Source organism: Lissotriton vulgaris, chromosome 2_1 (genome assembly GCF_964263255.1).
Source record: "Lissotriton vulgaris chromosome 2_1, aLisVul1.2, whole genome shotgun sequence".
Classification (NCBI taxonomy): Eukaryota; Metazoa; Chordata; class Amphibia; order Caudata; family Salamandridae; genus Lissotriton; species Lissotriton vulgaris.
The window spans coordinates 34387943-34460031 of NC_141687.1; the positions used below are offsets into that span (position 1 = coordinate 34387943).

Here is a 72089-nt window from a genome sequence, read left to right on the forward strand (position 1 = left end):
AAGAAGCAAAAGGTTTGGGGATGACCCTGCAGGAAGGGCCAGTACCCTAACCCATAGTGCACCCTAGTGTATGTAGGTGTTGTCATAGTATCTTTAAGTGTGTCTTTCAAAATATCACTGGCCCTGTGCCTGTTCAGGCAGAGGCCAGGGTCAGTCAGAGTCAGGTACCACCAGTACCAGTCAGCAAAACATTGGGGAGTGCCCAGGGCACAGGATGGCTTTGCAACACTAAAGAAGCACAAACTCAGAATTTAAAACATAACACCATGGTTGGGGGGTTCTCTTTAATAATCAGAATTGATTTATATCCTAATGAACCCATTTTCCAACTTTAGGATAAGGAAAGACTGGGCAAAAATCATAACGTTCTAATCTATACCTTGAAGTTTTCATGCAGTTCTTTGATGACGGTTAATAGCTCACTGTTCAATGTTAGGATTTTAACTTATAAACTGCAAATACCAACAGAATCTCTCCGAAAAAAGCAGTAATTCACTGACCTATTTACATGATATGCATTTTGTGATCTGCGTGGTACACATTCTTTGCGGCAGGCATGTTACCCCACTGTGGCTACCTTACCAAGAGTCAAAACTACCATTAGACAAACCTCCGATCTCTCTCAATAAAGAACATTAATCACCAAAGTTATCTTCACATTTGTATTGTTGCCTGAAAATTGCTGGAGACCAGGAATGCAGCAGTAGGTACTTTTCAAGCCATAATGCACTTACAAACATGACGCCCCCAACCTAAGTCAGCGACATTTGTTTGCTTGGTGCATGAAGATGCAAGATTCATATACATTTTTTTAAACATTTGGTCTGATTACTATATGAATGTAAATAACAATAAAGCTTACATGCAAACTGTGACAACATGCCTGCTTTTCTCAATATTTCACTTCGAAAGTATGCTATTGTATTTGTTTAATGGGAGGTGATTTGTATAGGGTCACTGGAAAGTCCACAAGGTGTCCCTGTCCCCCCCCAGAATTTTAGTGTCTCCTACGCCCCTGCACAGAGCAACACAACACCCCCGGGAGTCGCATGGAAGCCTGACCACTAGATACTGCTGAACCTCGCGCACAGAAGTCCCGGGGGCTCCTCCTAGAGAGGAAGTGGTCGCCCCCGGCACTGGTCCATTCTAGCTTCAAGCATCCTGCTCTTCTCAGAAGTTAAAATTCATTTTCAATCGTGATTTTCAGCAGTTTCTTGGACGCATGATTCAATCAAGATTTATATAGCGCTGCGAATAACTCGATAGGGTATCCAGGCACTAGATTAAATGTACATTTTTATTCTGGGAATCCATGACCCCTATCAGCCAATGGGCGAGGCTCCTTTCTCTTTGTCATAGATGCAGCCATGGGCTTGGGCTTGTGACCAGCCAGCAGGGCTGGGGCAGGACGAGCTACTAGAGGACACCTCTGGAAGTCTGGCTGGTGGAGGGAGGAGCCGGACTGTGGTCAAACACAGGTCACAGCTGTGAGGTATGCAGGGCAGCCTGGACGGGGACGAGTGAGCTGCCTGTCGGGCAGGTGCCGGACTCTGCCCCAGCCCTCCCAGCCTGTCCGAGATCCCTCCGTACCATTGCTGGGGATCTCCACATGCACCTACAAGCCTCTGGGGCTGCGGGGCTGCGGGGCTGCTCCCAGCCCCCACAGAGCGGTGGGAGGTCCTGCTTGGTGTTGGACAAATCGTGCCCCCTCCCCCCTTCCCCTCCGCGCTGCGTGTCTCTGTCCTTTAACTTCCTCGGATCCCAAAAAAGCCTGACAGCTGTTGTGAGGTTACGGTAAGCTCAGGCATCAGAGTGAGAGGGGGTGCTGGAGCTGGGGGGTCGCTGCTGACGTCAGCAAGAGTACAAATAGTCTCTGGGCCGGCGGATCCTTCTCACTCCACCTCACCTCATCCCGGCCACCCCAGGAAGCCTCCAGCAGCCAGGACCCCGCACATCCCCCAGGAGCACCAGCAGCCTCCACCATGAGCCAGTCCTACTCCTCCAGCCAGAGGGTGTCCTCCTACCGCAGGGCCTTCGGGGGCTCCTCGCCCTCGGTGGCCAGGGCCTCCCTGGGCTCCAAGGGGAGCTCCAGCAGCCTGTCCTCCAGGACCTACCAGGTGTCCAGGAGCTCAGCTGCCCCCTCATACTCCAGCTTCCGGGCCAGCCGGGCGGCCCCGCTCCGGGCCTACGCCGGCACCGACGTGCTGGACTTCAACCTGGCCGACGCCATGAACCAGGAGTTCCTGCAGACCAGGACCAACGAGAAGGTGGAGTTGCAGGACCTCAACGACCGCTTCGCCAGCTACATCGAGAAGGTGCGCTTCCTGGAGCAGCAGAACCAGGTCTTGGTCAACGAGGTCAACCGGCTCAAGGGCAAGGAGCCAACCCGCATCAGCGAGATCTACGAGGAGGAGATGCGCGAGCTGAGGCGGCAGGTGGACATGGTGACCAACCAACGCTCTCGCGTGGAGGTGGAGCGGGACAACCTGACCGACGACCTGCAGAAGCTCAAGCAGAGGTGAGTGGGATCCGCAGGGGCATGAGCTAGAAAGGGCAGTCGGCTATTGGAACCAATGGGGGAAGACTGGAGGGATGAGCTGTGGAGGAGATGTGTTCTACTGGTGGGAAGGGATCTTCAGGAGGAGACGAGCTCCACAGGAGATGTCCTATAACTAGGGACGCTTTCGATAAGACCAGACGTGCTCTCCTGGAGGAGATGAGCTCCAGAAGAGATGCGCTCTACTAGGGACGCTCTTGATAAGACCAAGCGTGCTCTCCTGGAGGAGATGAGCTCCAGAAGAGATGCGCTCTACTAGGGACGCTCTTGATAAGACCAAGCGTGCTCTCCTGGAAGAGATGAGCTCCAGAAGAGATGCGCTCTGCTGGAGAGGCACTCTAGCAGAGAGGATGAGCTTTGCAGTAGGGGTCGAGCTCCAGAAAGGAGATGTGTTCTTCTGGCTGTGTGCTCTTGCAGAGGAGGTGTGCTCTAATGGAGGCGATGAGCTCCAAAGGGTATGTTCTAGCAGAGCAAATGTGGTCTAGAGGATGAGGCTAGCTTGTTCCAGCGGATGTGCTCTATGGAAGATGAGGGTAGCTGGTTGAGGAGACAGAGCCTACAGGAGGAGGTGTAGAGACGTGTTCTGGTGCTGGAGATATGGTTTAACGGTAGAAGTGCAGATGTGTCGTTACTTTGCTTGAGGGCCAGCTGCTAATTGAAAGGAGAGGTGGTCTTGTGGTTGGTTGAGGGAGATGTCCTCCAGACTTGGAAACATGATTTAGTGGTTACATGATCAGACATGCCCTTTTCTAGTTGTCAGTGGTCCGCCAGAGATGGGATCTTGTGGTGAGGTTGATGAAGGCGTGCTCTAGTGGTTAGGTTTGTTGGAGTCGTGCTCTATTGTCCAAGAGGTGCTCAGGTTAAGTTGTTTGAGATACTCTCTGTTGGTTAACATATGAGAGAGGATCTCCACTAGGTGAATTGTAGGAGACAAGCATTGCCTGCATGATGCACCAATGAGTGTCTGAAAAGTGTCAGCGCTCCGCCCATCATCTCCTTGTGTTTGCTTAGGAGACAAACGTTGCCTCCATGATGCACGAACGCATGCAATGTCCATACCTTTCAAAATATGGCCATTGAGTGTCTTTAAAAGTTCAAAACTGCCCTGATTTGCAAATGTGGACCACTTTTTAGCTCTCTGACTCGCATACGGGTCGGGCCTATTTTTTATTCCAGTCGGACCCTGGTCACTAGAAGTCAGTGTGGTTGATTGTTATTACAGTATGGCTGCTCATTCGGGAAAACCCTGCCTCAGGACCCAGAAGTGCCTCCCTATGACCAGGGACAGAGGGAGACCAGTGCTTTTGAAGGGCGGACCGGGGCGGGGTCGTGTCAGCCACATAGGACTCATCTGTAAAACGCCATAGGACATGGGGAAGGGTTAGTCAAATGCCAGGCTTCTCTTTGAAAAGCCCAGACATTGAGGCAGAGTTACTCGTGTCAGGTCCCTGACAGGCAGCAAGAGTGGTGGCACATGCCAGGCTCACGTTTGAAAGGTCAGCTGAACTGGGGAAGAGTCAGGCGCACTTCTAGAAGTCTGGAAGAGTGATGGCACACGTGGGCACATCACAAGTATCAAAATGGGAGAGAGAGGAAAGGTACTGGAGCCAGTTCACTTCCCTGCGTATAATTGTATAAATCAAGGAGAAATAGCTTTAATGTCGGTGCTCCTAGTGTATGTTTGTTATGGGGAAACACATTTGTGTGTATAGAAGACCCTCACTCACCAACCTGGTTGGTGACATGCTTCATCATTGGGTCCCACCCAAGGTACCGAGTGCACCTTGGGTGTTCTTGAACGCCTGAATGCAGCGGAGCAGGTTTTGTGCAGTGAGTGTGCAGTGTGAGTGAATGGATGTGGGTTAAAAAAACTGTCTAGATGGTCCCAAGTAACAAAAACACTTACTTTTAATCTCTGGGACCTAGGCAGTAGTTAAAAGCGAGAGGCGGATATCAATGGCATTTATTATTGACTCTGATATCCTTAATGGTCAACATGTTTCAGCCATGCTCTCTTTATTTGGCTGGCTTTCATCAGGACCTTATGTAAATAGGTGTTAAGGTGGTGGTCTATAAAAATAGTATATTAGAGACCATCTATGTGTCACACACGCTAAGGTGCGTTATGTGGTAGGAGATGGTTTCCTCTAACTGGCGCATTCTCTGAAATTATCTGGAGAATGCCCCATGAGTTTCGTTGTGGGGGCTCGATCTATTGTCACACATTCTTCAACATCACAGGTCCACTTTCGTACCTACTTCGGCCGCATCAGAACTCCGACGTACGACGTTGGAGTGTCTCAATTATGTACGTACGAATATCTCACTGAATTAAGTGACATGTTATTGAAAGTAATACTTTTTTTAACCTTGGAACATTGAAAAATACCCCCTGCCCCGATGATGTTGCCTCCAGTTACTCAAATATGTGAGTTTGTCATGTTCTGTATTTATATAGCCTATTGTATTATTAATTGTGAAGGAAGATTATTTTATATTAACTATATATAAGTGAGGTTTGGTAGAGCACAGATACTGTAATGGGTGACCTCAGTGTGCTCTCAAACTGGATGGATAAGTAAATGATGCACAGTAAAGTAAAGCAGCGGGCCAAGATCACACAGTGAGGTAAAGCAGTGGGCCAGGATCACACAGTGAGGTAAAGCAGTGGGCCAAGATCACACAGTGAGGTAAAGCAGAGGGCCAGGATCACACAGTGAGGTAAAGCAGTGGGCCAGGATCACACAGTGAGGTAAAGCAGAGGGCCAGGATCACACAGTGAGGTAAAGCAGAGGGCCAGGATCACACAGTGAGGTAAAGCAGTGGGCCAAGATCACACAGTGAGGTAAAGCAGTGGGCCAGGATCACACAGTGAGGTAAAGAAGTGGACCAAGATCACACAGTGGAGTAAAGCAGTGGGCCAAGATCACACAGTGAGGTAAAGCAGAGGGCCAGGATCACACAGTGAGGTAAAGCAGTGGGCCAAGATCACACAGTGAGGTAAAGCAGTGGGCCAGGATCACACAGTGGAGTAAAGCAGCGGGCCAAGACCACACAGTGAGGTAAAGCAGCGGGCCAAGATCACACAGTGAGGTAAAGCAGCGGGCCAAGATCACACAGTGAGGTAAAGCAGCGGGCCAAGATCACACAGTGAGGTAAAGCAGCGGGCCAAGATCACACAGTGAGGTAAAGCAGTGGGCCAGGATCACACAGTGGGATAAAGCAGTGGGCCAAGATCACACAGTGGGATAAAGCAGCGGGCCAGGATCACACAGTTTGGTCAAGTAGGAAAACAAACTGCAGAGAGTCTTTTTCCTGATGACCTTGAATAATTCTTAAACAGATTGTTTTAAATACGGCATTACTTTCATTTATTTTTAATGTGGATGAAGTGTGAGAGTCTGTCACAGACATTTTGTGGAGAAATGGTGTGTTTATGTTTCATGCAACATCCAGAAAAACAGGTTTCTTTCAGAACAAAGCAGGACCTGACATAAGAGGAATGGGAGGCTGTCACCGACATAATTCGCAGTAATATTAGTGAGCTGCTGCCTTTAGGCAATATTGAAAACACATTTCACCACCCCTGAAACGTAGATGGAACTCACTTCAAATCTGGAGGAGTGCGCCTGAGTCAGTGACCTCGCCAGAGAGGGCATGCAAGAGCTGAAACTGGACCATGAATGCAAAGCTGCTCCCCTCTGCTGCGACCCCGGCTTGACAATCAGAGTGCAGCGCCTCAATGACCACAGAGAGGCCCTGCAGCCCCGGGGTCTGCTCTCCCTGACATAGCGCTTCGAGGAGAAAAGTACCGCGCAGCGCGGCTTCAGAGAAACATGCGCCGTCTGCAGGGGGATCTTCAGAGCCACTTCAAACTCAGGGGGGGGGCGGAGGGGACGGGAGAGGGGGGGGGGGGGGGGTGGCGGCAGGGAGGAGGGTGCTGTACCCCACACCCCCACCACTTCACAATCCAGGGGGGATAAATCCTTTCTGTCTTCCAGGGTTCCTAAGCCCATGTTAGGGAAAAGCCAGGCTCACCCCTAAAAGGCTGGAAGAGTGGTGGGAGGCGTAAGAACAAGTCAGGCTGTTTGCCTGATGGCCGGAGGGGCTGGGGAGGGGAGACTAAAGCAAGGCCGGCAAGATTGTGAGAGTTAGTCTACCCAGACTCCTGCTTGAAGCCGGAAGAAAACATATTCACATCTGAAAGATCGGAAGGGCTGGGTCGAAGGCAGTCATGTCCGACTCCCTCAAAGGCCAGAGTAGAGCAGAGGTAATGACGACTCAGGCGTCCTCCCCTTTGAAAGTCCGACTGGTGTGGGAGAGAGTCAGCCGCTCTGTAAGGCTGGGAGGGCTGGGGTGGGGAGAGTCAGCCGCTCTGTAAGACTGGGAGGGCTGGGGTGGGGAGAGTAAGCTGCTCTGTAAGGCTGGGAGGGCTGGGGTGGGGAGAATCAGCCGCTCTGTAAGGCTGGGAAGGCTGGGGTGGGGAGAGTCAGCCGCTCTGTAAGGCTGAGAGGGCTGGGGTGGGGAGAATCAGCCGTTCTGTAAGGCTGGGAGGGCCGGGGTGGGGAGAGTCAGCCGCTCTGTAAGGCTGGGAGGGCTGGGGTGGGGAGAGTCAGCCGCTCTGTAAGACTGGGAGGGCTGGGGTGGGGAGAGTCAGCCGCTCTGTAAGGCTGGGAGGGCTAGGGTGGGGAGAGTCAGCTGCTCTGTAAGGCTGGGAGGGCTGAGGTGGGGAGAGTCAGCCGCTCTGTAAGGCTGGGAGGGCTGGGGTGGGGAGAGTTAGCCGCTCTGTAAGGATGGGAGGGCTGGGGTGGGGAGAGTAAGCTGCTCTGTAAGGCTTGGAGGGCTGAGGTGGGGAGAGTCAGCCGCTCTGTAAGACTGGGAGGACTGGGGTGGGGAGAGTCAGCCGCTCTGTAAGGCTGGGAGGGCTGGGATGGGGAGAGTAAGCTTCTCTGTAAGGCTGGGAGGGCTGGTGTGGGGAAATGTCAGCCGCTCTGTAAGGCTGGGAGGGCTGGGGTGGGGAGAGTCAGCCGCTCTGTAAGGCTGGGAGGGCTGGGGTGGGGAGAGTCAGCCGCTCTGTAAGGCTGGGGTGGGGAGAGTCAGCCGCTCTGTAAGACTGGGAGGGCTGGGGTGGGGAGAGTAAGCTGCTCTGTAAGGCTGGGAGGCTGGGGTGGGGAGAGTAAGCTTCTCTGTAAGGCTGGGAGGGCTGGTGTGGGGAAATGTCAGCCGCTCTGTAAGGCTGGGAGGGCTGGGGTGGGGAGAGTCAGCCGCTCTGTAAGGCTGGGAGGGCTGGGGTGGGGAGAGTCAGCCGCTCTGTAAGGCTGGGGTGGGGAGAGTCAGCCGCTCTGTAAGGCTTGGAGGGCTGGGGTGGGGAGAGTAAGCTGCTCTGTAAGGCTGGGAGGGCTGGGATGGGGAGAGTAAGCTTCTCTGTAAGGCTGGGAGGGCTGGTGTGGGGAAATGTCAGCCGGTCTGTAAGCCGCTCTGTGAGGCTGGGAGGGCTGGGCAGATATTTCAACGGCTTTGAATCTGACAAGTGCCAATGCTTCTTGTAGAGTCACAGTTTGCCTCCTGCCGGCCAGTATTTTACTGACGCGAGTGCTATTTTTATATCCAGGTCACTAACATACTTGTGAAAATATGGAAAAGCTAAAGGTTCCGCCTTTGAAGTATAAACTGACAATAGCAGATTCAAGATGAAATAACTTCAAATGTTTTTTACACCCATGAAAACTATTCGAAAATGATAAATAAAGCAAACGGCAGCATAGCCATATACAACAAGCAGTGGAAAGCCAACAGATCTAACCTCAGCTTAGGGAAGTGTTTGTAAAAGTGAGTGACTGTGTGCCACAGAAAGAAATTCACACAATGAAGCAAAATCTGTAAAACTCACAGAAGAGAGTTATGAAAAATAGTAGTAGTAGTAGTAGTAGTAGTAGTAGTATTGAAAAGTAGTAAAGAGGTGTCTTGTGATGCAACCGGTGAATCGAAAGGCCAGGTGCAGCTACATTTTGCACGAAAGGGCATGCCTTTCTGTTGCATCGTTGAGAAAAGGAATATGTGCCCATGCCTTTAAGGAGGAAAAAGCTGGAAATTCAGTAATGTTATCATGACAATTAAGTACAATAAATGCACTTGCAAGGACAACTAGTGAATAGCAGTGTGTCTTTATAACACTCAAGGGCGCACACAGCAAGCACTTCCTAGACAGAAAAGCCATAAACCCGCAATTAATATGCTGTCATGTCTGTAAAGTAAAACCAACAAAGAACACACAGTCTCAATTACAAATTACAATAGACATGCAACATGTTTAAAGAACGTTCGCTCGTTGCCCAATGACCAAAACCCGAATAGAACTCGGAGTATCGAGTATCGTCCTCGAAGTGCCAGGGCCTTGAAGACGGCAGCACCCTCAAGCAAAGGACGAACCCCAGAACTCACGGCTGGAGGGCGGGGACCCACAGCCGACCCTCTCTTTCAATGTCTTATGCTTTCTTGAAGAACTTATGGCACAAGACCGTTTAAATAATCGAGTGAACTTTACACAACATCTTCTTCTAGGAACAGCTGCTGGGCCTCCTGAATCTAAAACAAACATGAGTAAATGTGCAGTCATCGTCTTTGGGTGAGGTGGCGCCTCTAGGGAACAGCAAGGGAAACCTTTGCGCCTGAGGGAGGTCAGAGCAAGGCCTTCCCCTACAGGCGCAGCCACATTCTCAACACCTCTCTCTCTCTCTCCCTCTTTCTCTCTCTCTCTCACTCTCTCTCTCTCTCTCGCTCTCACTCACTCATTCCCTCACTCTCTCATTCTCTCTCTCTCTCTCTCTCTCTCTCTCTCTCTCTCTCTCTCTCTCTCAACTCACTCTCTCTCATTCTCACTCTCTCTCATTCTCTCTCTCTCTCTTTCTCTCTCATTCTCTCTCATATTCTCTCTCTCATTCTCTCTCTCCCTCTCTCTCTCTCTCTCTCTCTCTCATTCTCTCTCTCTCATTCTCTCTCTCTCTCTCTTTCTCTCTCTATCTCTCTCATTCTCTCTCTCTCTATCTCTCTCATTCTCTCTCTCTCTCTTTCTCTCTCATATTCTATCTCTCTCTCTATCTCTCTCATTCTCTCTCTCCCTTTCTCTCTCTCTCTCCCTCTCTCTCTGTCTCTCTCGTTCTCTCTGTCTCTCTCTCTCTCCCTCTCTCTCTCCCTCTTTCTCTCTCTCTCACTCCCTCCCCCTCTCTCTCTCTCATTATACCTCTATTGCTTAATCTTTCTTCCATTGAACTGTAGAAGGTAACTCCCCAAAGAATCATCTCCACTCCCCTCACATGGTTCTTGGATGAAGCCATCAGGTAGTGCAGACTCACTGGGCCTCCATTTGGCTGCCTGTCTAGAAGCCCGGTCAGCTGTTGGCTATATTAAGCCTCCTGAATGGCGGAATGTTCTGCTGGGCAGGCACCTTATACCAGCTGACAGCGGCTCCATTCATGCTTGATATGGCAGAACAGGCATTGGGGCAAGGACCCCACTTTTTAAAAGGGCCATCTCCATACGTGGGCTTCAAGGCACCTCCCGTTATATGATTCTTGCCAGGGCAGGCCCTTAGAACGCGCTGCTCGCTCCTGCCCGTCATCTCAGTATATTCACATGAGGTCTCTTGTGGTCGAGGGGTTTCCCTAACAACTGTCTGTGGCCCTATAGACTCCGAACTCTACCCTGAGGAGGTCCCCTGCACTGCACTGCACTGCACTGCGCTGCCTGCATTTGACTGTATTCTCTGTTGGATCGTAATTGTTTGTAACTTTGTAGTGCTTGCACCATATCTGTTCCGTTTTCAACTTTGTAGCGCTTGCACCATATCTGTTCAGAATTTAAATTAGTAGCGCGATATCCCTCGGCGCCTTGCTCTACTCCCCCCCCCTCCATTTTGTCCCTGTTGTTGTTGTGCCTCCGTGTGCGCTGACCTGAGCCCGCCCCGCCTCCCAGCTGAGACGCCCTCCCACTTACTAGGTACAGCGCTCCCAGCCCCAGAAACGCTGTGATCTCTCTTCGCTCCTGCCCTGAGTGGTCGCTCCCTTGTCTCCCCACCGAGACTCGGTATTGTAGCACTGGGCTGCCTGCATTTGACTGTATTCTCTGTTGGATCGTAATTGTTTGTAACTTTGTAGTGCTTGCACCATATCTGTTCCGTTTTCAACTTTGTAGCGCTTGCACCATATCTGTTCAGAATTTAAATTAGTAGCGTGATATCCCTCGGCGCCTTGCTCTACTCCCCCCCCTCCATTTTGTCCCTGTTGTTGTTGTGCCTCCGTGTGCGCTGACCTGAGCCCGCCCCGCCTCCCAGCTGAGACGCCCACCCACTTACTAGGTACAGCGCTCCCAGCCCCAGAAACGCTGTGATCTCTCTTCGCTCCTGCCCTGAGTGGTCGCTCCCTTGTCTCCCCACCGAGACTCGGTATTGTAGCACTGCGCTGCCTGCATTTGACTGTATTCTCTGTTGGATCGTAATTGTTTGTAACTTTGTAGTGCTTGCACCATATCTGTTCCGTTTTCAACTTTGTAGCGCTTGCACCATATCTGTTCAGAATTTAAATTAGTAGCGCGATATCCCTCGGCGCCTTGCTCTACTCCCCCCCCTCCATTTTGTCCCTGTTGTTGTTGTGCCTCCGTGTGCGCTGACCTGAGCCCGCCCCGCCTCCCAGCTGAGACGCCCTCCCACTTACTAGGTACAGCGCTCCCAGCCCCAGAAACGCTGTGATCTCTCTTCGCTCCTGCCCTGAGTGGTCGCTCCCTTGTCTCCCCACCGAGACTCGGTATTGTAGCACTGCGCTGCCTGCATTTGACTGTATTCTCTGTTGGATCGTAATTGTTTGTAACTTTGTAGTGCTTGCACCATATCTGTTCCGTTTTCAACTTTGTAGCGCTTGCACCATATCTGTTCAGAATTTAAATTAGTAGCGCGATATCCCTCGGCGCTTTGCTCTACTCCCCCCCCTCCATTTTGTCCCTGTTGTTGTTGTGCCTCCGTGTGCGCTGACCTGAGCCCGCCCCGCCTCCCAGCTGAGACGCCCTCGCCCCTCCCCCCCCCACTATCCATATATGACAGTTCTTCCCACGCGCAGCGTTTACGCGCAGCGACCGCGCCAAAGGTGCGCCAAAGGTAAGCCCGTCTACGCCCGTCCGCGCCTGGACCGCGCCCAGCGCCAGACCCCCTGCCCCTCGCGCTGCCCAGCCCTCCCGCATTACCTACGATGCCGCCACCCTCTTAGCCCTTAACCCCGGTCGCGCCCCCAACTGCGTCCAAGCCGCTCCTGGACACACCCATGGACCTTTCTCCTGCTACTCCTGCAAATTCATTGGCACCGACAACATTTCCGCTACGACCACACCACAGATTCCTGACGCCAACCACCTACAATGCATCTTGCTCAACACCCGTTCGGTCCACAGACACGCCATTGACCTCTGGAACCTACTAGACACCATCCCTCCTGACGTCGCCTTCCTTACAGAAACATGGATGAACGCTTCCTCCGCCCAAGACATCACCATTGCCATCCCTGAAGACTATAAGATCACACGCAAGGACCGCACCGACCACACAGGAGGAGGAATTGCTATCGTCCATAAGAAATCAATCCGCATCTCAACCAGCTCTGACGCCAACCTCGTTAACTCCGAACACCTTCACTTCCAGATCCACATCGACCCCAAGACCACACTCAGAGGCACCCTCCTCTACAGACCACCAGGACCCCGCGCAAAATTCAGTGAAGACATCACGGACTTCATCACCCCACACGCGCTCCCCTCCAAAGACTACATCCTTCTGGGAGACCTCAACTTTCACCTTGAAAAGTTCAACGACCGCAACACCACCACCCTCTTGGACAACCTCGCCAACCTCGGACTTAAACAACTAGTCACTTCCCCCACCCACATCGCAGGTCACACACTCGACCCCATCTTCACCTCCAGCAATCATATCTCCTTCAGCCACACTACGGATCTCCTCTGGACTGACCACAGCTGCGTTCACTTCACCTACAACAAACCAAAACCCACCAACCACCTCCAACCAACTCTGCAAAGAAACTGGAACAAAATCACCACGGACCAGATCTCCGCATCGCTCCTTCTAAACACCCCAGCCCACTCTTCTAACGCAAACGAAGCCGCCGCCAACCTCACCCTATGGTTATCCAACACCGCCGACACCTTAGCACCACTGAAAAAACGTCAAAGCAAACCTGGCAGCAAAAAGGCCTCATGTTTCAACGATGATCTTAAGAAGTCCAAGAAACTCTGCCGCTCCCTTGAAAAGGCCTGGAAAAAAGACCCAACCACCAGCACCAAGGACGCCTTCAAAAACGCCACCCGCATTCACCACCAACTAATCCGAAAGGCCAAGAAAACAGCATTCAAAGATCGACTTGACAACAACGCCCACAACAGCAAGGAACTTTTCAACATCGTCAAGGAATTTTCCAATCCCTCGGCCAACTCCAACGACATCACCCCCTCTCAAGCCCTCTGCGACTCCCTAGCCTCATTCTTCCACAACAAGATTGCAGACATCCACAACAGCTTCGACAACCAACCCGGAAACCAACCCACCCTACCATTTGCTGAACACTCTCCCCCCCGTGAACACCCTTAACGACTGGAACCCAATCTCCACCGAGGACACAATCCGCCTGATGAATTCCATCCACTCAGGTTCCCCCACAGACCCATGTCCTCACCACATCTTCAACAAAGCAGACTCCGCCATAGCACCGCACCTCCGAGACGTCATCAACTGCTCCTTCAACTCCGCCACCTTCCCGGAAGACTGGAAACACGCTGAACTCACCGCCCTTCTGAAAAAACCCACAGCGGACCCCACCGAACTCAAAAATTACCGCCCCATCTCGCTCCTTCCATTCCCGGCCAAAGTCATCGAGAAAGCTGTCAACAACCAGCTCGCCGCCTTCCTCAAAGCCAACAAATCCCTCGACTCCTCACAATCTGGCTTCCGAGCAAAACACAGCACTGAGACCGCCCTCATCGCAGCAACAGACGACATTCGAACTCTACTGGACAATGGAGACACAGTAGCCCTCATCCTCCTCGACCTCTCTGCAGCATTCGACACAGTCTGCCACAGCACCCTTCTACAACGCCTCAATAACATCGGAATCCAAGGAAAAGCACTTGAATGGATCACCTCGTTCCTCTCCGGAAGAACCCAGAGAGTCCGCCTCCCACCATTCAAGTCCGAGGCCACTGAAGTCATCTGTGGCGTACCACAAGGATCCTCACTCAGCCCCACCCTCTTCATCGTATACATGAGCCCCCTCGCGGCCATCGCCCGCCAACACAACCTCAACATCATCTCTTACGCGGATGACACTCAACTAATCCTATCTCTCACCAATGACCCCAGCACCGCCAAAACTAACCTACACGACGGAATGAAAGAAGTTGCCGAATGGATGAAACAAAGCCGTCTGAAACTGAACTCAGACAAAACAGAAGTCCTCATCTTAGGTACATCCCCCTCTGCATGGGACGACTCCTGGTGGCCGGAAGCCCTCGGAAAAGCACCCATCCCGACAGACCACGCACGGAACCTAGGCGTCATCCTGGATTCTTCACTCTCAATGAACAGACAAGTCAACGCCGTATCCTCTTCCTGCTTCAACATTCTTCGCATGCTCAGAAAAACATTTCGCGGGATCCCCTCCGAAACAAGGAAAACAGTCACCCATGCTCTGGTCACGAGCCGACTGGACTACGGTAACACCCTCTATGCAGGCACTACCGCTAAACTCCAGAAGAAACTCCAACGAATCCAAAACGCCTCAGCCAGGATCATATTAGACATCCCACGCAACGAACACATCTCTGGTCACCTTAAAGACCTCCACTGGCTACCCGTCAATAAGAGGATCACTTTCCGACTGCTAACCCACGCACACAAATCACTCTACGACATCGGACCAGAATGCCTCAACTCACGACTGTCCTTCTACACCCCCTCCCGCCAACTACGTTCTTCCAGCCAAGCCCTCGCCACTGTACCTCGCATCAACAAGACCACCATGGGAGGCAGATCCTTCTCATACCTGGCTGCTAAAACATGGAACTCACTCCCGCCTACCTTCGCCTTACCCAGAACCACCCAGCATTCAGAAAGCAACTTAAAACGTGGATATTTGACAAGTAATCCTCCTCCCCTTTCTAAGCGCCTTGAGACCCTCTGGGTATGTAGTGCGCTATATAAATTCTCTGACTTGACTTGACTTGACAGTTGGTGAATCTTCTAACGCCATCGCTGGGTGACGAGGGGGTGCTTCAGATGGAGGGTCTCCCTCAGTGTCCTCAGAGGGTTCCTCGAGTTCTGCAGACATTGGACACTCTGTGCTCTCTGTGGTCCATCGAATACTTCAGAAGAAGGGTCTCCCATAGTGTCCACAGAGGCAACCATGAGCTCTACACACACAGGGTCGTCTGTGCTCTTCTCTAGGGGACCTTCGGGTTCTCTAGAAGGAGGGTCTCCCGTGGCAATCATAGTGGGACCTGGAGTTTGCCAGATCGAGGGTACCCCATGCTCTTCTCTGAGGGACCATTGATCCTTCAAAAGGGTCTGCCTTATAGTCTCCAGAGAGTACATTCGGTTCTACAGGCACATGGTGCTCCATGCCGTCTCTTGGGATCAATGAGTCTTTCGGGGGAAGGCTCTTCCACAGCGTGTCTACGGGATACGAAGGGTTCTCAAGAGGGAGGATCATCCATGACACCTTCTTCTGGATCTGCAAGTTCTCCAGAAGGAGAGTCCTCCGTATCATCCCCAGGGGACACCTCGGGTTCTACAGACACAGGGTTCTCGATGCCGTCTCTGGGGATCAATGAGTCCTTCGGGGGAAGGCTCTTCCACAGCGTGTTTAAGGGATACAAAGGGTTCTCCAGAGGGAGGATCATCCATGACACCTGCTGTGGGACCTGTACGTTTTCCAGAGGCGGAATTCTCCGTATTGTATCTAGGAGGCACCTCGGGTTCTACAGACACAGGGTTCTCCATGCCGTCTCTGGGGATCAATGAGTCCTTCGGGGGAAGGCTCTTCCACAGCGTGTTTCAGGGATACAAAGGGTTCTCCAGAGGGACGGTCATCAATGAGACCTGCTGCGGGACCTGCATGTTTTTCAGAGGGAGAGTCCTCCGTATTGTTGCCAGGGGACATTTCGGGTTCTACGGACACAGTGTTCTATGTGTTCCTCTCTCTAGGAAGCCCGAGTCCTCCGGAGCAGGTGCCTCACAAATATCCCTGGGGGTTGGAGGGGCATCAAAATCTCTTCAGTAAGGGTCTCCTGAGGTATTCAAGGGGACCAGACAGATGGTAGCTAATGAAGATGCTCAAGGCCCGCAGTCTGTGGATGATAATCCAGGACTTTCCAAGGAGGGGAGACTACGAATCCTCAATCACTTCACTCGCGGCCATCACTGAGACCTCTTGGCAGGGTCCCTCCAAGCTGTCCCCTGGGGTAACCATCAAGCCCTTCAGGAAGGGGGTCTATGCTTTCAATAGCAGGTGTTCTTTCCTTCATCCCTACTACTGTTAACCTATCTTTGACCCCCGGGTTAACTCACTGAGCCCGGATGTATGCAGATGACACACAGAAACACCTCAAAAGTAAGCCGTAGAACAGGACAAGATAATACAATCTTTCGACTGCGTCTACAGTGGTTGTAACATGCTTAAGTTGGCCTAGTGCCACTAAAATAGACATCGTAGCAAAAAAGAAGAAACAGCAAACCTGCAATGAGTGTGTCCCATTCCCTGAGACCAGACTCAATCCAGAAACTGAGGAATCCAGGCCTTATCTCTAAGGCAGAGCCCCACCTGCCGTCCCGTCAATGCAATGGAGAAACAAGATCCAATCTGAGACATCCTCAAACTCCTGGTGGAGCCGCCAGGCGGCGACGGTGAGCGCTGACCTTGAAAAGAGATCTATACTAGGATGTCACAGGCTTGGTGTCCGTCATGACCAGATGGCCGAACAGCCGCCCTCCAGGAGCCACACTGACCGCTGGTCCACTCAAGGACTCTGCATCATGCATGAGGCGCTCGGCAACATGTTACCGGGGGTAGGGGGCAACTGAATGCGCTTCCACCAGGACCCTCTGCTCTACCAGTCCACCCACCGCCCTCCAACACAAGATGGGGGGACAGGAACACGAAGCCTGGCGCAGGGACAGCTTAAGGATTTGGAGGGCCGTGGACCGAACGTATTTCGGGGTCCCGTGCTCGGAACAGCTTTGAATTTATGATCCAATTTCAGCTCTTTCAAGCCCTCTATGGCCGGGTCAGTCAGTCAGTCAGTCAAAATACTTTTATTCGATTTTGATAAAAATCATAAAAAGACATTTCATACAAAGATTCATGATTACATTTACAAATACATTTAGTACAACATGTTAAAAAGAGGTTAAAATGCATGACCAAGGCTTCACAATGCAACCTTATAAAAGACAGTATACATATTTAAAAAGCTAAAAAATATCCGCAACGGCAGGTACAGTGCAAATGAGCAATTTAGTCTACAGTGAAAGGGAGTCATTATATGCTCACGGTAGGTACATGTTTAGCTTTAATGCGCACTGCTGTGGCCAAAAAACTTCCCATGCAAAAGATTATGCGGACAGTACTCATTGATTGTAAATATAGGAGTGCCGGTTTAACTTGTCTGAAGCCCGCCTCCCTTAAAATTGGAAGCAAATATTGCTTTCGGGGCACTGAGAACAGTGTGCAAAACAGGACAAAGTGCATGGTATCCTGTAATGAATGGTTGTCACAAGAGCACAGGGGGGCTGACTCTGGCTTGGCCCAAGATGGGTAATTTCCCAGTAGGTAAGGGATCAGATTTAATCTAAATTTAGTCAGGAGTAACCTATGAAATGGTCTTGTCACTATTGTAAGGTAAAGTTCCATGGAGGGGGAACATTTTGTTAGATAATGAGTCCTAACCGAGGGCTTCTGCAGTTCTATTTCCTCTCGGCTGGATCTTGCCAGGGACAAAAATTGCCTTTTGATCGAAACTATATCCTTGTTTGTAATTCTGTTAGGTGTTTCAAATAGTTCCAATCTTCCTAACTGATGAAATGACTCCTCAGATAGTCCAACCAAGGGATCTTTTTGTGGTGTTCCAGTGACATGACGTCCTCCATAATAGAGTGGTTCAGGGTGACCTCTTTGTTGAGCCATGTCTTTAGCCAGTAAATCAATGGGGCCAGGTTTATCCTGTCAGTTATATAGTCTAGACCCACCTCCGAATGAATTGAGTAGGTTGGGGTAGATGAGGGGACTGATAGTAATGAGCGTAAAAACCTGTTCTCTGCTCTCTGGATAGAATCAAGCTGTGCATAACCCCAGATTGGCGCACCGTACATGGCTATTGACAAGCATTTCGAGGTGTAAACCTTCAGTAGGGCCTCCATTGGCCTAGCGCCCAGTCTTTTGGAAAAGGCCATAAGGGCGGCCGATGACCTGGCCACCGATAGGCTTTTTGCTCTGACCTGGGGGCCCCACGTCCCCCTCTCGTCAAAAAGCACCCCTAAATAGGGAAAAACTGCCGTTCTGGAGACCTCCACACCCTTACACCTGAAGGTTTTAAGCGTGCTTTTGCGCCTATGCACTCCTACTACCATTGTATGCGATTTGCCCACATTGACCTTCATGTCCAAATCGTCCATGAAGGTACTGTATGCATTGACCTGACTCTGCAAAGCATTACCAGTACGAGCAATGAGGACCGCGTCGTCCGCGATAGGAGTGCTGGAATCTTAGATACTCCTACACGTGGAACGTCACCCCCGGTCTTCTCTAGGCACTTCCCCAGTCCGTTGATGTATATGGTAAACAGGAGGGGAGCTAGTATACATCCCTGCCTTACCTCACGCCTAGAGTCGAATTTGGCGCTGCATCTTCCCTCCCTGGTGACCCTGACCTTAGCGGACAGATCCTGATGTAGTGAAGGCATGAATCTAACCAGGGCCTCATCTATCCCAATCTCCAATAACATGGCCCAGAGCTTTGTTCTGTTCACCAAGTCGAAAGCCGAGGAGAGGTCCATAAATGCTAGAAATAAGGACCCCTCCTTGGCGACCGTCTACTTGGCGATCAGAAGATGTAAATTGGAGCACTGTTCCACTGTGCCCCTCTTTTCCCTGAAGCCATATTGTATTTCGGCTAGCCCACAGTGTTTCTCTATGCTCTCCCTCAGCTTGGATAACAGGACTCTGCCTAAGATTTTAACGGCGGAGTCCAGGAGGGATATGGGCCTATAACAGGCCGGGTCGTCCCGATTGCCTTTCTTAAATATCGGGACGATGATGGATGTTGCCCAGGAGGATGGGTAATAGCTACTAGGGGCCGCGTTAAATACATTGGTCAGAACACCTGCCCACATGGCAGGGGAAGATTTATACAAGTCGCCAGGTGCTCCGTCAGGGCCTGGTGCTTTGTTCTTTGAATTTTCGTGGATGGCTTTTTCCACTTCACCTATGTTAAAGCTCAGGGCGAAGGATTCCGGGGCGGTGAGTGGGTTGGGGGTACTGTCCATGCTCTCGCCACCATATACTGCGCTGAAATGACTAATCCATTTTTCATCTGGAATCACACAATCCATGATTGAATTGGGTATATCCGTGAAAAAGGGCTGGTTTATTACATTCCAGAATTCTTTGCTGTCCCTTAGGATGTCTACATTCAAAAGGTTATCCCAGGCCGTTGACTTGATCATGTCTTTTCTTAGTTTGATGGCCGTCTTGTACTGTTTCCTAAGGGTGTACAGACAAAATATCGACTCCAAAATATCGACTGGACATAATATCGAGTTTTAAATATAGACTGGACAAAATATCGACTGGACATAATATCGACGACAAAAATATCGTTTTTCAGGTAAGTGAAGTAATATCGACTGTATAAAATATAGATAGCAAAAATATCGAATTTTTAATAATATATAATATTTTATAGTGTATTTTTATGTAATAATATGTGTGAAAAGTGTGTCTTAATGTTATAAAATATTTTATTAAATGAATTTTGTTTTTATAATAATTGCGTAATGTAATTCTGTAGCGGGTTGTGGGTTTATAGGGGAATAGGGTGGGAAGTAATTTAATAATAATTAATTAATTAATATATGTTTGTTAATATATTTAATTAATAATTAATTGATAATTAATTAATATTAATTCGTTAATTAATTAATATAATTTTGAACATATTTTGTATTAGTAATTAATTGGTAATTAATTAATTGTAATTAGTTAATTACATTAATTAGAGTAAATTTTTAATATATATAATTTTGTGTTATTTTTAAGTAATTAATTGGGAAAAATAATATTAATTATTAAAATAATTACAGCTAATGTGCTAATATATTTACTTTATTGTTATTGTTAATTAATAATTAATTGGTAATTAAATAATATTGATACATTTTGGGTAAAGGAGCATTTTTAGGGTTCAGGGTCAGTTTTCAGTTTTAGGGTAAAGGGGTATTTTTGGGGTTCAGGGTCAGTTTTCAGTTTTTGGGTAAAGGGGCATTTTTAGGGTTCAGGGTCAGTTTTCAGTTTTAGGGTAAAGGGGTATTTTTAGGGTTCAGGGTCAGTTTTCAGTTCATGGGTAAAGGGCTATTTTTAGGGTTCAGGGTCAGTTTTCAGTTCTTGGGTAAAGGGGTATTTTTAGGGTTCAGGGTCAGTTTTCAGTTTTTGGGTAAAGGGGCATTTTTAGGGTTCAGGGTCAGTTTTCAGTTTTTGGGTAAAGGGGTATTTTTAGGGTTCAGGGTCAGTTTTGGGTTTTTGGGTAAAGGGGTATTTTTAGGGTTCAGGGTCAGTTTTGGGTTTTTGGGTAAAGGGGTATTTTTAGGGTTCAGGGTCAACAAATAAGATTGTAAAAAATTATTTTTATTATTTTCATTTATTATTTAATTATTATAATTTAATTTAAGTATTTTTAAGTATATTTTAGTAATTAAAATTTAATATTAATTTAATTTAACACTGTTTTTAATAAAGTCGATATTTTTTACATCTATATTATTGTTAACGATATTTTGTACTCGATATTTTTGTACTTACCTGTTTGTAGATACAAACTCGATATTTCGACTGTCCATATTTTGTCCACGATATTTTGGCAAGTCGATATTTTGTCCCTCGATATTATTTCAGTGATCCTTTCCTAAGGTGTGCTATATTACTCGTGTCCCTTGTAGGTTGCTTTAGGGCAAGCATCAGTAGTCTATGGGCCTTGGAGCAGTTTGCATCAAACCAGCGATGGGGTTTGCTTGTTCCCCGTCTCGTGCTGACCGTCAGATCTGTCACAATTTGGTTGCAGATTGCTTCAAAGGCCCCTTTAATTTCACTTGCCGGAGATGAGATGTTTTGTCAGACCTCTAGATGGCAGCTAATTTTTGGTAGGAGTTCAAAGTGAAAAGTATTAGGCACTACTTTGGCCCACTTGAGCCTTCTCCCCTGATCGATTGAGCGTACAGAGATGTGTGCCTCTTGTGGATGGGGCATAGGGCCCATGTACAGCCCCCAGGCTACCTCCACGACTACTGGGTTGTGGTCACTATGTACAGACACCAGCGTGTTGTATGACATTGTCCTTGTCAGGATCCCTTGGGTCATAAATATGTAGTCAATGGTGGACCCAGGGGTAACTGGCTGCACAGGCGCATTGTTCAAATCCTAAAGGTGTTTACATCAAATATTGAAGGATAGTGACGTGTTTTCAATGCTGTGACACAGCCGCAGCGCACGAATATTACTGCAAATAATCTCTGTGATGTCCTCCCAGTTCTCATATGTCAGGTCCTGTTTTGGTCTAAAAGAAACGTATTTATGGATCTTGTATGAAACATTAACACATTTCTTTGCAAAAAGCTTGTAAAAGACTCACACATCACTCACATTAATAATAGATTAAAGGAAACGGTATTTAAAACAAACTGAGAATTATTCAAGGTCACAAGGACAAGACTCTCTGCAGACGGAGCTGGCTGTACCAGCCCCCCCCCCCTGAAAGTCTGGCGCCCTGGGCCAGAGCCCACTTTGCCCATGCATTAAACCTCTCTGGCCTGGCACCCTGGAGCCTGGGAATGGGCACTGCCAGCGTACCTCCCCGGGTCTCTTTGTCAGGGCGTCCCTACAAAGACCAGGGGCCTGGCACCTCCACTGCTCGGGACTCCGCACAAAGACACCGCCTGGGCCCCTTGATGGAGGGGCGGCTCTGAGGGGCAGTGCTGGTGGGTCTATTCCCAGCTCAGCGACAGCTGGCAGGCTCCCTGCCCTCTTTGAGTGACAGGACAGGTGGGGCGGCGAGGGCCCGTGTGCTCTCTCCACCGCTCCCCACTGGCTCCTCCCAGGCAGGGGGGGTCAGGCTGCTGCGAACTGAGGGTCACCCCAGGAATCCAAATGAAAGAACCCTGATGGGGCAAGAGGCAGGGTTCACAGCTGAGCCCGTCACGGGCGTGCCTGCAGGGCACAGCAGACTACCAGTAACGGGTGAATCTGCCATGGGGGGCCGGGGCCCCTGGCTTTAACAGGAGAGCTTCAGCCCCACATACGGGTAATAAGCAAGCGCTGTACACATGTTACAATACAATATAGAATATACACATGCGCATGTGTGCGGTATGTTAGGCGGTACTGTCTGCAACCCCTGAGCGCGAACCCAGGATAACATGAAATTAAAAGTACAGGCATATTTTTCCCCTGAGGAATAATTCTCACAGGTGACAACAAGCTCTTTCTATCTGTGGCCACCCTCTCACGCCATCCAGTCCCACAAAAAGCAGGTTCTTCACCTCGGCCCCTATGTCCTGAGCAACCCAACCCTAGATGGGATAGTCCCCGAGCCCACCCACACCTAGCAGCGACAGGCTCTGCATCCTGTAACTATCTCCCCAACCCTACCCAGGTCCAGCAGCGACAGGCTCTGCATCCTGTAACTATCTCCCCAACCCTATCCAGGTCCAGCAGCGACAGGCTCTGCATCCTGTAACTATCTCCCCAACCCTATCCAGGTCCAGCAGCGACAGGCTCTGCATCCTGTAACTATCTCCCCAACCCTATCCAGGTCCAGCAGCGACAGGATCTGCATCCTGTAACTATCTCCCCAACCCTATCCAGGTCCAGCAGCGACAGGCTCTGCATCCTGTAACTATCTCCCCAACCCTATCCAGGTCTAGCAGCGACAGGCTCTGCATCCTGTAACTATCACCCCAACCCTATCCAGGTCCAGCAGCGACAGGCTCTGAATCCTGTAACTATCATTCCAAAGGTATCCAGCAGCGACAGGCTCTGCATCCTGTAACTATCACTCCAACCCTATCCAGGTCCAGCAGCGACAGGCTCTGCATCCTGTAACTATCACCCCAACCCTATCCAGGTGCAGCAGCGACAGGCTCTGCATCCTGTAACTATCACCCCAACCCTATCCAGGTCCAGCAGCGACAGGCTCTGCATCCTGTAACTATCACCCCAACCCTATCCAGGTCCAGCAGCGACAGGCTCTGCATCCTGTAACTATCTCCCCAACCGTATCCAGGTCCAGCAGCGACAGGCTCTGCATCCTGTAACTATCACCCCAACCCTATCCAGGTCCAGCAGCGACAGGCTCTGCATCCTGTAACTATCACCCCAACCCTATCCAGGTCCAGCAGCGACAGGCTCTGAATCCTGTAACTATCATTCCAAAGGTATCCAGCAGCGACAGGCTCTGCATCCTGTAACTATCACTCCAACCCTATTCAGGTCCAGCAGCGACAGGCTCTGCATCCTGTAACTATCACCCCAACCCTATCCAGGTCCAGCAGCGACAGGCTCTGCATCCTGTAACTATCACCCCAACCCTATCCAGGTCCAGCAGCGGCAGGCTCTGCATCCTGTAACTATCTCCCCAACCCTATCCAGGTCCAGCAGCGACAGGCTCTGCATCCTGTAACTATCTCCCCAAACCTATCCAGGTCCAGCAGCGACAGGCTCTACATCCTGTAACTATCTCCCCCAACCCTATCCAGGTCCAGCAGCGACAGGCTCTGCATCCTGTAACTATCTCCCCAACCCTATCCAGGTCCAGCAGCGACAGGCTCTGCATCCTGTAACTATCTCCCCAACCCTATCCAGGTCCAGCAGCGGCAGACTCTGCATCCTGTAACTATCTCCCCAACCCTATCCAGGTCCAGCAGCGACAGGCTCTGCATCCTGTAACTATCTCCCCAACCGTATCCAGGTTCAGCAGCGACAGGCTCTGCATCCTGTAACTATCACCCCAACCCTATCCAGGTCCAGCAGCGACAGGCTCTGCATCCTGTAACTATCACCCCAACCCTATCCAGGTCCAGCAGCGACAGGCTCTGCATCCTGTAACTATCTCCCCAACCCTATCCAGGTCCAGCAGCGACAGGCTCTGCATCCTGTAACTATCACCCCCAACCCTATCCAGGTCCAGCAGCGACAAGCTCTGCATCCTGTAACTATCTCCCCAACCCTATCCAGGTCCAGCAGCGACAGGCTCTGCATCCTGTAACTATCACCCCCAACCCTATCCAGGTCCAGCAGCGACAGGCTCTGCATCCTGTAACTATCTCCCCAACCCTATCCAGGTCCAGCAGCGACAGGCTCTGCATCCTGTAACTATCTCCCCAACCCTATCCAGGTCCAGCAGCGACAGGCTCTGCATCCTGTAACTATCGCCCCCAACCCTATCCAGGTCCAGCAGCGACAGGCTCTGCATCCTGTAACTATCTCCCCAACCCTATCCAGGTCCAGCAGCGACAGGCTCTGCATCCTGTAACTAGCTCCCCAACCCTATCCAGGTCCAGCAGCGACAGGCTCTGCATCCTGTAACTATCGCCCCCAACCCTATCCAGGTCCAGCAGCGACAGGCTCTGCATCCTGTAACTATCTCCCCAACCCTATCCAGGTCCAGCAGCGACAGGCTCTGCATCCTGTAACTATCTCCCCAACCGTATCCAGGTTCAGCAGCGACAGGCTCTGGGTCCTGTAACTATCTCCCCAACCCTACCCAGGTCAAGCAGCGACAGGCTCTGCATCCTGTAACTATCGCCCCCAACCCTATCCAGGTCCAGCAGCGACAGGCTCTGCATCCTGTAACTATCTCCCCAACCCTATCCAGGTCCAGCAGCGACAGGCTCTGAATCCTGTAACTATCTCCCCAACCGTATCCAGGTTCAGCAGCGACAGGCTCTGGGTCCTGTAACTATCTCCCCAACCCTACCCAGGTCAAGCAGCGACAGGCTCTGCATCCTGTAACTATCTCCCCAACCCTATCCAGGTCCAGCAGCGACAGGCTCTGCATCCTGTAACTATCTCCCCAACCGTATCCAGGTTCAGCAGCGACAGGCTCTGGGTCCTGTAACTATCTCCCCAACCCTATCCAGGTCCAGCAGCGACAGGCTCTGGATCCTGTAACTATCACCCCAGCCCTATCCAGGTCCAGTAGCGACAGGATCTGCATCCTGTAACTATCTCCCCGACCGTATCCAGGTTCAGCAGCGACAGGCTCTGGGTCCTGTAACTATCACCCCAACGGTACCAGTAGTGACAGTCTCTGTACCCTGTAACTATCTCCCTAAACCTAAAGCTATCCAGCTCTAGCAGCGACAGGCTCTGCATCCCGTAATTATCTCCCCAAAACCCATTCAGATCTTGCATTGACAGGCTTACTGTGCCAGCACTGAGACACCCAACAGTACAGGAGACAGGTCCTGTATGATTGTGCCCATCCTGCCGGACGCCAGCTAGACTAAGAGGTAACAGACCACAACAACTTACTGTGCCAGGACTGAGGCACTCAACACTACAGGAGACACGTCCTGTATGTTTGTACTCATCCTGAGTCCAGCAAGACTCAGAGGTAACAGATTTAATAAGACGAAAACTTATAAACGCTCCTTCTCAGGGAAGGCGCCTAGGATCTGGAACGCACTACCCCCAGAAACCAGACTTATCGCTTCTACTGCATTGTTCAAAAAGGAAGTAAAGGTGATTCTCATGGAACAATTCACATGATCATTACCTTAGGATACCATGACTTATATAGGTGCAAACAGACAACCTACATGGCACTGATGCTCTCTCGGCCCGCACCTTTCTCTTTGTTTTATTTTGCACAACGTAGGATGCAGATGTGATCTACCTCTCTCGTTTGTGTTATGTTTGCACACTATGTACACGTATATCTGTATTTGGTATTGTGTTGCATAACTTTTTTCATCACTGCCTGTAAAGCGCTCTGATATCCACAAAGGTCTGGTTCGCGCTCTATAAAACGTTCAAAATAAATAAATAAATAGACACTACAGGAGACAGGTCCTGTATGTTTGTGCCCATCCCTGAGCCCAGCTAGACTCAGAGGTCCTGTAAGGTTGCGCTCACCCCCTGAGCCTAAGGTGACATACCACAGGCCTCCCTCTGGTCCGAGTCATTCGGTCCTATCCACAGCTCCATGTACGAAGCTCCACTGTGTGTTATTTTCTACATTTCCCCTGATTATGCTCGGTATAAACAGCGCCTGATTATGAGGGTATAAATAACCCCATGAAGCTGCCAGGCCGAGCCCCTCCTGCCGTACAAGCGCATCTCTCTGGCGGCGCCTCCTCGACCACCTCCCTACAAGGCTCAGGCCTCCGTCCCGGCATTGTCTGAGGCTGACATCACGGCCTGGGAGGCTCTGCCTATAATAGGACATGGGCCAGAGAGCTCCCCCTCTCCCCCGGGAGCCCTGTAAGAGCTCTCCCGCTCAGCCCTCTCCCGTCCCTCGCATCCTGGTCTCCTCAGCCCGCTCCTTTCGCCCACACCGAGCCCTGGCTCCATCATGCACCATCTCCACCCTCTCCCGCTCAACCCTCTTCCTCTCATCCTTCACCTGTTCCTCGCATCCTTCACCTGTTCCTCGCATCCTTCACCTGTTCCTCGCATCCTTCACCGGTCCCTCTCATCCTTCACCTGTCCCGGGCATCCTTCTCTCCCCATGCCCACACTGAGCCCTGGCATGGCCCAATCATGCACCATCTCAACCCTCTCCTCGCATCCTTCACCTGTTCCTCGCATCCTTCACCTGTCCCTCGCATCCTTCTCTCCCCATGCCCACACTGAGCCCTGGCATGGCTCCATCATGCACCATCTCAACCCTCCCCCTCTCATCCTTCACCTGTCCCTCGCTTCCTTCTCTCCCCATGCCCACACTGAGCCCTGGCATGGCTCCATCATTCACCATCTCAACCCTCTCCCTCTCATCCTTCACCTGTCCCTCGCTTCCTTCTCTCCCCATGCCCACACTGAGCCCTGGCATGGCTCCATCATGCGCCATCTCAACCCTCCCCCTCTCATCCTTCACCTGTTCCTGGCTTCCTTCTCTCCCCATGCCCACGCCAAGCCCTGGCATGGCTCCATCATGCACCATCTTAACCCTCTCCCTCTCATCCTTCACCTGTCCCTCGCTTCCTTCTCTACCCATGCCCACACTGAGCCCTGGCATGGCTCAATCATTCACCATCTCAACCCTCTCCCTCTCATCCTTCACCTGTCCCTCTCTTCCTTCTCTCCTCATGTCCACACTGAGCCCTGGCATGGCTCCATCATGCACCATCTCAACCTTCTCAGCCCTCCCTGTCCTCGCATTCCTCTCCTCTGCCACCCGCTCGCACAATCAGCCTGCCATGTATCCAGCAGGCACAATTCGCATTCTAAAGCTGGCTTGTAGAGGATGTGGCCGCTTCTGCACAACACCCCTACACTTCAAGAGAGGACTTAGAACTACCTTTGGTGTATCTTTCTACACACCAGCTGTACATCACTGGACAGATCTCTGTGAATCCCAAGCGTTGAGACCGGGCAGGACCAACCCAGCCTTTTAACTTTCCTAGGACAGTGAACCGAGAGTAGAATCTGTAGTTGACTAGAGTTGTTACACGTTCTGATGCGCCTAGAGACGCCAGAGGAACGACTTTGTGACTACAGAAGGAAGGCTCTGTCCCCTGAGAGGCAGCAGGGCATTAGGTACCCAAATGTCACCTGGTGTCAGCCGTTCTGCACCCTGCACCTGGGCATTAGTTATCATGGTATAATGTGCTCTCCCATATTTTGTCGCCGTGTCTCTGGGCTTTGGGTGTCTCGCGCTCTCACCTACTGTCAGGTATTCTGAGCCCTGTCCCTGGGCTTTGGGCATCGGATACTGGTCTCTACTGCTGAATATTCTGCGCCCGTACTGATCTTTAGGTATCATACCCGGCGCTCTGCAGCCTTGTCTCTGGGATTTAAGGTGTCTTTCTTGCCGGGCTTGGGTATGCATGACACCCACGTGCAGCCAGGCAGGTATTGGGGACAGGCACCGCTTGCACCAATAGCCTTGGCCCTGGTACAATGGCCCTTCAGACCGTCCAGGGGCTGTTTCTTGGCCAACGCATAGCAGATTTTGATGCAGTGAACTACCCACCTGGACATGGTTCTCTTCTGCACAGCCTTCCCTTTCTTTGCTACGGAACACCCCACAAAAAGTTGATCAGCTCCTCGATGATCCGTGGTACAAAATATGTAAAAGCTTAAAGCCCTTTTGGGGTCCAACCAATGAAGCCTCTCCTCTTTCGAGGAGTGAAAGAGAGCGAATAACACGAGTAGAGGGATGAATTGCACAACCTAGACAGGAGTCACCATTTTAGGTAAGAAGACTGCCCAAGTCCTTAGTTCCAATTTGTCCAGATAAAAGTGGTGTAGGGTGGCTACACAAGCAGTGCCTGCAGATCACTCACACGAGAAGCTGATGTAATGGCAATGACGAAGGCAGCCTTTAAGGTCAGGAGGTGCAAGAGGTGTCAAATGAGGGATGTCTAGACTAAGTTAAGGTCCCACTATGGCATTGCAAACGGCGTTGTGGGAATATGTGTGTCAAACCTTTAATCTTCGCATTACAACAGGTGATAGGGACAAGGGTTGTTGGTCTGGCAAATGTTGAAGTGGCAAAGACTGACAGATACGGTTACACTGTGCCCACTGCAAGACCTTGCTGGGCTAAAGGACAAAACAACCTAGGATGTCTAACAATTCACCTGTGAAGGGCCAGTGGCATAAGCACCACACCCGGCTACACATTTTGCACAGCTCCTGACGGAAATGGATTTTGTGCAAGAGTGTCTGATGGCGAGGGTGGCATCAACCACCTCAGGTGGCAGATCAAAAGCAATTGCCACCACTCAGTATCAACGCATGGAGGTTGAGTTGAGTGGGTTCCGGTGGAGGACTCTGCCCTGCTTCTGAAGTCATAACCTGATCGGAGTGGAGGTGGCCAAGGGTAGGACCTCCACTGAACTGCCCAAACTCCAAAGCATTGGGTGTCAGGAATGTGTTCTTTCCTCCTGACTTCGAATGTATGTCAGAAACAAGTAACTACCGCTACTGCTTGTGCTCTACACACCGTTGGGATATGTTACATGTGATACTTGGCGTGTGGAGGTGGAGGCTTCCAGCACTAAATGTCATGTTTGATCTACTGTCTTTGGGTTCAGCCAAATACAATCCCTTCTAAAGCACCATGCCAGCATTATTTGCCATTGCTTTTAAACATTTTAGCAGGCTCCATCATTTGATAGGAGGTTTGGAAGGCTACATGTTCTTTTTACCTTTGGGATGGGAGGTATGCATTTGAGGTTTAAGACCCCTGTCTTAGATTAAAACTGGTTGCTTTGCTCTAGATCTGAGGTTCCACTCTCTTTTATTATTCCTGTATCTGGTTCTCCTCCCTCGTCAATAACGCTGACTATTCCCGCTCAGATCGAAGTCTTACTCTCCAACCTATACCTGGAACTTCTGCTTCCATTACTCCAGAGACTGACTCCTCCCTCTGCCTCAAAGCTGCCTCTCTTTACTCTGCCTCTGGTAACCCTGTGTGTTTTTCTCCAGGTTGCAGGAGGAGATCCAGCTGAAGGAAGATGCAGAGAACAATCTTGCTGCTTTCCGAGCGGTAGGTCCCTCTTTCCCTTTCTTTCTGCCTCTGCCCACCTGGGCTGGCACTGCACCCAGACCCCCTCTCACCTCGGGGCATGGCTCTCTTCATTGCTGCTTCTTAGCAGACTGTGATTGTTTTATGCATTGTTCTGGCCATGGCATTAGGTGGCCCTCATTTATATCGTGAGTGTTTCTTATTCCTAAACATTATATCACTCCTGGCATATATATGGTGGTCACCCATATGGATGGTTTTTGTGGCCATCCCGGTGTAAAGTGCCCATCGCTGACAAATGGAGGCAACCGATAGCATATCATTGGCATGGGAGCGCAATGGCCTGTGAGGTAGAGGGTATATTTACGAGCCCCTTGAGCTGACGGAGCGGCACGAGCACTGGGGGAAGGACAGGAATGTGCACTATTGGATAAATACAGTGCGTTCCGGCCCTTTCATTTCGGCGTAGGACAGCGCAACAAGGTGATAGGCTGCTCTGCCCTACGCCACACCCCATAAATGAGGCCAGAGAGTCCAACGTTCGACTGTATCTCGCTTGCATCGGTGAGCTCCACGCCTGGATTTACTACATGGAAATCTCTTTTGTTTCAATCTCATTGATATTATTTACTCCTCATGAAAAGCTGCCAAAATGTATGTTTTTCAAAAATGTCATGATGATGTTTGAGAACAAAAGAATGTTTTTTTGTAATTTAATTAGCACTGATTTTGAGTGATAATTCATGCTTTCTGCCAGGGGACAGCTGTTGCTCTTTGTGCAGGCCACCGTGGAGGCATTTCATCAGCTATACTCAAAGGGATGCCTTCCTGACGTTGACATGCCCCCCTCCCCCGCCTCCCACCCCACACTCCATCCCCGGTGACCAGCAGCGCTGGCTGCTGTCCACTTGACTGGGAGCTAACATTTAGAAACGTGTCAAAACAGCCAGCGAGAATGGATTTACATGCTGTCTGGAGTAAACGGAAAGAAGCTAAGAGGTGTCCAGCACAGCTGATCTTTTAGAAACACATCCTTTTTAAAACACATCTTGCAGCACGCCTATACACATATGATAATATCTCTTGAAGATACACAGGAGTGTATTTCTCTAACATGCTGACGCGTTTCACTAAACTACATCAGATGATATCGCTTCATTGAGAGGCATTTACTAAAGGGGAGAGCTTTCAAACATGAAGTTAAAAACATGCATGCCCCCGTTTGCCCTCACACCTATGCCATTAGTAAAACAAGAGGCACAGTGCAGGGCACCTTCATTCAAGATTTATAACCTTCTCACTACACCATCTTTTAGTGAGGGGACTACGAGACTGGGTGTTCTCTCCCATATGGGTAAAATCAAATGATTTTTGGGTTACAGGCCAGTTTTCTTATCACATACCTACTGCCAGCATTTGATTTGATGTAAGTTTTTCCTATCAATGTTAAAAAACAAAAGGAAATATGTTCAGAAAGTGATTACACAGAAGAGCACAATTTGGCCCAACTGGAAGCAGAGATTATATTAAAAAGCCCAGTTTCTGGTTCCATAGTTCCCATCTTGTTCATTACACAACAACTGAGGTGTGAGTTGTTCTTGTAGTGAGACTGTGGAAGAACTCTCACAATTGAAATGCCACTGTGCTGAGGAACCTGCACACCTTTTTAATACAATTCACAAGAAGCGACATTCGGGCAATGTGGTGAAGCCACACATTAAACTTCAAGTTTCCTAGGGCTGAAATGCTCCCCTGTCTGATGTCTAACCGTGGAGGTTCCGTGTTTGTGTCTGCCAACCTCATGGAAGGACACACCGTGCTGGGGGCTCTGCGAATGATTTCTTACAGAAATAGCTACCTTAACTGAGCCTGTTTCTAAGAACTCCTAATGTTTACAGGTGAGACAAAATGCATAAAGTTTAGACATAAAAGATTGAACGCCATTAGGAGACTGTGAGGCAAAGATTCTGTTTCGTTTACGTTCATTAGTCAATTGACTTCCTTTGTACACTTGGCTCACCATAAGTAGCATTAGGAAGCAGAGATGGCGTACCACAGGACATGGAACAGGGATAGGACTCAGATACAGCATAACACAGTATTGTCAAATCTAGGACTTCTAGGAACTAGGCGCTTAATTCGGTTGGAAATATAGAAAGAAACCCTTTAAATAACTCCACAAATCACTGTCCACACCATATATATATCACTTCCCCTATATCCACCTTACACCCCTTCCTGCCCACTGCCCCGCAGCATCAATGCTGCCCTCTGTCATGCACAGACCATATCTTTTTGTTAATGAGAACAATTGTGGGAGACCTCGTGATCTGCCTAGATACAACTTTTCATGATCTCATTTTCACAGCTGTGTGATGCTGGAGTGGTGTAAGATTCTGGATATGTCAGCTTCTGAACCGGTAAGGACTCTGTAACTCGAACAGTAACTCTAGCACCCGAGTCAGTGAGAGCTGCCCAATGAAAAGCATAACTCTTTTAATTTTCATTTTTTGACTGACACTTTGAGATCCTTTTCCCATGATCTCCTTCAGATAAATGCTTAGTCATAAGATACATCTACTCATAAGGAATGGGATGGGGTAATGAAAAGAAGTGGCTATATGTATACCTGGCAAATGATAGGTAGCTGATAACGATTACATTCAGATCCTCATAACTCTAACTGTATGGCATTTTAAACCATTATTATGGAAAACAGACAGAAAAGTGCACTGGTCTGATCCCATTTCACAAGGTTTTTGCGAGGTTTGAACCCTATCCCCAAAGACTAATGGCGAGTAATCCGACATATGTGGTGCAACAAGAAAGTGTTCGACTATGTCACGAGTAGCCTGCAAAACCTATTGCTTTTCAGCCAATAGGTTTGAAACAATATACTGTTAAATGCACAGTTGATCCCTGTTTATCCACATTTTCTACAAGGACAACCCTCTTAATGCCCCCATTCGTAGTCTGTGCAACAAAAATGTTTCCCGAGCTGAGCACTAATCACTGTGCTTCACGTATATGACCGAATCGTTCTGAAGCGCATCCTCTATCCGACCGATGTCTGTAGTGGTGATCTTGCATGTTCATCATGAGCCGTTTGCCCAGTCACTAACTCTCAACTGGTGCCAGCGCCTTCAGTCACATGAATTGTGTCTTGTGTATGCCTCTGTTAGCGACAGCTTCATTTTTATTCCTTACTCCTGTGTCTAGATAAAACCTCTGATGGCAATACTCGAGTGGTCAACGTCTCTGTTATAAGCGTCTCATGGATTTCTGTTTTGTGATAAGTCACCATCAACCACTGATCTGTGCGTCTGATCGCTTTCTTTCTGTCTCCTTCTGTAGGACGTGGATTCTGCCACACTGGCCCGCATTGACCTGGAGAGAAGAATTGAGTCTCTGCATGAAGAGATTGCTTTCCTGAAGAAGATCCATGAAGAGGTAAAAATGCAGATATCTCATAATTGTTAAGTGATAATCTTAACTCATCAGCAGCCCAAGTAATCAGACCTGACACTGTTGACACATGGCCAATTCCATTGAGGCTAGAGACGCCCCTGACCAGTGACCAATGCGACAAGACCAACATACTTAGACAAGCAGCCCTACATGACCAATCATACTCAAACATTCCACAGGCCTAGATAACCCATCACCACAGGATACATTCTGAACATTGATTCTTATTCTCCAATGGGCTCTGCTAATTTAGGATCAGTCACATGGTTAATGCTCAAAATAGATAAACAAAATCATCACTAAATAAAAAGGATATGGAGTGCACTTTGGGCAGTTACCAGAGGTTCAGCCCAATTCACCCAATTTCCAACCATCACAGTCTTGCTGTACGAGTCACCCTAAGTGGCAGACACTCCAAGGCCAAAACTGGCCCGGGACTCATTGTGTTGCCATTCAGGGGGGATGTCCCCAAGCAGTCCGCGATGGAGAACGACCAATACTAGTTTGCATTTGGTTGATCTCCTTCCTTACGGCACAGATGAGCTAGAAGGCAATAGTATGGAATACACCTTAAGTATTTAAATTAATTGACACATTTACATCCATCAGTAATTTGCCATACAACTAAGAATGAGCTTACTTTTGATTGCTATTTTTCCCAAAACTATTCAAATTAGAGATTGAGAAGAAAATGGTAGCCTTTTTGTCAGAGATGTTATTGAGTATTTTTTTTTTAACATTATTTTGGATATATGTTTAATTGCTTACCCTGAATGCGGACTGAAGCAGTCAGCAACTACCCCACATGCTGTAATTACTGTCTCAAGAGGTAGCCAAGCATATGTCTACTTTCCGGGACTGAAGACCAAGCGTCATCCTCACAAGGGGTGGATCACAGACTATCGGGATGCCATCAGGTGCTTGCAAGGAGCAGCCACCGGCTTTCAAATCATACTGGACTGGCCAAAGATCTAAATAAAGGTGGAAAGTTTGAGTGGACATAGTTATCGGTCCAGGTGAATTACCAGCAACAAAATGATCCCTGGCCCGTAGGTCACTATTGCAGAGGAACAACCAGCTATTTGGCTATTCTATAGACCCTGTGCAGTCTTGTATGGAGCTGTGAAACACAGCATCTGGACCAAGTTACTTCATTAGATAATGCCTGATCCTCACCAACATGACGACTACAACCTGGTGGATTTTTGTAGCTGGTATTTATACCGCTCGGTCCATTGTTCTTTCCTTCAGGTTCTATCAGCTGCTGACTGATGCTATGGCAGTTTGAGGATCTGTCAATAGCTATGTGGGCTGAGATATATTCTATATATAACGAGTGGACAGACCAGTGTGCATTGATCAACTTTCTGGGAACAGAAGGGCTCTGAACCTAGATCCGTGGTTACAATACACGACGCTCCAAAGATGATGGTATTTAGTTCCACTTAAGTAGATTCATGACAATTGATTTGGCTGAACTTCTGTCTTTCCGCAGGAAATCCGGGAACTGCAGGCTCAGCTCCAGGAGCAACAGGTGCAAGTAGAGGTGGACGTCTCCAGACCCGACCTGACGGCCGCCCTGCGTGACATCCGCTCTCAGTACGAGAACATTGCAGCCAAGAACGTCAGCGAGGCTGAAGAGTGGTACAAGTCCAAGGTAAAGACTAAGGAAGACCCCCTGGCACAGGTGGGAGAGGGCAGGCCCAAGCTAAAGAATCAGGGTTTGGGGCAAAGGTGGATCATGATAGCCAGCAGCCGTGGCCACAAGTCAAGAAGGAGGCAGATGGGTCCACAAAAAAAGAGACAGGGCGTTCAGGACAGTGGGGAGGCAACTGAGACCAAAAAAAAGGAACATGGCATTCAAGATAGCAGCAACTGAGGCCACAAGAATAAAGACAAGGTATTCAGGACAAGTGCAACAGGGTCACAGGAGGTGGCACCTGATGCTGCAAGAAGCGAGATAAGGCATGGAGGACAGAGGCAGCTGGGGCTATAGGTGGAAGGGCCTGGCGTTCAGGACAGAGAGGTGGCAACTGATGCTGCAAGAAGCGAGATAAGGCATTGAGGACAGAGTCAGCTGGGGCTATAGGTGGAAGGGCCTGGCGTTCAGGACTGAGAGGTGGCAACTGATACTGCAAGAAGCGAGATAAGGCATGGAGGACAGAGGCAGCTGGGGTTATAGGTGGAAGGGTCTGCCGTTCAGGATAGAGAGGTGGCAACTGATGCTGCAAGAAGCGAGATAAGGCATGGAGGACAGAGGCAGCTGGGGCTATAGGTGGAAGGGCCTGGCGGTCAGGACAGAGAGGTGGCAACTGATGCTGCAAGAAGCGAGATAAGGCATTGAGGACAGAGGCAGCTGGGGCTATAGGTGGAAGGGCCTGGCGGTCAGGACAGAGAGGTGGCAACTGATGCTGCAAGAAGCGAGATAAGGCATTGAGGACAGAGGCAGTTGGGGCTATAGGTGGAAGGGCCTGGCGGTCAGGACAGAGAGGTGGCAACGGATGCTGCGAGAAGCGAGATAAGGCATTGAGGACAGACGCAGCTGGGGCTATAGGTGGAAGGGCCTGGCGTTCAGGACAGAGAGGTGGCAACTGATGCTGCAAGAAGCGAGATAAGGCATGGAGGACAGAGGCAGCTGGGGCTATAGGTGGAAGGGCCTGGCGGTCAGGACAGAGAGGTGGCAACTGATGCTGCAAGAAGCGAGATAAGGCATTGAGGACAGAGGCAGCTGGGGCTATAGGTGGAAGGGCCTGGCGGTCAGGACAGAGAGGTGGCAACGGATGCTGCGAGAAGCGAGATAAGGCATTGAGGACAGACGCAGCTGGGGCTATAGGTGGAAGGGCCTGGCGTTCAGGACAGAGAGGTGGCAACTGATGCTGCAAGAAGCGAGATAAGGCATTGAGGACAGAGGCAGTTGGGGCTATATGTGGAAGGGCCTGCCGTTCAGGACAGAAAGGTGGCAACTGATGCTGCAAGAAGCGAGATAAGGCATGGAGGACAGACGCAGCTGGGGCTATAGGTGGAAGGGCCTGGCATTCAGGACAGAGAGGTGGCAACGGATGCTGCAAGAAGCGAGATAAGGCATTGAGGACAGAGTCAGCTGGGGCTATAGGTGGAAGGGCCTGGCGTTCAGGACAGAGATGTGGCAACTGATGCTGCAAGAAGCGAGATAAGGCATTGAGGACAGAGGCAGCTGGGGCTATAGGTGGAAGGGCCTGGCGTTCAGGACAGAGAGGTGGCAACTGATGCTGCAAGAAGCGAGATAAGGCATTGAGGACAGAGTCAGCTGGGGCTATAGGTGGAAGGGCCTGGCGTTCAGGACTGAGAGGTGGCAACTGATACTGCAAGAAGCGAGATAAGGCATGGAGGACAGACGCAGCTGGGGCTATAGGTGGAAGGGCCTGGCGTTCAGGACATAGAGGTGGCAACGGATGCTGCGAGAAGCGAGATAAGGCATGGAGGACAGAGGCAGCTGGGGTTATAGGTGGAAGGGTCTGCCGTTCAGGATAGAGAGATGGCAACGGATGCTGCGAGAAGCGAGATAAGGCATGGAGGACAGAGGCAGCTGGGGTTATAGGTGGAAGGGCCTGGCGTTCAGGACAGAGAGGTGGCAACTGATGCTGCAAGAAGCGAGATAAGGCATGGAGGACAGAGGCAGCTGGGGCTATAGGTGGAAGGGCCTGGCGGTCAGGACAGAGAGGTGGCAACGGATGCTGCGAGAAGCGAGATAAGGCATTGAGGACAGACGCAGCTGGGGCTATAGGTGGAAGGGCCTGGCGTTCAGGACAGAGAGGTGGCAACTGATGCTGCAAGAAGCGAGATAAGGCATTGAGGACAGAGGCAGTTGGGGCTATATGTGGAAGGGCCTGCCGTTCAGGACAGAAAGGTGGCAACTGATGCTGCAAGAAGCGAGATAAGGCATGGAGGACAGACGCAGCTGGGGCTATAGGTGGAAGGGCCTGGCGTTCAGGACTGAGAGGTGGCAACTGATACTGCAAGAAGCGAGATAAGGCATGGAGGACAGAGGCAGCTGGGGCTATAGGTGGAAGGGCCTGGCGTTCAGGACAGAGAGGTGGCAACTGATGCTGCAAGAAGCGAGATAAGGCATTGAGGACAGAGGCAGCTGGGGCTATAGGTGGAAGGGCCTGGCGTTCAGGACAGAGAGGTGGCAACTGATGCTGCAAGAAGCGAGATAAGGCATGGAGGACAGAGGCAGCTGGGGCTATAGGTGGAAGGGCCTGGCGTTCAGGGCTGAGAGGTGGCAACTGATACTGCAAGAAGCGAGATAAGGCATGGAGGACAGACGCAGCTGGGGCTATAGGTGGAAGGGCCTGGCGTTCAGGACAGAGAGGTGGCAACGGATGCTGCGAGAAGCGAGAAGCGAGATAAGGCATGGAGGACAGCTGGGGTTATAGGTGGAAGGGTCTGCCGTTCAGGATAGAGAGGTGGCAACGGATGCTGCGAGAAGCGAGATAAGGCATGGAGGACAGAGGCAGCTGGGGTTATAGGTGGAAGGGCCTGGCGTTCAGGACAGAGAGGTAGCAACTGATGCTGCAAGAAGCAAGATAAGGCATTGAGGACAGAGTCAGCTGGGGCTATAGGTGGAAGGGCCTGGCGTTCAGGACAGAGAGGTGGCAACTAATGCTGCAAGAAGCGAGATAAGACATGGAGGACAGAGGCAGCTGGGGCTATAGGTGGAAGGGCCTGGCGTTCAGGACAGAGAGGTGGCAACTGATGCTGCAAGAAGCGAGATAAGGCATTGAGGACAGAGGCAATTGGGGCTATATGTGGAAGGGCCTGCCGTTCAGGACAGAGAGGTGGCAACTGATGCTGCAAGAAGCGAGATAAGGCATGGAGGACAGACGCAGCTGGGGCTATAGGTGGAAGGGCCTGGCGTTCAGGACAGAGAGGTGGCAACGGATGCTGCAAGAAGCTAGATAAGGCATGGAGGACAGAGGCAGCTGGGGCTATAGGTGGAAGGGCCTGGCGGTCAGGACAGAGAGGTGGCAACGGATGCTGCGAGAAGCGAGATAAGGCATGGAGGACAGAGGCAGCTGGGGTTATAGGTGGAAGGGTCTGCCGTTCAGGATAGAGAGGTGGCAACGGATGCTGCGAGAAGCGAGATAAGGCATGGAGGACAGAGGCAGCTGGGGCTATAGGTGGAAGGGCCTGGCGTTCAGGACAGAGAGGTGGCAACTGATGCTGCAAGAAGCGAGATAAGGCATGGAGGACAGAGGCAGCTGGGGCTATAGGTGGAAGGGCCTGGCGTTCAGGGCTGAGAGGTGGCAACTGATGCTGCAAGAAGCGAGATAAGGCATTGAGGACAGAGGCAGCTGGAGTTATAGGTGGAAGGGTCTGCCGTTCAGGATAGAGAGGATGATTGAGGCTAGAAGAAGAAAGCTAATACCTTGAGGACGGAGGCCACTAGAGATATAAGTAGAGAGGTGTGGCGTTCAGGATAGAGAGGGAGATTAAGGTTAGAAGAAAGCTATTACCTTGAGGACAGAGTCCACAAGAGCTATAAGTAGAGAGGTGTGGCGTTCAGGAGGCGGGGCAAATGAGGCCACAAGAAAAGTGATATGGCATTAAGGAGAGAGGTGTGTGGGGCTGTCAAGGAGAGGGACATGGTGTTTAGGACAGAGAGAGGGCACTGAGGCCAGAAGAGAGAGAGAGGGCACTGAGGCCAGAAGAAGAGAGAGGGGGCACTGAGGCCAGAAGAAGAGAGAGGGGGCACTGAGGCCAGAAGAAGAGAGAGAGGGCACTGAGGCCAGAAGAAGAGAGAGAGGGCACTGAGGCCAGAAGAAGAGAGAGAGGGCACTGAGGCCAGAAGAAGAGAGAGAGGGCACTGAGGCCAGAAGAAGAGAGTGAGGGCACTGAGGCCAGAAGAAGAGAGAGAGGGCACTGAGGCCAGAAGAAGAGAGAGAGGGCACTGAGGCAGAGGCAAATTGGGCTATAAGTAGAGAGGCATGGGGTTCAAGACGGAGGGGGCACAAGAAGGCCGATGTGGCACTGAGGATAGACGCAACTGAGGCCTTCAGGAGAAGAGGCAACTAGGCCATAAGAAGAGCGATATGGCATTGAGGATACAGGAAACCAGGGCTGTAAGTAGAGAGGCGTGGCGTTCAGGGTAGAAGAGAGCCCAACTGAAGGCACAAGAAGAGAGATATAGCATTAAAGTTGGAGGCATAATGTTCAGGACACAGGGGAGCAACTAAGGCCACAAGAAGAGCGATATGGCATTGAGGACACAGATAACTGGGGCTGTAAGTAGAGCTGTTTAGCAGCAGAAGAGAGCACAACTGAGGCCAGCAGAAGAGAGATATGACCTCAAGCTCAGAGGCGCCTGGTGCAATAAGTAGAAACGCACAGAATTCATGTGGGAGGGGCTCAACTGAAGTCAGAGACGAGACATATGGCATTGCGGATACAGGTAATTGGGGATATAAGTAGTGAAGTATAGCTTCTGGGATTGGGGAGGGCAGCTGAGTCCACACGAAGAAACACATGGCATTGAGGGCAGGGTCAACTGGGCCAGAAGTAGAAAGACATGGCTTTCAGGACCAAGAGTGGCAACTGAGGACAAAGAGAGATATGACATTCAGGGAAGCCCGAGGTATTAATACTGCACCGCTGATATGGCTTTTGGAACGAAATGAATGCAATGTATTAATTCTTCATTAGAGTTGTAGGCATTAATGTCTTACTATAGCCCTGGACACTAATTCTTCAGTCCAGCTGAGTTATTCAGTACAGCACTGGGTATTAATTTCTTGGTATTTCCTGGGCATTTATTTTCAGTACAAATCTGTGCATTCATTTTTTTGTACAAACCTGGATTTTAATTCCAAAATACAACAATGAGTGTTAGTTCCTCAGTATTGGACTGTGCATTAATTCCTCGGTATTGATCCAGGTACATCCTGTGGCGTTAATTCCTCTTTATAGCATGGATATGACTTTCTCAGTAGATCCCCGGGCATTGACTTCCCTTGTGGAGGAGCGCCTCAGCAGCACAGCTTTATTTTGTTGTAATCTTTTTGTCAATACTGTTGAATCATCAATGGCTTCGCTTGGTACATAGATAGCCGAAGGCAGGTAGGGCAAGACCTAGTTACTCATGCCGTACGCCTCTTCTTCTTCCTCAGGTAGCCGACATGACACAAGCCGCCCACAAGAACACCGACGCCCTCCGCCAATCCAAGCAGGAGCTGATGGAGTACAGGCATCAGATCCAGTCCTACACCTGCGAGATCGACGCACTGAAGGGCACCGTGAGTACAGCCCGCCCACAGGCATCCATTGTACCCTACTCATGGGGGTTCATGGAGGCTAATACAGACTTCTCAGCCTACAGCAAGGAAGTCACTGCCAGAAAAATCACATTCAAATGTAAGGGCACGAACATAGAATGTACTGCCCTTACAAACTAAACAACCCCCTACCATACATAAATTTGAAACAAGCTTCAAGCCATCTTGTTTTACACTATGTAAAGTTAATCGCAGGAATACAGCACGTTACAAAGCGTACTTTTGCCACGCGGTAGGTAACAATGCGGTCGGTGTAACCACGCGTGGCATTACATCGCAAGTCGTTTTAGCGACTTGCGCTAGGTGGCGCGCAGGACTTAGGAATAGTATAAATTACTGTTCCTACTCCAGTTAGCGCAAACGCAGGGAAGGTGTTGGATTAAAAATACAACACATTCCCTGGTGTTGCACGCCACCTAGCTCAAGTCATTGAAATGTCTTGCGATGTAATGCCACGCGTGGTAACAACGCGATCATTGCATTGACCACGTTGTTAACTACCTGCGTGGTATTGACAGCGTTGTAAATGCTGTTTCCCTTCCAGATGCCGGAAGGACCACCCAAGACCCCCCTGGTGCCTTCTCATACATTTGATCAGGCAGCTAACCTTTCAGCAGCTTGATTTTGTTTCCTCTTTCTTTCCAGAATGACTCCTTGATGCGCCAGATGAGGGAGCTGGAGGAGCGCTTCGCTGGAGAGGCCAATGGCTACCAGGACACCATCGGCCGCTTGGAGGATGAGATCCGCAATCTGAAGGAACAAATGGCCCGCCACCTTCGGGAGTATCAAGACCTGCTCAATGTCAAGATGGCGCTTGACGTGGAGATCGCAACTTACCGCAAACTTCTGGAGGGCGAGGAGAGCAGGTAACCTGGGGATTCAAGTTCAGGAAGCCTTACGTAAGGCGACACATCTGCCTCTTGCTCTTCATGGTCAGAGGGGCCCCCGTCATGGCAGGTCCTGAAGCCAACCCCAGGACAGTTACAAGTACTTCTGTAAGACACTACACCAGAACATTCTCTACAGGTCACTCTTAGTATACTTAGTATATACGTTTATCCAAAGACCCCAAATCACTTTATTCTCAACAGTGGAAAAACGTTCACGTTAAGGGACAGTGTTAAGTTCCAACAATATCACTTCAACAGATGGTTGGAAGAGTTTATTTGAAGCTTACAGCATAAGACCACCAACCCTTAGAGACAGCGATCTCCCAACTGACGGTCCCTTCTTCAAACCCTAGAACCTCTAGGTGCACAGAATACTATGACATCATAAAGTGACATACAATATATGCCACACGTAGCAATCTGATCCAAGCCCACAACAACGCATCTTCCCCCTTACAATTTTCAAAGCAATATACAAAAAAACTAAACCTATAACAAAAGAGCATAGAGATAATACCCAATACCTAAGAATAAGCAAAAATGCATTGAAACAAAACAAATCCAACTTATATCATGTATAATCACATTGTATAACATTAAACCATGAGATCGACACTGCTTGTTATCCAAAAGCTCATCCATTATATAGTCTTCATGCCAACCAAGTTTGAATGTCGTCCTTTTTGTCGTCAGTTCCCTAGTACAACCCAGGTCCTCAATTGTATGATTTCCAGATTGCACAAAAGTTGGATCTTCCACATTTATTAACTTGGTCATCTCCTGAATCCAAAATTGCAACATTTTATTAATAGAAATTATTACAAAAGGTCTCATGAATTCTGAAAGTCCCATCTTTATCATACCAGGTCCTTTCACCATTACTCTGTCACCCACCTCCCACCTTCGTTCTCAGACACAATTCTTTGCATCAAAAGGTGCTTTATACTTGTCTTGCTGTTCCAATCGATACAACACCAGACAGGGCTGGACTGGGATCGCACACCAGCCTTGGCAATTTTGACGGACCAGCCCCGCTGCTGCTTTTGTTATTGGGGGCCGATATAGCAGCACTGCGGCAAAACCGACCCGAGTAACAAAATAAGCCCCCACCATTCCAGCCTCCCCGGGAAACGCCTGATGCCCGCTACGGCCAGTCCTACCCTGACACCAGATCTTCCTTAGAATGATGTTTATACTTGTCTTGGTGTTCCAATCTATGCAAAACAAGATCTTCTTTAGAATTATGTTACCCTAATTCTGTGCTCAACTTAACCAGACTGGGTTACGTTTACAGTGAGGGTTCCTACCTCTACATCAAGTAAATGGAGATATTAAAGTTACACTATTCGGCGTGACCCGATGTGGCCGTCACGTTTCTCTCAACACATCTTTAAGGGATTTCGTATTAAGAAGTACATGCTGCGCACAGCTCTTCACTATCTTTTTCATACTCTCAGCTGAACCAATAACTTGAGGGAAATAAAGATCTGTCTTGAAATGCATTTGGGCAGTTCCTTGAGAAAATCTCCCATTTCCTGGGACATAAATGTGTAATCTGCTAATAATTGTACATACTGTTCATCATGAGCCATTAGATCAAAGGGGCCAGCAATGCCCAGACCACATTTAATCCAAGGCTCTCCTGGAATATCAATCAATCAGTACTTATAGAGCCCGGCTAATCCCCACTGGGGGTATCCAGGCACTGAAGTCTCACAGGTCTTAGTTGAAGAGCCAGGTCTTGAGTCCCTTTCTGAAGTCTGTGAATGAGGCTGATATCTGCAGGTGGAGGGGGAGGTCGTTCCAGAACTTGTCGGAAGGGTAGGAGAAGGTCAACTTCTGCTGTGGCTTTAGTGAATGCGGGGCATGTGTGCCAGGGTGAGGGAGGCGGAGCGTAGTTGTCTGGCGAGCTGGTGGAGGGTCAGGGGGTGGTTGAGGTTGTGGAGGGCTTTGTAGGTGTGGGTCAGCATCTTGGACTGGCATCTCTTCTGGACAGGGAGCCAGTGATGCAGGTCCGTTTGGGGGGTCGAGGATGAGTCTGGCTTCTACATTCTGTATGGTCTGGAGTCTCTTGAGGGTATGGGTGGTGATTCCAGGGTAGGGTAAGTTTACCTAGTCCAGTTGGTTGGTGAGGAGGTCTTGCGTGACTGCTTTCCTGGTATTGATGAGGATCCATCTGAAGATCTTTTGGAGCATGCAGAGGGTGTGAAAGCAGGCGTATGAGACTGCTGTGACCAACGCTTCATGGTGAGTTTGCAGTTCAAGATGATGCCGAGGTTGGATGCGTGGTCAGTAGCAGCAGGTGTGGGTCTGAGTTTGAGGGGCCACCAGGTGGCGTCCCACGGAGAGGTGTTATTCACGAAAATCAGCACATCCGTTTTGTTGGTGTTGAGCTTTGGACAGTTGGTCCTCATCCAGTTGGTGATGCTCTTAATGCCGTTGCAGAAGTTTGTTTTGGTGGGAGCAGGGTCTTCGGTGAGTAAGAGGATGAGCTGGGTGTCGTCTGCATTGGCGATGATATGGAGTCCATAGGTTTGGACGATGTAAGCCAGGGGTGCCATGTAGATGTTAAACAGAGGGCAACCGAGAGAGGAGGCTTAGGGCACTCCGCAGATGATGTTCTTGGGCTCGGAGGTGAAAGGCGGTAGGCAGATTCTCTGGATGAGTCCTATGAGGAAGGATGCAATCTCCCTGGACGTTGACGTGGTGAAGTCTTCGGATGAGGGTGTTGTGGTATACGGTGTTCAATGCCTCTGAGAGGTCGAGAAAGATCATGGCCTCATTTTTCACCCCTTTTGAGGAGGGTTCTGATTTTGCAGATTGCAGCGATTAGGGCGGTCTTGTTGTTGTGGTTGGCATGGGCGTAAAATTGGAAGGTGTTGAGTACGTTGTTTCTTTCTAGGTTTTTGATGAGCTGGTGGTTGATGTCTTTCTCAAGGACTTTGGCAAGGAACTGGAGCAGCAAAACGGGTCTTTAGATTTTGAGTTTGCTGGGCTTGACAGGGATTTTTCAGGAGGGATCTGCCCTCTGCTGTTTCTATATGGTGAGGAAGGTGCTGTTGTGAAGGATGCATTGGCAAAGGAGATGAGTGCACTGCTGATTTATTTGTGTCCAAGGTTGAAGATGTGGTGGGGGGAAGGATCCATTTGTGCTCTGGAGTGGACAGAGGTTATGATGGCTGTGTTGTTTTGTGTGGTGAGAGGATTCCATGCGTGCTGGGGTGATTATAGGTGGTGTCTGTTGGTGTAAGGAGGTTATCAATGTCAGTGGAGTCGGGATCGCAATCGCTGTAGATGTGGAAGTTGTTCAACAGTGTATCGCAGAGTTCTTGGGAGGGGCGAATTTTGTTCTCGGTGGCTGAAAGGCAGGAGAACTCTCTCACAATGCTGAAGAGATCCTTGGTTCTGCTTAATAAGGGCATAGGAACAGTGTGAGTTTTTTTCTCATCAATATTTGCACAATATCAACAGTCCTCATGATCCATCCCTGACCACCAATATCATTCACGTAGTCTAACCTTTGCCATGTTCCTTCCTAAATGCCCTTCAGGGGCCAAATTATTTCAAATTTTCTCTCAAAACTCCTAGTGTACCACGTTTTCCCCTGAATATTTTTCCTTCAGCAATGCCCAGTTCATCCTTATCACTAAATAATCTGTCTAAGGTGGACGGTAATTCTTTCTTGTCTAGCCACCCTTTCACGATGAACTGCTTCAATACCAGAAAATCTGAATCATTTGACATGGCATTCACTCATTCTTTGTCATCCAAAGCTGACTCGCATACCCAACTCACGAATGTACTTTCACAATTATCTTCAGAACAAGGAATTGACAACCTCAATAGACAGTCCGCCATACTATTGTTGCAACCTAGCACATACTAAACAATAAAATTGGAACTGGACAATCCTTCTGAACATCGTCTAATCCTAGGGGACATATTTTCCATCTCTCTGCTCAAGAAGATACGAGTAAGTGGAGAATTGCCCAATGCATAACTAACGCCTCTCGCTCAATACCAGAATCATGGTCTTAAGCACCCTTCAATGAGTGAGAAGCAAAAGCCACAGTCCTAAGCTCCCCATTGACCACTAGAGCCAATACTGTGCCTAAGCCTTTGACCGTTTTCTTAATAGCATCATATTTATCCCAAAGTTGGTAACTTTCCAATGTGACCTTTGATGCTCTTGAAAGCTTGATCACACTCCTCAGTCCAACTGAACTGAGAACCCTTTTTTAGTAGCATCCTCAATGGCTAAGTCCCAGTTGGTACCCTGAATTTACACTTCTTTTTTACAACCAGCCCTGTATTATGCAACCGCTCCAACACATTCCATAATATCCCATCATGCTCCTGTTGATCCTTGCCATAAACTAGTATGTCAGCCTTAAAAAAATGACACTTAGTCCAATCCCTTGAACACTTCCTCTCCCACCCCAACCCTGGACAATTGACAGTGCTAATATTACTATAAAAGGTGGCCTTAATAGGACATTCTGTACTGTTATGAAGTTCAATCACCGGCAACCTAGATTAGGATCCCCCCCCCCCAAAAGCTCACTCTGAGGCAGTGATGAAATCCAGTCCAAAGGAGCTCAATTTAGGACAGACTAGTAACTCTAACTAGGTCAATAAGACCTGGATTCATTCATACTGAAGATGCTGCCATGTTCAAGTGTACCACACCTCATGATTTTTCATCTCTTTTCCTGAAGGGTCACCATGCCAATCCAGAGCTTCTCTGCGCTCAACTTCAGAGGTAAGTGCTTCTGCTATCATGAACAATGAGGTACACCAGCAATACACCCAATCCCTTCCTAGACTACTGCCACATCTACACTGGTGTCTCTAGAAAGGGTTCAGATGGGGTCTGTGCCCCAGATGTTTGTCCTGTCCCTTGCTTGTGCCCCACCACTACAACTGCTGAATGTGCCAGGAAGCAGCATTGAAAAGCAAAGAAGCACTACACGTGACATACACAGTCAATTGATTGCTTCAGGTAACACAAGCCTAAATATGATATATATATCTATATATATCTATATATATATATATATATATATATATATATATATATATATATATATATCTATATATATCTATATATATATATATATATATATATATATATATATATATATATATATATATATATATATATATATATCCCCTCAGTGGCGGTTGCCACTGGTTAGTTATAGTTCGGACCATGTTTTTATGGGAAATGAACTTTGAACGTTGGCGCAGTTTGACAAATCTCCACAAAACTTTTCAAACAAAAGTCTCATCCACCTCAGCTCCTTTTGGGGTGATCTGTCAAGCTGGGGCTAAGAGAAAAAGGGGGTTTCCAAAAAGTGTTTTTTCCATCCAATTTTCTATGGTAAATTAGACACAGCTGCAGCTTTACGAAATTACTTAAAATGTGGCCGACAGCTAGATCGTGATCTAGAAAACTGGCTTTTTGTGATTTGGTGTGAATTTGTTTAATCTACAAAGATATGGGGGTAGCCATTTTAGGACCCGTGGACTCATTCACCTTACCTGTAAAAACCCCCCTGGGGCCAAAAACATCTATATTTTATTCTTATCTGTACCGCGGATCAGTGAAGAATCCACAGATAGTTGGAACTGGTAAATATAAAAAGGAGCAAAATTCGTCCTTTTTAATGTTAGGCCCCTTGGGATGGACCAGGGAGTCAGCACAAACATGGTTTTAGGGAGGGGATATGTGGTGTATCCATGAGTCATTTTTAGGCACCGGGGACCCCATCCTCGTGGGCCAATTTTCTTTTTTAGTGGGAGAGGGGTACGTGGTCCACCTCTTCAAGCCATTTATAGGCTCCAGGCACCCCAACCACAGAGCCAAATTTTTTTTTTTTAAGGGAGTGAGCATGCCCCCTTTAGTCATTTTAAGGAACTGGGGGACACCATCCCTTGGGACTGGTGCACTTTTTTAAATGGCGAGGGTGCATGAGGCTCCCCTTCCCAAGCTATACTAAGGATCGGCTATAATATGACATCCTATGCTGCCATTGGACCCCATACCCCGGGTCTGATGGCTGCAGAGTCCCGGGGACCCCATCCACCGGGACAAAGCTGCCTGGGATAGTGTGGGCCGGGAATACAAATGTAATTCCCTGTCCACACTCTCCCAGGCAGGGAGCACAGCTTTGCTTCCAACCGGTGGGAGTAGAGACTAAAAGCTGCTCCAGCCATTTGAAACCATGGCTTCAGAGCTATACTCAAACACAAGCTTTACGAGAATACCCTTTGTATGTGGCCCCACCAGTTTAAACTGTGGTCCAATGTCTGTCCTGATAAAAATCACTACTAGAGACGTCACTGCATGTAGGTGGGTTTTGATGTAAGTACCATGGGGAGTCTCAGTGCTAACCATCTTTCTCTCTCAGCAGAAACCAGCCCGGACCAACGATCTGCCGAGGTTCACACAAAGAAAACAGTAATGATCAAGACTATTGAGACTCGTGATGGAGAGGTACGTGTGCTGCCACCTGGGGTGGGATAGTGGGAAGGATGCCCATAGAGCACGGTGTAACCAACCCTTCTGAAGTCCATGCCCCTGGAGGTTAGGACATGGGAGGCGTTTCTCAGTAGATGTCACCCCTTTGCCACTACTTCACCCTACATGGTATTGTGCTATGACTGTGACCTTAAATGCCATTTGAGTAGAAAGGTGTCTGTAGAAAAATATATGAGTACTTCTGCCTCCCATATCCCCATCACCCCTCTAACTGTGGCTTTGAAGGCAATGGAAGAAGAGAGATTGTTTGTAGAAAAACACACAAGGCCCCCTGCTGTCCATTTGGAGTCCTGGGTCGCAGGAGGGTAAGAGCGTTGGACAGGGCACAAACACCGTTGGCCTCACTGCCTTCTCCGACAGCCCACTTGAAGTGCCAAGATCCATGTCTGTCTTTGACAAGATGCAGGTGCCATGCTAATTTTCCTCTTCATTGGTGCATCAGAAAGCAACGCTTCCACATGCCAGAACCAGGCGTAGATGCAGCACCAATTAACACAGCCACATGGTATGGTTTCTGTAGAAGACATCTCTTCATTTCATTAGAGATCTCAACTAGTGAGAGGTGAGCGACTGATTTGCCCAACGTTTTACTACCGGCCCCAGAATTCGCTTGGCTATTGCCACTCGATGCCTTGTGGAGCTAAATAAATTCACAGGGCATGTAAAGAGAGGCTGCAGATCTAGTTTTCCATACAGAACCTTTCATCACGCTCTAGGCTCACAGTCTGGTCTGAGTTCTGCCACAATCACAAACCCTGGTGATGGATGGCCCTCCCGGAGTCATGCACTTTGAATCGCACCTACCTAGCGCTGGCGCAACCACAAAAGTTATGCCCTAGCGCAACAGGCGGATGTCCATGATGTGTATTTGATAGTTTCTTACACATGGAGTGGGTACGTCCATTGGCTGGGGGTTTTGGAAAGAAATACTATGAGAGGTGGCCCTGAAGTCTACTTCCCAGGGTTAATAGTTAAAAAGTAAAGCTGTGTTGCAGATATATAGATCTGGTACATTTGCTCTCCAAGCAACAAACAAATATGAATGAAAGGTCCTGAGAACCACCAAATATTAAAGACTTTAGATCAGAATTGATTAAACGGGCAACAGCTGAGAAAGAAGCATTAACCAAACTGCAGAGGGGCAGGAGTGGGAAGGTTGGAATCTTGCAGTTGGACATTGTGGGCCCGATTCACAGAACTGATCTGAGACCAAATCCTAAACTTAGTACTTTTGGTATTCACAGAAGGCATATAATAGTAGTAAAGTTAGGATTGCTAACTTTACTACTACTAAACTGTGACAAAATCCTAACTTTATGACTTTCGGTATTCATAAAAGGCATTTAATAGTAGTAAAGTTAGGGATCCTAACTTTACTACTACTAAATGCCTCCTGTGAATACCAAAAGTAGTAAGTTTAGGATTTAGTCTCAGATAAGTTCAGTGAATCGGCCCCTAAATTCTTACAGACCTTACACTCCCTGAGTTGACTGTATTGAACGTGACGAGGTGATCTGCCTCAAATATGACTAACAAAGATAGATCCATTGGCTGCACGAGAATATGTCTAACAAAGATAGATCCATTGGTTGCACGAGAATATGTCTAACAAAGATAGATCCATTGGTTGCACGAGAAAATGTCTAACAAAGATAGATCCATTGGTTGCACGAGAATATGTCTAACAAAGATAGATCCATTGGTTGCACGAGAATATGTCTAACAAAGATAGATCCATTGGTTGCACGAGCACAGACTAACGAACTACAGTAACAGTAAACAGTGGGCCCTGGACAAGCCTGGACACGAGGGGTTATATCGCTGCTAGTGCCCAGATGACAAGGTTCACCCAATTGATGATGAGATAGCTGAAATGGAGTACCCAATCAGGACAGAATGTGAAAAGGTGCCACGTTGCCATTGTATGTCTGGCACGATCTCCTCTCTTTTCCTAGCTTGTGATGAGTTAGTTACTCTAAGCAGTGACTGTTAAGTTGGTTTACAATATGTTAGTTCTACGGTAAAGTGTATCCCAGGAATTAATTTATGACGACCACTGGTGGAGGTTGAACATGCTGTATTTAATGTGAAAATTAACACTTAACTATAAAGAGCAAGCGCAGTGAAGGTTCTCAACTCTCTGTGTAGTTTGTCCAACCTTTGCCTCTCCCATCCCGTGACCCCAGATCCTCAAATAAGCAAGAATCCTAAATTAGGACTAGATCATGTTGGCTTCCAGGGGGACTGCTGTTAGCTGTTTTTTGGGGGGACAATATCTCTGGAGCAGCCTCCAGTTTCAATCACTGACAATCTCTCTCAACCTGTTCTTGCTCCAGGTGGTCAGCGAGGCATCTCAACAGCATCACGAGATGCTCTAATAGTGCAGTCGGAAGGCACACCGACCGGCAACGGATGCGCGCACAGCCCCAGCACAACTCACCAGCTCTGCATGCAGACCGGATTCCGTACACCCGCTGGGAGCTTCAGAACCAGCCAGTCACCGAAGAATGTCAGAGACTCTGGGACAGGTCCCAGCCTCCACCTGTGTCCAACCCTTTGTTTTATACTTGCTATGTTTTTCCACCAAACCTCAGTGAGGAATATTGCTTTCTGTGTTTGTGTCATTGGTAGACTTTTCTCCCGCCATCTTGTCACCCTGCTCCTTTTAGAAATACTTTCTTGGCTTTAATAATCTGCAGCAGGTGCCCGCTCTGCTCACCAGCATTGACACTACCCTGACATACTGTTCAGACTCAAAATATTCCACATGCCCTACTGTGACACAAGATGGCCCTGATTTACAGTTTGCAGATGGATTACTCCATCTGAAAGGTGATGGATTTCCTGTCAACCTTATTCGCAGTGTTGCAGGATATAATGCGCTTGTAATAAGGCCGCCAGGATATCCGTCAAGTTTGTGATGGAGAAACCCATCTGCCAAACACTAAATCAGGCCCTAAAGCGAATACATTGGGTCTAGAAAAACACATGGACATTGAGTTGAACAAGGCCTTGCCAACAGCTTCAGAGAGGAAAGAGGAAGATTGGCTTCAGATGGGTAACTTTCCACTGCTCAAACAAACCCCCTCTTCATTTGTTGACCTTCCTTTTCCTCAGTCTGCGGTTGCTCCTAACACTTTACAGCTGGGTGGAGCTTGAAGATGGGTTTGTAGCTGCATGATGTCTGGTATTGCCACAGGCAACATGATCACCTCCTATAAATTCAAGGCCTGTCTCAGGCAAGGGAGCGTGGGTTTGATCTCTGGTATGGCGGTAGCGTGCAGTATCCATGTAACATGTTTTCTCGAAGCAGTTTCTGGAGGGCTTCATGGCAGGCAAGGTGTGGTGTGCCAAGACAGTATTTATCATCCTATTATGTCCACCACATGGAATAATGAAAGGAAAAGTGGATGAGCTCTGGTTTATTTGCAGGAAGAGAGAGAAAGGACATAGGGGCACTCAACCCATAAGGAAGATGGCCGCAGTGCATAACAAGCAATTGTAAGTGGCCAGAGTAGTATGGCAGGCACCGATGGGACGATGGGATGATGCACACCTACACAGCTCCAGTGACGAGGGGTGCAGTGCACAGGCATCATCCACACTGGGCTGAGTGAGGTAGCGTATGGCTACTCACTATGAACCCTGCATCTTGGAAGGAGAGGAACACAGCTATGAAATATCCCAGCCGAAATCTCCAGTAATTACTTACTTAAGACTAGTTTTGTCTTCACTGCTGGGTTAATGCCACTGCTCTGGGCTGGTGCCTACAACTGACAGAAGCACCAAGTTCCAGTATTGAGGCCTCAAAGAGACACATTACAAGCCCCCGCAGGGGCACCATTGCAATATAGTGGGCTGAGACTTGTCGCATCTTGTCAGCTCCTATGAGAAGCACAGATTCTTGTAGTTGTGGCTCACATAGTATTGGGGATTTCCTGATGAAGGAAGGCATAGCACGTCTACAGCTCATAGTCCAGATATGCCTCTTTAGGAGGCGGATTCCGCATAACACAGCACTACTATGCTGCAAGGAATATTCAGTGGCTGGGATGTTTACAAGCAATATACATTCCCCCTCTCATCAACTGGTAAGGGTACTGCTCCAGGCTCCACCTCCCTGTAGAGTAAGTCCACCTCCTGCTCTACTCCACGCTTCCGCTGCCCCGGGGAGTGCACTGTTCTGAGTGGATTCATGTGCGGCAGGCCTCTGCACCAGCTCTTCACTCAAGGGGGAAGTGCAGACTGGGCTCAAGTGTGGGCTAGTAGAAGACTTGTGAGGTAAGGAGTCAAGTGTAGGTGCTAGAATAGAGACAGAAGGTTTCAATGAGACAGTGATAGAAGGGGGTACTGGGACTCAGATTAGCAGAGGCAGCTAACACATCACTGCCTAACCTGTAGCCTAGGTGGAGAAAGGCTATGGCATGTGATGGAGGTTTCATAATCAAGCCTGTGCACAACAGTCTCATCACAAACACCAGTGTAGCTATACGTTACATGGAAACCAGAGAGCATGTGTATTCTGCCCTTTTCTGACACACGCCCCATACTTTCTCCACATTGTAACTCGAAAGTAACATGTACTGTTAGAGCCCCATCAGACATGTCGTAGACCTATCCTGCTGCCAGAGAACAAAATGTGTTAAATGTACTAAAGCAATGTCATACACTGCTTCTCCAATGCACTGTGACCATACAAAGTTGTGTTTCGTTTCGAAGGTTGAGGAGGATGACAATAAATACAGGAGCACAAAATCCTACAATTGTTTGTTTTTTGTCTGCTTCAGGTACAAACAAAGCATTCACTTCTCCTGCCAATCCAAGCATATGTATATTTAGAGTTTTGATACTTTTACTTGTACATATGTTGCATGCTTTTTCTGGTTGTGTTTCCTGTTGATTGCATGCTTTCCAACATTCTGGGATACAAAAGGGAAAATATATTTCACGTTTTAATACCACTAATCAGAGTAATGATGACATCAATGGAAATGACATCACACAACCCATTGGCCTAATTATAAAATCACAAAATAACACATCTTATGCTATTGCACCAGGATCACAGAGAAAGGCGATGTGCTTTCTGACTGAACAGCGTCATGAACGCTAAATGCCATGATTTATATGAGTCACATCATTCAATCAATCATGCAGTACTTGTATAGCACAGCTTGTCACCTGGCTACGGGTTTCAGTCAAAGAGCCAGTTCTTGAGTCCCTTCATGAAGTCTGTCAGCAAGGGTGAAGTACGTAGGTGGAGGAGGAGGGCGTTCCAGGGCTTGGCTATGAAGGAGCAGGGCGTCCTCAGGTGTGGCAGAGGCGGATAAGGGGTGTCTGAGTGAGGGCGAGATGAGTGGAGCGGAGGTTTCTGGATGGTTGGTGGAAGTTCAGGTGGTGGTTCATTTGTAGGTCCTTGGTCGTGGAGGGCTTTGTAGGAGTGCGTCAGCAGTTTGAATTGGCATCTTTTCTGGATGGGTAGCCAGTGGAGGTCTCTCATATGCTGGGTGATGTGGGTCCTAACGGGCAGGTTAAGCATCAGCCAGGCAGCTGCAGTCTGGATTGTCTGGAGTCTTCTCATGAGTTTGCTGGTGGTGCCCGCATAGAGTGCATTGCCATAGTGCAGATGGCTGGTGAGGATGGCCTGCGTCACTGTTTTTCTGGTGCTGATGGGGAGCCATTTGAAGATTCTGCAGAGCATGGGGAGAATGTGGAAGCAGGCTGAGAAGACAGCGCTGACCTGTGGTTTCATGGAGAGTTCGCTCTTGAGGATGATGGGCATGATCTTTCGGAGTGGAAGTGGGTCTGAGTTCCAATGGCCACCAGGAGTCATTCCAGAGGGAGGTGTGGCTGCCAAAAATAAGGACTTCAATTTTCTCCGTGTTGAGCTTCAAGCAGTTGTCCTTCATCCAAGCTGAGACGTTCTTCTTCATACAGTTGTGAATGTTGGTCTTTGTAGTGGTGGGGTCCACTAATAGCGATAGGATGAGCTGGGTGTCGTCGGTGCACAAAATTATGTTGATGTTGTGGGTCCTGACAGTGTCTGCTAGCAGCATCAGGTAGATGATGAAGGGTTGGAATGAGGAATGAGCCTTGGGGCACACCGCAGATAGTATGCTTGGGTTCTGAGGTGAAGGGAGGGAGGTCAATTCTCTGGGTGCGTCCTGTAAGGAATGACAGGTTCCATCTAAGAGCGTCGTCTTTATTTCTGATTTGGTGCAATTGATTGATGAGTGTGTGGTGGCAGATGGTGTCGAAGGCTGCAGAGAGGACGAGAAGCATCAAGGTGGCTGATTGTCCTCTGTTAAGAAGGGTGCAGATGTCGTCTGTTGTTCATAAGTCTCAGTGCTGTGGTTGGCTCTGAGTCCTGATTGGGAGGAGTCTAGCAGGTTGATTCCTCTCCATTTGTTAGGTAAGTTGGAGGTTTATGACTTTCTCCAGAACTTTTGCGGGGCGGAGGGGCGGTTGGAGCAGGCGGCTGCTGCATGGGGAGACAAAGGGAGCTCTGGTCAGCCTATCAGCTGTCAGTGGGGCACAATCGGTATCTCTGGGCGTGTGACCTGCACAAGGAATCCAAAGTGCTGTAGTGGAGCGGACGAGGTATGCGTCCAGCATCTTGATACTGGTACCTTGGCGCGGCCACAGCTGATTCAAGGTGCAGATACACAGGCTCCAGGTGAGAGAAACAACAGAGAGACCGGCAGTTGGTCCTTCCTTTGGGCATACATGCTTGAGGCAGGATGAGGCCTGTCTCTCTTGATCAGTGGAATAACAAAACTTTAGCGGCTCCGCCTGCAAGGAATGGTGAGGAGGCACCCTAAAATGCCAATCCATCGCAGTCGCCAACTTACTGGTAGAAGCGCTTCGCCTGCATTAAAATGACATCTGCAGGAGTTTCCATGATACGTTTAGCATCAATGAGAAATAAGTTATCCTTGTGGGATGAGCATGCTTTTTATACAGGCATACTGAAAACCGAGCTGTGTTCATACATTTTACTATAATATTATTATTATTTCTAATAACAAAAGTTTTACTTTAGGGGCTGAGTGAAAGTTCCCCTTACTGACGCTTAAATAGGAGAGTAGGTTTGTAAGGGATGCATAGATCCAAATTAAATCTAGTCACCAAAAGGTGAAGATTCAGAAAGTTATTTCTATTTTGGCAGAGCAAGTTAATCTACGATAAATTCACAGTACTCCCATTCTATGACACTGACAGTTCTGATTTCCATGTAATGCATTATTCTGAGTGTCCAGGTGTACCACCAGTTTATCTGTGACTTATTGTGTGCTCCCGCATCCCCCAGAAAGTTCACTTCTAAGGATACCAATGATAGTCAGGATAGTGGTATATTAAACATTGCATACAATAAAAACATAGAGAACATAATGCAGATGTATGTAATGGCCTAGGCAGGCATGGGCAATATGGCTCATTGCTGTTTTGGGTAATAGACAGGGTCACTGGAATTATTCGATTCTGTGGCTGTGTCGTTTTACACATTATATATTTGCTCCATAACTTATTGTCTGCATAAGCTACAGATTTTAGAAAAACAAATGTTGTTTCTAACTCAAACAGATCAAACGTTACTAAAATCTAAGTGACAAACAGCTCGTCCTCTCGCTATAAGCGGACCCTGCCACAACAAAGACCAACTTTCACAACTGTATGAAGAACGTCTCAGCCAGGATGAAGGACAACTGCTTGGAGCTCAACACGGACAAAATCCAAGTGCTGATTTTTGGCAGTCAGACCCATTCTGGAACGACTCCTGGTGACCATTGGATCTCAGACAGTGCAGTAGAAGGCCCTATGCAACAGTTGATCAGCAATATTTCTGTTGCTTTTTACTATATTTGTATGTTAAACTTGTATGAATCAGGCCAACCATTTGCCCACAATGTTGAATTATTAAAATGACAACATTATGAAGTAATACTATCACAAAATGTGATACATTATGTCATGTAATTTGCTTTTTGCATAATTTAGTCAACCCTGACACATAATTTGGTCCTTCCTTGCTGCATAATTCCAATTGCGTTGGTAAAAAAAACGTAAATTACTTATTAAAGGGTTCACAATCAGTGTAAGAGATGCAGCCACCTTTTCAATCACATGTCCCTAGAGAACTCCTCTACTTAGTTTATTGCATATGCAGGGGGCACCATGCCTACATTTAAGTCAAACAGGGCTACCAAGTTTAGGTCAACTTATGTGTGACATTTTCAGGCCTCTCGTGTGACACTCTGACACCCTAGGGAAAACTTTGTCTTTGAACCCAGCAGATAACTTTTTAGCACCTGTAATAGGAATTTTCCCTGATGCACTTTAAAGAACCCTATGCGGGCAACTTACCCAAATTATGTCAGGAATTTTACCTAGCAATACAAATTTACTTTATTTAGAAATCTTACAATATCATGACTCCCCTACCAGCATTAATTCCCTTAAGGCTGCCTGCCACTATCATCACATGCCCAATAAAATCATGTGTTTGGTCTCCTTCCTCGCAGCTCCTTAGACACTTCCTTGGTATTACTGGCTGCCTTGTTATACACGAGGAAAGGATTTATTTTGGAAACTGAAATAACCAATGCTGCTGTACATTCCTGCTATTGGAGCTACCAGTATGAAAACACAAATGTACTTCGTGGAAAAAATGAAGGAAAAGGCTTCCATGCTCCATAAGTGTACAAGAAATTATCAATTAACCTTACACAGTGACCGCACATTTTTCCATTTCAGCTATGAGTAGTTAATGCTTTGCATTCTGGTACTTGTAGTCCTGTCTATAATGGGAAAGGCAAAATAACAAGAGCCAGGTTCAACAAACAAGATACATCTGCCAAGAGAGGTTAAGATCTCTGCTTTAGAATCCTGCACCTTAATGTGGTTATTTAAATACGCTGGGCGATAGTAGAATGCGTGGTGGGTAATATCAAAGTTACTGTGTGTGTTGTATATGGAGCAAATTTAGACGAAGCAGAAACCCTTAGTTTTTTAAATGTGGAACTGGCAGCTTGGCCCACACCACTGATTATGTGCGGTGATTTCAATATAAACTTAGCGCCTAATGTGCTAAATAATGAGAAGGCGAAATATATAGGCAGGAAACCGAAAGTGTTCAAAGCATTACAGTCACTTCTGGGAGCACATGGATTGGTGGATGCCTGGTCAGTTCTAAGAAGCGGGCTGCCTGGGTATACTTTCTTTTCTTTTCCACATCGCACATTGGTTCGATTAGACTATTTTTTTGTCTCTATTTTGATGTTGAATCAGGCTACAATCCAAGTATATCCTAGAGTGACATCAGATCATGGGCCAGTTGTATTGACGCTCTCCAGTATCATTTCTGGTGAACGCCCACAACAGTTTTCCTTTGATCGCAAATTATTGTTTGAACAACTCTTTATTGAATATATGAAGGAGTGGATTGTATCGTTTTTCAATATTAATCGGGGGAGTAGTAATGTAGGGTGTGTGTGGGATTGTTTTAAGGTTGCTTTTCGTGGGGAGGTATTGAGTTGGGGTCTGTACAATCAAAAAAAACAAGCAGCAGAAATAAAGGCATTGTATCAAGAGCTGATCACGGCCGAAGAGGCGCTTATGGTAGGGATACAGGCAGGGAGTAACATTGATGCAGAGATTAATGAAGTAGCGCGTCTGAAGGCAAGAATAAATCTGAGGTGGTCACAGGAAGCAGCTAAAAAATTTCTTTCTAAAAAACAAAGTCATTATGAATATGGAGAGGCAAGTGGAAGATGCCTCGCCCAAAGATTAAGAGTAAAAGCGGCAGCCCAGCGGGTCGATGAGATACTAGATCACAAAGGTGACCCTGTTAAGGATGAACAGGGCATCTTGGAGATATTTAGACAGTTTTATGAGCTGCTTTATCAGGGGGATGTGTATAATAGTGGCAATTCTGCATCCCTGATTAGTCAATATTGTATGAAAGATCTTTCGGAAGATGATAGGGTAATGTTAGATGCGCCTATTACTCTGGAGGAATTAGAATCAGCAGTAAACGGACTGGCACTGGGCAAGGCTGCTGGCCCAGATAAATTACCCTTAGAAATATATAAAACGTTTTTTGCGCTCCTAAAAAACGACCTATGGGCAACGATGCTCGCAGCACAGAAAGGATCCGCCCCCAAAACTTGGCAAGAAGCGACTATAGTGGTATTTCACAAAAAGGGCAAGCCACGCAATTTACCGGGATCATATCGCCCTATATCGTTACTAAATGTAGACGGTAAAATTTACTCGAAGATTTTAGCAAATAGGCTCTCTGGGGCTATTTCGGGTCTTGTTTCAAAAATACAGCATGGGTTTATTCCTCAACATAGTACAACTAATCATGTTAGAAGAGTGATAACATTGCTTGATTATGCTAAGGTAACCAGGGAACCCTTTTGTTTAATTTTATTGGACGCCGAAAAGGCCTTCGACCGTGTGGCTTGGTCTTTTCTGTGGGATAACTTGAAGAGTCGCGGTTTTGGTCCTGAATTTATCAAATCAGTACAGGTTTTGTATCAGCAACCGGTAGCCCGGATCAGCACCATGGGCCTAGAATCGGCGGCAGTACAAATAGGTAGGGGGACTAGACAGGGGTGTCCCTGTTCCCCCTTACTATTTGCTCTATACATTGAGCCTTTCTTAAGAATGCTGGACTCCAATGCTAATATTGTTCCACTAAAGGTACATATATATCATGTTAAGGTGCTAGCATATGCCGATGACGTGGCAGTGGTCACGTCTAAACCCATCATGGCAATGCAGGCGATAGAGTATCTGGCCCTAGAATTTGGTAAATCATCGGGATACAAATTAAACTCAGCAAAAACCCAGCTACTTAGTTTAAATATACCAAATTACACCGATGTTAGACTATGTCAGGAGGTGGTATATCTAGGAGTCACGTTAGGTGCTAGTACAACTGCCTTAGTTAAAGGTAATTGGGATCAGCTCTTAGTCAGTGCTCGGAAAAAACTAGATCAGGCAGAATGTTTACATCTTTTATTAGTAGGTCGGTGTAACCTATTAAAAATGCTGATTCTGACTCAAATTTTATATTTTTTCCGATGTATACCCCTAGAAGTCCCGAAGACCTGTCTGGAACAACTGCAGACAGTATGTATGCGTTTTATGTGGTCTGGAGGGAAGGCTAGAAGGGCTAGGCGTTTCATGATTCTCCCAAGAAATGTGGGAGGTTGGTCGGTTCCGGATTTCACACTTTATTATTATGCGTGTATGTTGCAAGGAATGGGAATTTTATTAACTGGCGAAGATCCAGCAAGACCTGCAGATTCTCCATCGATCTATCAAATGTTGCTGGGGGTAAAAGTAAAAAACTGTCTATTTAAGTATTTCGAACAAAGCTACTACAAACGTACACGTTTTAAGACAATGACAGCTGCATATAAGGTCTGGCATACAGTTAGGAGGCTACTGGGCCTTGGGAAAATAACGTGGTATACCCCATTTTCATCGTCGTTTTTCTTACCTTTAGATGTCTGGGACAGAATTGTATTTAATTGGAGGCAGAAAGGCATTAGAGTGGTGGGGGATTTGTATGATGCTAGTTATTGTAAATCTTTTGAACAATTACGAGAACAATATTCTCTCCCTAGAGACCATTTCGCAAAATATCTACAGATTCGTAATTATTTAATGGGTCTGGGTGGTAACTTCAAACCGAATTCTTTAATTGAAGACATTATGAAAGGGGTAAGAATTGGTGCATTATATAAACATCTGTTAGACACTAAAGAAAATGATCTAGAGCAGCAGAACAGTAAATGGTGTGCTAAACTAGGCAGACAGGACATTCAGATAGAAACTTCATTAGTTATGGCTAAAGATTTATTCTTGTCGGCAAAGTTAGTGGCTCAACATTTCAAATCAATCTATAATCTATACTATACCCCAGATAAGGTGTCTAAATGGTCGGGAGATGCAATAGGTAAATGCTTTCGGTGTGGGTTTACCTCAGCGGATGATGTTCACATTTTCTGTACATGTACTATGTTAGCTCCCTTGTTGTCTCAGATAGAAAAATGTGTCTCGGCAATTGTGGGTAGTCAGATACAATTATCAGCAACGCAGATACTATTGGGTGTTGAAATGGGTACAGGGAATACTAGCATCTCGAAGAAATATGCTAAACTTATTTTTCTAGTAACTGCAGTGTACAGACTATGTATTGCATCTGCATGGTTGCAACAAGAACCCCCCGCTTTTGAAGCATGGCGGGCTCGCTTTTTTTCAATACACAATATGGAATATAGTCTCTATGCCTTCAAGAGCCCCCGCAGAAAGAAGATCGGGGAACAGATTTGGGGGTTAGTTACAAACTATCTTGAGAGGTAAATGGGGAGACTTATCTAGATTTTGTATAATCTCTTGTTGGATTTAATTAAGACTGCCCCGTACATAATTCTGTTCATTCATAATTTTGTCTTTTGCTTTGCTTCAAAATGTCAAGTATTGGAGATGTACTGGATCGAAAAAAAATGTTTTCTCCTTTTGCTGGTTTTTTTTCTGTATCAACCGACTCATGTGTTTCTGTATAAATAAATTTAAAAAAATTAAAAAATGTGGTTATTTAAATATTGTTTAATAAAACGAAGAGGATTTACTTTGGTTTAAACAAAAATACACGAAGCACATGTAAATATTTCAGTAAAGCTGGTCACTTTTGTTTTTCAATGTTGGGCTTCTATTGGTATATATTTGCCACTTATTTTTAAACTATATGAATAGCATATTGCTTCTAAATTTGGCCTGGCATCTTATTCAAAGTTATTCAGCGCCTGCCAGATGGAAATAAGAATTCTGGGTTTCTATCACATCCTTTAATAGCAACATTGTGAAATCACCTGCAATGACTAGCATTTACTGTCCTGGTCTTATGATTTTCCACTTATCTGTACATACTTTAACCCCTTCGCTGCGGCCGGAATTCCGCCGCGCACCAAGGGGGTGGGGCTGCCGAGCGGCGCTCGCATGCTCGTGACGGAGCCGCTCCGTCACAAGCCGCGGTTGAGCTGTGCTCGTGACGGGGCGGTTCCGTCATGAACGCGCCCGCTCAATGGAACGCTCAGTGCAGGCGGGAAATTCGCGCCGCTCAGGCGCGCCGATCGGGCCATGACGGAACCGCTCCATCATGAGCACAGCTCAACCGAGGCTCATGACGGAGCGGCTCCGTCATGAGCATAGAACGGGTTAAACAGGTAATGTAAGAAGAAAACACTTTGGAATGTGTTCTACAGCAGTCCAAATGACCCCTGACTGATAACTTAAGTAAACAAAGACATAACTGCAATGCTAGAATCATTAGAGATTATTTCATAAATAAAGTTTTACTTAACAATGGTGTGCAGCCTGTGCAGAATCTTAAATAGTGAAAAGACACTGGCATTGTTCTCTGTGAAAGGTGGCAACCCTACCTCTGGTGCAGAGAGTTCTGTGCTGCCTCTTTCCTCTAAAACGTGCAGTGCTCTGTGGAGGACATTGTGTCAGGGGCACCACCCTGCCTCTGTAAGGTACCTAGCGGGCTCGGACTGAAAAGAAACAAATACGTTATTTTGTTTATTCTCAATCTGCGTCAGCTCAAAGCAGGCAGCACACTGCAGCTGCTTTAGAAAGACGCGCTGCACACATAAGCAGAGGGGGAACCCCTACCTGTAGAGAAGATCGGGGTCCCCCGCACCATGGGGGCTGCAGGGCTTTTTCATAACAACGTGATATGGCATCACATCTTTGGAAGGCACATCTGACACAGACGCCAAATCCCACTCAGGAGACAGTTCAAGCCCACTGGCCTCTCTCAGGTCATCAAAAGGATCATCAGAATCCTGTAGCTCCCCTTCTTCAACATCAGCAAACTGATACCTTTCTTCCTCCAGAAGTCTCTCGGCTTCAGCCTTGATCTTTCCTTAGTAAACGAAGCCGACGGATCCGGAACCGACTCCGTGGGGCCGGAGCCGGCGTAGAACCCGAAGTCGGGCGAAGTAGAGGTCGAACAGAATCCTGCCTCTGAGTCGTGCGCACCGGCGTCGATGGAATCGGCGTCGACTGGTGCGGCATCGAAGGCTTCGGCGTCGACGGCTTCGGCGTCGAAGGCTTCGCCGGCATCGGAAAATGCCATTGCGGTGTAAGAGCCGGCATGAAAGGCATGAAGGGTGCAGGAGCATAAGCCTGGGGAACGCCCAAGTTAAATGCCATAGGACCCGTGGGACCAACAGGTGCACCAGTGGGGTACATCGCCCTGGAGTAAACTCCGAACATTGCATTCAAGAACTGGGATGGATCCTGACCAGGAGCCAGGAAGGCTGGATAAGGTCCACCTGGTTGCTCTCGAGGAGGCTGAGTCGTCACAACGTCGACCTCCTCCTTGACCTGCGGCACCGGGGTCGACGAACCGGCTGGCACTTGCACCTCATCATAACCAACCTCCTCCACCTCACCTTCATCCTCTCGACCAGAAGGATTCGACGGATTCGGAGAAGGGTTCGCTTGCTGCTTAGGTGACCCTGGCGAATTCGGACGCAAAGCCTCACCATCTGTGTCTTGAGCTTCCGATGCCAAAACCTCCACTTCCTTTCGAAGAAGCCTCATTTGCGACTTCGGTCGCGAACTGGAGTCCTTTCCTGACGTGACTCATGACCCCTCTTCCTATGCTTCTTCCTAGAAGACTTTGAAGCATGAGCAGATGACGACTCCGATCATGACCTCGATCGAGACCTCGACCTCGAACGTCGAGACCGAGACTTTGAAGTCTTCTTTTCTTTTTTATTTTTAAGCTTCGCAACGAGGAGCTTCGTCTCTCTCTCTCTCCCGAAGGGCCATCGGAGTCATTTTCTGGCACGATTGGCAATCCTCGACGTCATGGTCGGAGGTTAGACACCAGACGCAGCACTCATGTGGGTCAGTTATGGACATAGTCTTGCCACATTCCCCGCAAGCCTTAAAACCAGTCTTCTTCGAAGACATCTCGACAGAAGACGAAGATACAGTGAAAATAATCACAAAGTAACAAAGTTACTACAAAGCTACTGTACGATCCCAGAAAACCGTTAGCGTCGACGACGCGGAAAAAAGGGAACTGATGTCATTACGCCAGCATGGGCCTAATATGGTGTCGGTGACGTCAGCGGAGGCGCGCGCGATGCAGTGCCTCTCTGACGTCGGTCCACGTCGGCGCGAAGCTACAAAAAGAATTTCCGAATGCTGCTGACGCAGGGGGATATTCGCAAGGTGAGGAATGCACTGGCAGATGTATCTTTCAGAAAAGAGGGTCCCAAGGGGTTAGGATTAGAGAAGGAGGAAATAATTTGATAGTCGTCAACATAGGTGAAACGAGTTAGTCCAGCCTGGTCTGCAATATCCGCCAAGGGTCTGACGTATAGATTGAATAGCAGTGGACTAAGGATCGAGCCCAGGGGCACTCCATTAGGCGAGGTGTAAGTTTTGGAGCAAGCTGTGGCCGACATGATTTGAAATGTGCGATTGTCCAAGAAGGAAATAATCCAATCCAGAGCAGAGCCGCATATGCCAGAGGATTTAAGAGTGTGGATTAGCAGTTTGTGAGAGAAGATATCAAAGGCCGCACTGAGGTCCAGCAAAATAAGTGCGACTGTCTGTCCTGCATCTAGAAATTAACGTAGCCTCTCGGTGACCCCTAATAGTGCTATCTCAGTGGAGAAACTGGCCCGAAAGCCGGATTGAGAAGGGTGGAGAGTTGTTAGCTTCGGTGAATTGTGAAAGAAGAAACTGGACATGTCTTTCAAGTATTTTGGAAAAGGCTGGCAAGAGAGAAATGGGTCTATAGTTTGCAAGAACCTCAGGATATGCCGTTTTTTTTTCAGGAGGGGGGTCACCATTGCATGTTTCCAGTGTGCAGGTACGATGGATTGTAGCAATGAGGCATTCAGAGAATTACCTGCAAATGGGGGGTGTCTAGTTGTTTCATGATGGTGATAGGAGGGGGTCTTAGGCGAGCCAGATTTGACTTTGTCTAGAATAGTTTTAAGTTCGTCCATATTTAAAAGTGGCCAACAGTTTAAATGGGCTGTAGGAGCAGAGGACTTTACAGTGCCCTCATAGTGTGTGGGAGTAGTGGTATCTGGTGAGGGTGAGATTACGGACATAATTGTAGTTTGGTCCTGTAGAGGTCTGACTAGGCTAGAGTTAGTCATTTCCAGATGAATTTTTTCAATTTTTCCTATGAAGAATTGAGCAAGATTGTCACACTGTTGATCGTTTAGAGGTCGAGGGGTTGCGACTGTTTTTGAGCCCGCCAGTTCTTTTACCAAGCTAAAACGAGTTTTTGAGCGATTGGTGGCTTCAGTGATGGTTTTAGAACTAAAGGTAGCTTTTACCTTGATGCATGATTTGTGGTAGTTGTTTCTAGCCTTGGTGTAAATGAGTTTCAATTCGGGTAAATAGTTTTTCCGCCATTTCCGCTCTAATGCTTTGCATTTGGATTTTTCCGCTTTAAGGGAGTCATTGAACCATGGTACTGGGGGACGATGGTTTTTAAGTTTTTTGTGAGATAGAGGAAGACATAGGTCTATGGCTTTGGAGTGCCAGGTCTGTGTAATCGTTGCAGCAATGCCGGCTTGTTGGTCAGCTGAGGAGGCATCACAGCATAAAGCGTTGTTTAAGGCAATTAGATCCAGTTTTTTCCAGTTCCTTCTCGGGTTTAACAGAGGAGGAAAAGGAAGAGTTGTAGGGATTGGTAGAGTAATACTGAATTTAGATAGAAAGTGGTCTGACCAGCAAATGGGAATAGCAGGATAGCATACAATTTCAGGAAGACTGGAGAAAATTGGGTCCAACGAACTAATTGTACTAACTATAACCCACTGAAGGACTGGGAGAGACTTAGAACCGCTGTGGAAGAGGACAAAACTGGCAAGGAGACTGAGGACTGGTTGACACCTCCTTCTCCCACCTCCCCTCCCCCCGGAGGTTACTCTAAAGCTGCAACAACTCAGGCAGGTTATATTGATCACGCGGAGGTGTTGAAATCTCTACGGACTATCGACTATAGAGCATACCTGCGTCGGCAGCATACTGACGCGGATAGATCTGGCACCCTGTTGGCCCATCTGGTACGGGACCGACCGGACCCACCGGCTATCACCCAGATATACAACACATCGGGCACCCTCGTCCACACGCAATCCAAGATTAACCTGGTATTTCATGACCATTTGAGAGCATTGTATGCCGCCCTTGGCCAGGAGTACCCGGTACAGGTGACTGAGTTCCTGAGCGGCCTTCCCTTCCCGGTCCTAACGGCTGACACACAAAAGGCGATAGAGGGCCCCATCACACAGCATGAGATACGAGCCGCTATCAAGCATCTTAATCGTAACAAGACGCCGGGTACGGATGGGCTCCCTGTGGAGTCGAATCCCTCAGGACTGTCACCCACTTCTGCGTACGGCCTTGCTATGCTGGAGAAAGGCTCTATCATATACCGCATCGGTGGTCCCGTTTGCGGAGAATATTCCCTTGCTAGGTATCCCGATGCCACAAGGTAGGCTTACGCGGCTTACACTGCGCCACTGGGCGGAGATGGGAATAGAGGAGATAGGGGCCTTTTTCGGAGACGAGGCCCTGCTGGACCATGGTGCCTTCATACAGATCACGGGGGCTCGTCCCAGATTCTATTTATTACACACTACGGTGACTCACTATATTCGGAACACCTGGGCGCCACAAAGACTCAAACCTTTGCAACACGAATTAGTACATCTGCTGTATCACATGGGAACGGGGGGACACTTGGTGCGCTAGTTATACACAGGGGTCCGGGAACACACAGCAATTTCACTTACTACACTTAGGGACACCTGGGTGCAGGACACGGACTCGGTATTAACTGATGAAGCTTGGCAGATTATACTTGAGCACCCTAAACGGGTATCACGTAACGTTAAATTCAAATTTATTCAGGCCATGGTGCTCCATAGGGCGTATTTAAAACCTAAGAGGCTCCACCGAATGTTTCCGGTCTCCCCCCACCATTGCCCGCGATGTAGTGAAGACGAGGCGGGCTTCATCCACATGCTATGGTCTTGTCCACAACTGTGGGGATATTGGGCGGGGATATGCCGGTCACTACACAGGATTACACACATGCCGATACCGGAAGAGGCCCTATATAGTCTAGTGGGATCCCGCAAACGATCTAAAACAATGAAGGCTAAACTGAGATTTATAGACCTGGCTCTCCTCTTGGCAGTAAGGGTGTTGACGATGCGTTGAAAATCCCCCAGGCCCCCTGGTATAACGATGAGGCAGAGGGACTTAGTGAAATGGGGCCAGGCGGAGGGTGCAGCCCTTAGAAGGGAGGAGGAGAGAGGACAGCGGAAGCGCCCCATAGCAATGGATTGTGAGGTTATGTTGCTGGAACTAGAAGGGTTAGATCTACTGCTGTCGCAGGAAGCTAGACCGCGATGAACGCACTGAGTGTGAAACCCTATGGGTGGGTGATACGGAGGTATGAGTTGGTGCGCAGGTTGAACCCCCTAGTATTGCAGCATAACAGTTTTTACTGAACGCCAGGAGGGAGGCCTGGGGAGGCGATTACAGCGACCAGGAGAGGGGAGGGACCAGGGAGGGAATTGTTGGGGAGGGGGAGGGGGGTTGAAATGTTTTTCTGATATTTGTGAAGACAATGGATGAACATTGCAGATTCCCTGCGCGACGGGATGACAAGTAATATATACTGAAAGACTGAAATATTTCTGTATAGATACTGTTGGTTGAAGATGCATTGAAAAGAGAGTCATTGCCATTGTCAAGTGTTGGGAAGAAAAAGGAAAAAACCGTGACTGATTTACATCTGAGATACCTAGCAAATGCAATGTTCCTTATGTGCAGCCACGAATAAGGAGTTATAAAAAAAATAAAAAATAAAAAATCTTCTGTTTTGCACGTGCACGTGCACATTCTCTTGATAAACTCACAAATCACTTTTTGAAGAACCAGCCTGTATTATATTTAACAGACAATATATGAATATATATGGTAATATAAGAGGAAATAGTATTTTTTCCTCAAGATATTTTGTAGGAAGGTGGATATCTGACTATGGTTGCCCCCAACTTTTTGCCTGGTGTTTTGCTGGTTTTTCGACTTGGTTGACCTGGGGCCCTGCTATTCAGGACCCCAGGCCCACTGCTCTCTCTGTAAAATGGATTCCATGTACTTTAGGTGCATATCTAATTGGATACTGAGTCCCCTTATCAGTCCCTGTACAGTGTACCTTAGGTACCCAGGGCATAGGTGCACTCAGGGACTACCAGGGGCTGCAGCATGTATTATGCCACCCCTGGCTGGCCATCCAAATCTGACACAACTGGCTGATCAATCAGCTGGGGCAAGGTGGTGTAATCACCCTTTGCTTTAGATATAGTATCCCTATATCTAACCCTAAAATGGACACATATCCTCCTATCAGTCACTCCTATGGCAGGCCTTATCAATCCTGAAGGCAGAGTGCTTGGAATTATGTGAAATGGTGCTCTAGCATGAGCTGAGCCCGTCTGCAGCTTTCGGAACCAAGTCCTTTAGCTGTTTCCATGATAACGCTATACCATATACTCTTAAGTGCATTATAATCCTCGCGGTTATTGCCAACTTGGGTATAGCATTATCAAAACATCTCGAGTAAGGTGTCATACGAATTGGAATACTACCCCCTTGCCAACATGTATGTAACTGTGAACCCCGGTTAAAGTTAACTTGAGCCTCAGCATCACAAAATGGATGCTGCCACCACAGACACAAGTCTGACCTCCTGCTGCTGGGAGTCCTTCCAGCGAGGGAGGCTTGGACAAAGGGTTTCCTGCCTTGGGAGGTGCTAGCACCACCCCAGACAGGATTTTGTGTATTAGGTAGGACAGGGCTGAAAGGAATGAGACATGCCTGGGGCACACAAGGTGTCCCTGTGCTTACTCCGGTCTAAACCAGTTCCTGGGGCTCTCCAGCCCCAGCTCTGGCGCAAGACCGGACAAAGGATAGGGGGTGTAACCACCCCCCTTCCTGGTCCCACCTAGAGGAGGGACCTAGTCGTAGTACAGCCCCCTTTAGCCGGATAAAGGTAGGAGCTTGTCCCATTCCAAATGAGATTATCCTGAACAACTTTACAAGAAGAAACTCTGGACTTCGACGTTCTGCTCCACAGAAGACTGAAGAAATCTCCCTTGTGGCAAGTGGGCAAGGAGTGTCCACCCTGCACAAGCAGGCACCATCAGCGTCCAGCGGCTTCCCTTTGTCGTCTTCCTTCAAGGATCCAGACTTCAGAGCCCGACGACACCCGGATTCCCAGACCTCTCCGACCTCTACCTACATCTGCAGCACAGCTGAGATCCGTGGGTGCGACGAGACACTTGGGACCGACCATCTTGAAAGAAGCAGCACTTCGCTCCAGCACGACTTCTGAGGTATCCTCGTCCAAGTGCTTTGGGGACTGAGAAGCCCCGACCCCGAGCAGCTCCTGCACCGAAGACCAGCCCTCCAGCATCCACGAGATCTGCGTGGGGCCCTTCTGCCTGTTTGCTGCTCGACGCGTTGTCTGGTCACTTGCCGGCTGGCTAGTGACCTCCAAGACGACAAACTCCGAAATCTTCACTGCTGGTCTGGTTGCTCCAGACTGGCCCTTGCTCCCTCCCAAAAGAGGAGCACCCAGGACCCTCCTGGTCCACTCCAGACTCCGTTTCCACTCATCGCGTGGGTTGCCTTTGCCAAGGCCTGCTGACTCCGAATCCGAAGCCGACACCGCCGATAGCGAGAACCTGCGTGGGACAGCTCGTGCCACCATCCTGGTTGTCGAAGACACCACCTGGTCCACGTGGCTGCAGATACAAGCGTCCACCCTCGCCTGATCCCGACGACGACATCTGGTTCGACTCCAGTCACTGGCTAGTGGCTTTGAACATTGTCCCCTCTGCTTTCAGGTTCTTCTCTTCACTGATCCAGAGAAGTGGAGAAGTGTGGCTCAATGCTTAGAGCGGCAGACCTTGATGCAGAACGCTGGCCAGGGACCAGGGTTCGATTCCCGCCTCGGCGGGTTTCGGACTTAAATTCCTCTGACCGGATATTCTCGCCTCAGTGCCGATTCCAAGCATGGGTCCCACGCTGCAACTCTGGGCAATAGCTTGCTTAGTCTCCACAAAGGCCCCCTGATACACAAGGGATGCCTGGTTTCACCATGGGATGCCCAGGAGTGGACACCCCACAAGGAAAAGCCAGGAGGGGTTCCCTTGTGGTAGGAGTACAAGCGCCGGGATGCCTCCGGGTCACTGTTCGCGCTATACAAATACGCCACATTTACATTTACATTTACATCCACCCTTGGATCACACCGGACATCTTCCTCCTGATCGCCTGCAGCATCTTTTCTTCCAGGCTCCATAGACTTCAACGCCGGAACCCGACACGACTTGGCACCTATGCACCCGCAGCCTTAGGGTGAGGTAACACAAGCATTTCGGTGCTCAAGGGTAGCTTGACTCTCCTAGTGTCCAGTTCCACAGTCGTTTTAGTTCTACCTAGTCAGGATTGTCCGTACTCACCTTTTTCTTGAACTGTACTGTCCATGGACACTGTTACGCATCTTGCGTGTGAGTTCACACTCTGCACACGCGTTCCGTGGGCCTCCTATTACCTACCTAGAGTTAGTATAACGTGGTCCCAGTGATCCTACAGCCTCTGGACAGCTCCATTCCTTTTATTGACTTTCACATTCCACTTACTTAGTATATGGTTTGTCGTGCCCCTAGGGCACCATTGTAATTTGTGCAACTTAAATGTATTTTTCCTAAGAGATTGTCATGTGCTTAGCCCTCTGATCTCATAAAGAGTTCAGAGGTGTATGTTAGTTAATAAATATATTGTTTATTTTCATAACAATCTGTGTGGTGTCCTTTCACTTGGTATTCAAGGGGTTATATGTGGTAAAACAGCTGGCTTCACATGCCAAAAGAGTTTAGCCTAAGACTGCTTTGTCCATGCTACCATTAGGATAGCTGGTCTATAAGGTTGACTTACAACCAATCACCATGAGGGTTGTTTGGAATGATACAAGGTGATCACTAGAACTAGTGAGCATCATATATCAGGCCAACTTCTCACATTGGTGGCAGCGGTTGGGATTTGAGCTTGCTGTTGTTTTTACCAAATATAATCTTGAGATATCATTTGAAAGATCACATAAGGTACCATAGGTACATATAACAAAGCTTAGAAATACTCGGAGTTCTCCTGAACCAGCTGTTCTAGTAGAAAGGGAGTAGCACACCGTGACTACAACTCTTAGCAAGGGATCAGTAGGTAAACCCATAGTGTAGGTAAGTGCACCACTTACACCTCACTAGAAAAGCATGTCTATCACAGGAGAGAACACAGTCTCTCCCCTTGGTGATATTGACCCTCCACAGGCCATGTCAAGATATGCAGCCCTTAGCTTCCAGTAGATGAGACAATTGTGTACCTCCAGGAAACTAAAACAGGGATCTAACCCTACAATTCCTTTTCTGATAGGTCTCTTAGAGACATTTGATGCCAGAAGGGCTTCTAATCCAGGCCCATCTGACCCTACAGAGGTAAACATACCCCAGTAGAGGAGGACTCTAATCTCCCTGAAACTGATGAAGTAGAGGGAGATGGAGACTCATCTGATGGAGAGGTAAACCATGGTCAGGGAGGAGTCAGCAGACTTACCAGGGACAACTTAAGCATACATGAGAATGGAACTAGGGGAGCCCCAGGCCCATCCTCAGGCAGGCTTAACCTTGGGAATAGACAAGTTAGGTCTCTCTCCAGAGGCTCTAACAGATCTATTCACACCCATGTCTCTCAGGCATCTTCTCAGAGAGGGATGACATCCCCTCAGAGAAGGGAGCATGAAACTAAGATGAGGGAAGTCAATCTGAGGATTGAGAGGGAAGAACTTGCCCTTGCCAAAGAAAGACTTGCCTTTGCCAGAGAGCAGAAATTGAGTGGGGCAGACCCCACTGGTGGCAGCATTATCCCTGGAGATAAAGACAGGAGTTTTGATACTAGACACCAGAGTAAAATAGTGCCCCCCTTTAAGCAAGGGGATGACATCCACAAATGGATGACTGCTCAGGAGAGGGCCTGCACTGTCCAGTGCATCCCCCAGAGTCAGTGGGCAGCTATATTGTGGCTCTCCTTTGAAGGTAAAGGTAGAGATAAGCTCCTCACTACTAGAGCTGAGGATGCTAACAATTACCAAGTCCTGAAAAATACACTGATTGATGAGTTTGGCTTAACCACTGAACAGTACAGGTTGATGTTCAGAGACACCCAGAAAACTCAGTCTCAGGATTGGACTGACTTTGTTGATTGTGACACTAAGGCTTTGGAAGGCTGGCTACTGGGAAGTGAGGTTACTGACTTCACAGGATTGTATAATCTTATTATGAGAGAGAAAGTCTTAAATAATTGTCAGAACCAGTTATTACACCAGCACCTGGTAGACTCTGATCTGACCTCTCCACAAGAATTGGGTAAGAGGGCAGACAAATGGGTCAGAACCAGGATTAGGCCTAAGAACCAAGGTGGTGACCAAAAGAAGGAATCAACCAAGCCTCAAGGGAAGGGTGGGAATAAATCCACAGATCAAACCACAGGGCCCCAAAAATCCTCAGAGGGGGGTGGGTCCCAGAATCCTTCCAATACCCAGAAGAAACCTTATTGCCATACCTGCAAACAGGTAGGCCATTGGAAAACTGACAGCAGTTGCCCAAGGGCCAACAACAATAAGGAGAACATGCCCCCAAGTAACACTTCCAAGCCTCTGTTACTACTAGTAGTAATCCCCCAGGTGGTGGGAGTGCCCCCAAGAATTTGGGTGGATTTATTTTGGGAGTTCCTGGGGACTCTGGCCTAACCAGGTCCCCTGACTTAGATACTCTTGTCTGTGAGACTGGCATGGGGTTTGCCAACTTCACAGCTTGTCCCAACCCTTTGGACAAGTACAGACAGGAGCCCCTCATCAATGGTCTAAAAGTTGAGGCCTTTAGAGGCACAGGGGCTAGCATCACCATGGTGACTGAGAGCCTAGTCCCTTTAAGGCAACTTATACCTGGAGCCACATACAAGGTGACCAACATTGATGGAGTGCAGAGAGATCATCCCATGGCAGTGGTCAATCTCAGCTGGGGAGGTGTCACTGGTCCCAAGAGAGTGGCAGTGTCATCAAACTTGCCTGTAGATTGCCTACTGGGGAATGATTTAGAGATCTCAACCTGGGCTGAGGTA

At 48.4% G+C, this 72089-nt stretch overlaps 1 protein-coding gene across 2 annotated transcripts; it reads left to right on the forward strand.

Annotated features, from left to right (window-relative positions):
* Window positions 1-1773: 1773 nt before the first annotated feature.
* Window positions 1774-52540, forward strand: DES (desmin). Of its 2 annotated transcripts, none has more exons than XM_086954398.1 (9): window positions 1774-2518; window positions 29526-29586; window positions 32920-33015; window positions 34529-34690; window positions 40179-40304; window positions 40989-41209; window positions 45952-45995; window positions 47647-47732; window positions 50114-52540. In XM_086954398.1, exons 1-9 carry the CDS (start codon window positions 1983-1985, stop codon window positions 50153-50155), a joined length of 1374 nt encoding a protein of 457 aa, XP_086810524.1. In that variant the 5' UTR covers window positions 1774-1982; the 3' UTR covers window positions 50156-52540. The 2 variants fall into 2 exon arrangements, with proteins under 2 accessions (XP_086810524.1, XP_086810525.1); XM_086954399.1 differs by having other exon boundaries at window positions 47650-47732.
* Window positions 52541-72089: the final 19549 nt, after the last annotated feature.

Excerpts from the sequence above, each read along its gene's own strand:
- DES (XM_086954398.1), top strand. The coding sequence starts at position 1,983 with ATGAGCCAGTCCTACTCCTCCAGCCAGAGGGTGTCCTCCTACCGCAGG. Across the intron at positions 2,519-29,525 it reads CTGCAGAAGCTCAAGCAGAG|GTTGCAGGAGGAGATCCAGC; the intron begins GTGAGTGGGATC and ends GTTTTTCTCCAG. Across the intron at positions 33,016-34,528 it reads TGAAGAAGATCCATGAAGAG|GAAATCCGGGAACTGCAGGC; the intron begins GTAAAAATGCAG and ends GTCTTTCCGCAG.